A 60,895-nucleotide genomic window follows, 5' to 3' on the forward strand; every position below is an offset into this window, starting at 1 on the left:
GTATTCAGCCAAGAAAGGCTTGAAAAAACAGACTCTGGGGAAAAGACAAGAAGACAGAATGACTGGCACTTGGAGGCATCCAGTTCTTAGGAGGCCTATGGCTAAGGGCTACCTGGATAAAAATAGTCCTGTAGTCATTCCCAGTGAGTCTGGAGCCTGAGCTCTTGCCAGGTTTCAGAGCCTGGGCTGCAGCCCGAGCAGGAACAGCTACACTTTTAGCCACATAGTGCAAGCCCCTCAGGCCCAGGTTGACCTGAGCTCTGAAACTCACTGCTGTGGGATTTTTTTAGTGTGTAGACGTACCCTTTAAGAATAGAAGGAGGGAGGGAGAAAACTATAGTGTCTTTGGGATCCACTATTTATATGCCTTATTCTGGAGCCCAGTGCGTTAGGGCTAGATGAAAGGAGCACTCCACAAATCTTCTATCAAGGCTGGTGAAAGGCCTCAGGACAGGGAACCCTCGCAGCAGAACTGCCACGTTTGCACAGTGTTTCGAAGATGTGAAGGGCTAGGAATGAATGAGAGGTCGTCACCTGTTCATAGTCCCAGGCATTTGCACACTGTGTTTAAAGCACTTGCATATTTTGTGCTTGTGGTTGTTTATGAACTGTGCATCCTTCGAGGCAAATGGTTGCATTTGGCTGCTTAAATCACACCTGCAAAATCTGGGCAAGCAAAGCCTTCTTTTGTGCATGCCAGCTGGTTTATTTAATGCATAGCTGGGCACCACCACATTAAATTACCTGGTATGTACAGGGAAACCCCGCTCAGGGGCGGCTCCAGGCCCCAGCACGCAAAGCGCGTGCTTGGGCGGCACGCCGCGGGGTGCTCTGCCGGTCGCCCGCGGAGGTCCACCGGAGCCACGGGTGCCACCGTGCTTGGGATGGCGAAATGGCTAGAGCCGCCCTGACCCTGCTATAATGCGCCTGCATAATGCGACCGCTATAACACGATTGTAAGCGGCTCCGCCGCCCCAGGCCAAAAAAAAAGCAGCTGGAGCGCTATGAAGCGCAAAAGAGAGAGAGAGAGAGAGAGAGAGAGAGAGAGAGAGGCTTTGTGAAGGGAGAGGGGCTGGAGTGCCCCCAAAGGGGAAAAAAAAGCCAAAAATGGAATGTGCCTTCCCCACTGCCTCTTCCCACCTGCCCCCGCTTACCCTTTCGGTGAGAAGAGCCACTCTCTCCCCAGCTGCTCCTCTCTCTTCCTCTGCCCGTTGCACATCTCCCTGCTCTCCCCAAGTGTTTCCTCTCTCACCGCATGGCTGAGAGCTCCCGCTGCTGGAGCTCCACCCTTTCAGTTACTGCGGTGGGCAGTTCGCAAATGCAAGTAGTTTTCTGCCCAAGAGAAATCGACCGGCTTGAAACTGACCAGCTTGAAATGGTAACCCCTGCTATACCGCGACCCCACATTTAGCGCGATCCAATTTTTTGGACCCTGATCATCGTGTTATAGCGGGGTTTCGCTGTATGTGTGTGTGTCAGTGTTAATTTTTACAGCCAAGTGTGGGCAATTGTTGTGGGTTAAAGTTACACAGACATATTTGAACGTTTGTTTCTTGAGGAATTTCTAAAAAATCAGCAAATGTGTAAATAAAGGTTTTGATTCTGTAGAATGAATGGAGAGAAAGAAAAAGGGACATTTCTTTCTGGTTTTGTTCCTTCCAGGTGCCAGCTATTGTGGATATAATATATAGCCACATGGCTACTATCCAGGAGGGCAGCTTGAGGCAATTCCTGCTGGAGGCAGTGTCTATTTTAGCTCACCATCACCTAGAGGCAGTGATCTCCAGCCTACTCAGCAACCATCTGCCAATGGACAGGTATATACCGCTACCTATTGCATTCATCTTGGTAAAACATGGATCCCACAGCTTTGCTGGGAGATGTAGGGCTTTATTTAAGCAGCAGACATTTTGGGATAATTCCTGATGGTTAATAGCCTGGGTCTTTCTCCAGGAAGGTCCAAGAGCATGGTAAGGTGGGGTGTGGAGAGAAATTAAGTGTCATTCTGTTTCCATTAATTCATAACTGCTTTGACATCCTAAAGACCTAACTTTACTGGTATAACTGGAGTGTATTGTTAGAAACATCTACTTCTCTAGCAGGGCTGGCTCAGGGCTTTGCTGCCCCAAGCAGCAAAAAAAGGGCGGGGAATAAAAAAACCCTGCGATCGCGATGTGCAGCTCTACTCCTTTGCTCTGAGAAGGAGTGAGGGACCAGCCGCCGAATTGCCACCGAAGACCCAGATGTGCTGCCCCTCACCATTGCCTGCCCCAAGCAGCTGCTTGCTGGGCTGGTGCCTGGAACCGGCCTGGCTCTCTAGACACCTGAATTGACCTCACTTTGGAAATTAGCAATTGCTGTTGATTTCCTGGTAGCATGACAGCTTCAAGTCCAATCCCTGGCTGATGATAAAGAATAGGGCCAATATTGTCATCAGACCGCCGCTTGGTATCGGTCAGGGTGTGGCTGCTAGAATAGAGTTGCTGTCCTTGGGATTTAAAACTGACTGGAAGCAGATCCATCATTTCATTTAAAGGTCCCCAACTGGGTTATCAGTTATCAGTGCTGGAATCTAAGACCATAAGAACGGCCATACTGGGTCAGACCAAAGGTCCATCTAGCCCAGTGTCCTGTCTTCCGACAGTGGCCAGTGCCACATGTCCTAGAGGGAATGAACAGAACAGGTAACTGTCAAATGATCCATCCCCTGTTGCCCAGTCCCAGCTTCTGGCAAACAGAGGGTAGGGACACCCTTTGTGAAGGGGAACTAGGATGGCCATGAATATTCGTTCTCATAATTGTATGTCCAGTTAGTAGAAATGTGGCTTTTCTTTCATCCACTTGCCTTCCAAACCCTGGATCTTTGGGAGCCACATGCTTAGGATTCCATATTTACTGGGAAGTGGTAAAACAGGAACTGAGATTGGCGCTCTGTGTCCTGTCCTTCGGAAGTCTAGTATTAATGGTTAGGCTGCAGTAAGACTAGGTCACTTAACCTAGTTCTGTAACTGGAAACTCAATATTTAAACAGGAGGAGCGTTAAAGGAGGACAGTGCTCCTAACTTTCTCCTCATAGGCAAGGAGAAAAGTTGGTCTTTACTTAAATAGGACACATTCAGTCTGAGCCACAAAAGTGTCCAGGGGTCACATGTAACTTCTGTTAAATTGCAGTTACACCAGTGAGCTGTGGAGATCTCTGGGGGGAGCCCCCTTGCTTGCCACTCAGGTCCTACAGGTCCTAATAGAAAAAATAAAGACGTCAACAAGCCAAGAAGAAAGCATCACCTCAGAGACTGAAACTGACAGGCATTTGGCAGCTGCTGAACCTCTCTCAGTAAGTTAGATGACAGACACGCCTTTCAGGCTTTCCTCTGCCCTGTGACAATCCTGCTGCTGGAAAGCTAGAAGTGTGGTAGAATATTGCTGTGTGGGCACTTCTCCTCTGATGTACTGTTTCCCTGAGTCCAGCTCTGCTGTCTGTGGAACAAATACGCAGTTTTAGAGTATGTGGCTGATTTACTTAATAACATCTGGCAATTAGAGAGTCTTTGAACCAGGTTGCTCACAGTGCTTTGCAAATATTCCTTAGGACTCACAACATGCCTTGGTAGGTCATACACATTTTTACAGATGTGGGAAACTGAGCCACGAGTTAAGGGAGTTGCTTGCAGTCATTCAAGTTACCGGCAGAAGTGAAAATTCAGTACAGCTGATATCAGAAGGGGAGAAGAGGATGTGATGGTGTTGGGAGGAGATCTCATTTTTTACCATGCTCTCCTTTCAGGCAACATGTGCCATCTTTGAGGTGGTGTCAGCACAGCAGTCGAGCAAAGCTGTGCAGGAGCTGCTCCCAGAGTTGTTTCCTGTTCTCCTGCAGCAGGTCAGCCGAACCTCAGGACAAAAGATGCCTTTGCCAAGGATAAGCAGCTGGAGCCTATTCCAAAAAGACCAACAACATACTGAGGGCAACCCTTGCCGGTAATTAGAAGGAAGGGAGAGAAACAAAGAATTCCAATAGAGTTGTGTGACACTCCCCAGGAATTTCCAGGGTTATGAGGCACCTTACCATTGCCTGCCCTTAGAGTGAGGAAGTCTTGTCTGTGTCTGCTGTGGGTCAGTTCCCTAAAATGACCAGGCTCTGGCAAAACAAGCACTGCCATCCAGGCCTCCTCAGACCCCAGTCTCTTTGTACAGGTTAGTGATAGGCACACACCAACCCCCGAGTCTTCTGACTGTTCCGTATAGTGTCCAGACCTTTATCCACTGAACACCCACAGAATTACCGGGCCTGCTGTTCCCTATGGAACAGTACACACCAGTTTACTTCTTATACTTTAGACTCTATACTTTATACTTTATTACTTATACTCTATAGTGCAAAACACACAGCACTTAGATATATTTATAGGGCAAACAAGAACAGAGATGGTCAAAGAACAGAATTTCCAGTGACAGTGAGAAAGAATGCAAGCAAAAAATGGTTACATGTCAAATGAAATCATAACATGGTCCTAGAGACTAAACTTACCCAACAGGTTAACCTCCTGTCTAAAGATGTTTCTCGCCCAACGTTCTCAACCAAGCCTGATAGTGACCCCGCTGTCCGTCTCGCTGTCCATCTACTTCCTAAGTGAAAGATGCCAGGGTGTCTTCTTTGTCCCCCAAATATACTAGAGCAAACCTTTGAGGTGTACCCCAAAATTGGGTCCCCACTCCCTGTCTCCTTCCTGTTACTTTTCTTTCTTTGAAGTTCTCACAGTCCTGAACTGAATGTGAACCCTACATGCTTAATTTACATGTAAACAAACAGATGGAGAAACATTTCTTGCCTTAAAGAAAACCATTTTTTCACCTTTCCTGGTGACTAGTCCCTAGACACAGATCATAAGAATGTAATTTTCAATGCATAGACATGGCTCTTTACACAGCATCTGTAGATGTGTTTCACAATGATATTGGTGACATGAGCTTTTATTTGAGACTCATATGGCAATCTTTTAGTGATCTTTTAGCCCCTTAAACCACTGACTCACTCTGGGAATGTCCGCCTGCAAATTCCTCTGTAATTTTAACTGCGGGTCCAGATTAACTGGCTGGTGCCACGTAACCTATACTCAGATATGCTCAGGGTGACTCTGAAGAAACTTCCAGAATCATGCAGTCCATGATCTCCCCCACAGTTTGAGTATGTGGCCTTACCAGTGAGTGGTCCAATCTTTCAATTTCTATGCAAATGCACAGAGGCCTAATCCTCAATCCATCTTTCAACTCTCCATTTCTGGCAGTACTTTTCTGTGGACAGGCCCCACCTCGTCCAGCATGGCTGCCTTAATCACGCCCTAATCTCTTGCCCGCTAATCACTAAGAGCCATATATGTGCTTCCCGGTTAAATGGGGTGTCAGTCGAAAGGCCCACATTGTTCTGTCCTTGTGAGGTCTCACCGCTGCTCCTTTAAGAGTAACCAAAACCAGATCAGGGTTGTTCGCAGGTCCCATTTTACAGAGTCTGATCTCCTGTGCCTGGTTTCCATTTCCTGTCACGGGACTTGCCAGACTTTGGAGGAGTTGTTGCCAGACCTGGGCTTGTTCCTGTATAAATTCCTGAAGGCTCTTTTGCTGTTAAACCTACCAGGCAAGCAAAGGCTGTTTTTCTGCCTGGTGGGATTGTTAGAAGGTCTGTGGGGTCTTCTACACCAGCAGTTCTCAACTGGGCCGGTTTTAGGGGGTCCGCCAAGCAGGGCTGGCAGTAGACTAGCTGGGGCTTAGGGCAGAAAGCTGAATCTCTGAGCCCAGCCAGGCTGGAGCCCTGAGGCCCAGCACCTGCACTAAAGCCCCAGCCCCTGCACCCTGTGGAGTTAAAATCTAGAGCCAGGAGCCCCAAACTCTGATGCCTGGCAGGGCAGAGGCCTGGGAGTGGGCCATGGAGTATTTATAGCTTGTTGAGGTGAGAGGAGGCTCAGAAACAGAAAGGTTGAGAACCCCTGTTCTAGACTTCTCCTTGATGCTTCACCACCCATTTCAGTGTGTTCCCTCCATCACCCGGACTGCCAGACCTCTACCCCGGCTTCTCCAGCAGGCTCTCCATTTGTATAGATAACAGGGAAATCCCTGATGAGCCCCCAGCTGTGACAGAGAGGGGTGTTGCACCCCCACATCTTCTACAAACACAGACCACGTTGAGACTTTCTTGCTTGTAAACACCAACGTGAAGTCTATTTAATCCCCCTACCAATACATAGCACCTTTATCTTGTATCTCAACTTTCTAAACTCTTCTCCAAAATGGGGGGAAGGTGTTTCCACTCAGAGAGCTCACTTTGTCAGGCTCTCCCAGCTTTTTGTCTTTCTGTTTCTCTTTGGGTGACCAGACAGCAAGTGTGAAAAATCAGGACAGGGGGTGGGTGGTAATAGGCACCTGTATAAGAAAAAGCCCCAAATATCGGGATATCTGGTCACCCAAGTTTCTTTCTCTGTCTGTTCCTCAAAGGGCTCCTGCCCATGTCCTTTATACAGTTTCCCTGTTAATGGAATGATTGGTTCCATGACTCACTAGCCCCAATCTGACCTCGTAATCAGCTACACCTCTGTCCAATCAGGCTTTCTGTAAGGAACTGAATTAGTACTAATAGTGACCAGAGTGCTGACTCAAGTGCATACCCTCAGCACTCTGTCACATCATATCTGGAGATACAACCCCAAAATATCCACTAGTGATCACCACATTCTATGCCCCCCAGTTTTTGGGTCCTGATCGTGTATCTTTTTTATATCCTTGTACTCTGCTAGTATCCATACTCCTTGCAGAAAGTGAAAATGACTGCAAAATTTTGTCCCTAGCAAAACTAGTTATATGAGATGTATGAGACAGAAACATACCTCCTGGCATCAAGTCCTTCCAGGGACACTGGTGTCCAGGATATTGCCAGTGGATGAACTGTCGATGAACAGCAGACCTGACAAGTAACCTGGGCTTCCTGACTCTGTTCAGGCTGCACCTTCCTACTGATTGCTGCAGTTCTGTGCCTCTCTTTCCCCAGGTTTTCTGTCCAAGCGTTAGAATCTGTGCTTTCTAAAGCTGGGAATGAGAGACTGGTGAGAGTGCTCAGGACGCAGAAAACATGGATTCTGCTTGAAAACCCCCAGACTCACCATGAGGGAGTGTGTCTGCTGGTGAGGTAAGAGATCTAAGAGGCATGATTTTATCCTTGGGAATCAGTAGCAAATAGAGTGGCTGAGAGGGAACCTCCAGTTTATAGCTTTGTGGGGTGCCCTGGGTGGAAACACACAGCTCCCACCCATAGATATCAGAGCTGTCTGCTCAGAGCAGCTGAGTTTTTGAAGTGTGCAATCGACCCCATAAGCGGTTTTTTGCCTTCCAGTGGTCTGCTAAGATTTGGACTAATAACACTTGAGATCATCCAGAGCCTCCTCCCCTGGGTGAATTCCCCAATGGAAAACTTCCGAGTCACCGGCACAGCTTTCCTTGCCCAGGTAAGACACAGGGCTCCGAAGAGCAGTTTCACCATTAGACCATTGTCTGTTTGCCTTTCTTTTAAGGAGTTGTACAGTTCAGTTCATAGGAGTAACTGTCATTTTAGATAGTAGACTGGTTCCCCCTTTATATGGAAACCTGACAAGGAACTTCATTCTACCTTTCAGAGTCATTCTCTCGCTGATATTTGTATTGCTGCCATTGCCTATACTAGCTACACAACCACAGGTGCTGGCTGAGAGAGATACAGACAGAGTTTAAAGTACTGGACCTCTTCTGCCAAGTCCCAGTGCTGATACTAACCAACAGCTCCTGGTTTTGGTTTCACTCAGCAGATCTTCGGAATGAACCTAGTGTCCTAATACTATAAAACAAGCAACATACAAATACATTCACATCTGTCTTAGGTTCTCATGACGATTGTATCTGAGTACCTCAAAACTCTGTAATGTATGTATGTATCCCCACAACACTCCTGGGAGGTAGGGAAGCACTATTATTCCTATTTTACAGGCAGGGAGCTGATGCACAGAAGGGCTAAGTGATTTGCCAAGGTCACCCAGGAAGTCTTTGAGGGAGCAGGAATTTGAACCTGGGTCTCCTAAGTCCTAGACAAGTGTGTTAACTGCTGACCATCCTCCCTTTCTACAGCCCTCCTCTAACATCTGCATCATATTTCCACTTATGCTAAGTAACTATCTTAGGGGCTCATCTGGTTCTAAGGAAAACAATCGATCTGTGCCTGGGATGGGCTGTTCCTGGGCTTTGAGGCTCCTTACAAGAGGCCCCATGGTCCTACTGCACCCTGCCCCAGGAAAAGAGCCACAAATCTGGGTCTGTCTAGAGAGGCCTCATGAGAGCAGCCAATCGGAGCCCATCAGGCTCAGCTAAAAGGAGCTGCAGGGCCTTAGCAGGTCAGTTCCTGCCAGGAACTGGAGGGGCAAGAAACGATGCTGCTCTCTGGCCACAGAAATTCCAGGGATTGCCAGAGTTTGATTCTGGCAGCATTTGCTTAAGTTGGGTTTGCAGGAAGAGAGTCCTTAAGAACTTGAACCTTGAGGTGAGGGTGAAGCTAAAAGTGGCTGGTAGGAAAAAGCAACAATGAACTGAAATCAAGCGGTGCCTAACTACTGTTTACAGGGTCCATGGTTTGGAACCCAGAGTTATGGGCAGGCCTTGGATCCCCTACCACTTACAGTGGCATAAGCCCCAGGAAGGGGACAATGCTTACGGAGAGCTTGAACAAAGAGCAGAATTTCAAGGACCCAGAGTTGGGGCTGGAGACCCTAGTGAGGGCAATGGGACTGTTCTTGACTAGCCCAGAAGGGGTTCATTTGGACTTTGGGACTTAGCCAGAGGCCTGAGCCACAGAAGACTCACTGAGGTCAGCTGGCAGGGTGCACCAGGGGTGAGAAAAGGACTGTGGTACCAGACCTGGCCACTAAGGGGCTCTCAAGAGGTGAGTGGATCCCTATTATAGTGCCCAAAAGGAAAGCTGCATGTTTTTAAGACATTTCTCATTTGTGTGGAATGATAAAGTTAGTGTGTTATGTGCCACGTATCAGAGGGGTAGCCATATTAGTCTGTATCCACAAGACTGTGGCTATAGGAGGACTCCTTGTTGTTTTTAGTGTATTCTATGCCGGCTCAAATTCTATTCCCAATCTTAAGGATCATATTGGTGCTAATGGACATGTTGATTTTATTTCAGCTAATGACTGATCCCACGCTCAGGGAGAAGAAGTTGCTTAAGAGTGTCTTATGATCTTGAAAGAAAGGTCACAGGATAGGAACAGCATTGTCCGTCAGATGGCTGTAAGAGGCCTGGGAAATATAGTCAATGGGGCGCCTGTGAAGGTATGAGAGAATACTGAATAGGATGCAACATAAGTAGAGAATCCAAGGGAAATAATTGCTCAGAGTTTACAGAGGCTGCACACAATGCACTAGGCCAAATTCTGCTCTCTCCCATACCCTAGTCACCTTTTTGCAGTCAATACAGAGCAAGCTGGATCCTTTGGTAAACTGGGCATAAGCAAACAATGTGCACTTTAATGTAACTATATGTAAATGTATACATCTAGGAACAAAAAATGCAGGCCATACTTACAGGACGGGAGACTCTATCCCAGGGAACAATGATGCTGAGAAAAAACTTGAGCCATGGCAGATAATCAGTTGAACATAAGCTCCCAATGCGAAGTTGTGGCCAAAAGGATTGAAATGATCCTTGGAGGCATAAATAGAGGAATCTTGAAGAAGAGTAAAGAAGTTATTTTCCTCTGAATATGGCACTCATGTGAGTGCTGCTGGAATGCTGTGTCCAGATCAGATGTCCACAATTCAAGAAGGATGCTGATAAATTAGAGGGGATTCAGAGAAGAGTCACAAGAACTATCAAAGGATTGGAAAATATACCTTTAGTGATAGACTCAAGGAGCTCAACCTATTTAGCTTTACAAAGAGAAGGTTAAGGAGTGACTTGAGGACAGTCTATAACTACTCACATGGGGAACAAATTTTGATAATGGGTTCTTCACATTAGCAAACAATGGTATAACAAGATTCAATGGAGAAAAAGGAAGCTAGATTAATTCAGACTGGTAATAAGGCGTACATTTTTAATAGTAATTTTAATTAATCATTGGAACAATTTACCAAAAGTTGTTGTGGTGGATTTTCGGTCACTAGCAATTTTAAAATCAAGATTGATGTTTTTCTAAAAGATGTACTCTAGTTCAGAGACTATTTCGAGAAGTTCTATGTTATGCAGGAGGTCAGACCGGATAATCACAATGAACCCTTTTGGCCTTGGAATCTAAGTAACTAGAAATCTAATAATAGGATTATGCACGTGTATTATGTTACCGAGTTTGGCTCATTGTAGCTAGCACCTGGTCTGAAATATAGCTATAGATCTCAGGAGGGAGAGAGGGTTGATGAAATTCCCACAGCTTCATAACTGCTAAAGAAAAGTTCTTAGAAGTGTGATCAGTGATAAGTTTTCTTTAATGTCGTATGTTTGTACAGGTGAAAAAATACAAGAAGTTTCTTCTGGACATACTGATCGGGCCTTACATGACGTTTTCAGTTCTGAAGTGATTGGTGAGAGCATGAAAGCACTGGCCAAAGTCCTGAAGGAGCTGAAAGAGAAGGACATTGGTTCTTCCTTCAAAAACCTCACCGAACAGATCCGGGCCTACTTTGACGATGTATGTGAACAGAACTCTCCAACCCCAGTTCAACCGATCTTGATTAGACTCGATTTACGATGTGTGATGTGGACTCCCTGGGCATTGCTCATGTCAGAGTGCAGAGATTTTAGGCCCCAGGGAAGGGAGGTGTTTTATGGAGGAGGAGAACATTAGGAGGATGGGGATGACATCCCTGCTCCCACAGTCTCACCCTTCTGTTCTTGATTGCCACTGAGAACCTCAAAGAAAGTCTGAATACTAGATTAGGTAGCTAGATAACCATGAAAAGGGGGTTACAGAGTGCAATAGAAAGTGTTGGGCCTGCTCTATACTGTTTTTATGTGAGAGGGTTGGAATGATAATTCTGTTTTGCAGAGAATTTTTGAGATTTCAAATTTTGGTTTTGTTCCTATTTGTGGGAACCCCTCCCCCAAACTTCAGAACTCCTTGTGAAACAGAATTACTATTCTCAACCTAGCTCTGTTGGAAGCCTTGGCCTGGGGCAGTCTGCTCTCAGACTATCCTGGTGCTGGGAACCCAGGAAACTCTGGGAGCTAGAGGTGCCAGGAGTTGCAAATTTGAGAGCTAGGACCCCAGGGTCATAGAATTGGAAGGGACCTCAGGAGGTCATCTAGTCCAACCTCTGCTCAAAGCTGGACCAATGCTCTGCTTTTTATCCCAGTTCCCAAAATGGCCCCCCAGGGACTGAACTCACAACCCTGGGTTTAGCAGGCCAATGCTCAAACCACTGAGCTATCCTTCCCCAAAGCTGGGAGCCTGAAGCCTATGATCCCAGTCAGCCTGCTAGATTGGCTGCCAAGGAGCTGGATGGGTGTATTGAGAAGACACCAGGCAGGTTTCTAAGGACCCTGCCTGGCTTCTGGAGGAATTTCATCAAAATTGAACTGTCTCTAAAATATTTTCATGAATCAGAAAATTCGAATAAAAAATTGGTTAATTAAAGTTTATCTGACTAGCTGTAGTTGCAATCACTTTACTTTAGCGTAGAAGAGACGGCTGTGTGAGGTGCGTGATGGGATTGTCCCTTACTTACCAAGTTGTGGGGCTTTCTTGGCTGTAGGAGAATGATGGTCTTCGCTCAGTGGCCTTTGTCCTATTTGGCATCCTGGCTCAGTTGACAAAGAAAAAATGGAAGGCCTATTTCGCTGAGCAGGTTCGAAAGAGCTGGGTCATACTTCTGCTGCACCTGCAAGACCCAAGCCCCGAGGTTTCAATGGTAAGACCAACAGTGACTTATTTACTAAGCCAAAGGAATCTTCCTCCCAGTGCCAGGGGAGCACTGCTATTCCTGCTTGTTGTGGAGGCCCAAATTCTCCTCAGTTCATTGCCCTCCTGCTGAGTCACTTCCAGCCAGGTTGGTCCATGGCTGCCTCACCAGAATCCAGGATAGGTCATGGGTCTGACCCTACAGGTCTCTGTTCCTGTCTGACTCTTCACCCCAGGCCCCTGCCTCCCCAGAACAGAGGAGAGACCACAGCTGTGCCTGGTGAAGCAGCTTTCATCGGTATATCTGTTCCCAAAAGACATTGATGCTACCTCCAGGTTTCAGTGGAAGCTCTCCCCTCTATTAGTCATTCCTGCATGTTTCTGCCAGTCACATCCAGATGAATCCTTTTTTGTCCTGGAATAGATGAGCAGTCACGCAGATGAGTTCCCTTTGATTGAACACAGCACTCGGTAGGGAACAAGTCAATGGTGTGACGCTCTTTTTCAGGAATGCAGAGCTACATTTCACCTCTGTTTCCTGTTTTGGGACTGAAGAGACTCCAACATGCGATCAATAAGCACCTTGGTGGCAGAGCCGAGCTGAAGCCTGAAGAGCTCCAGGTGGACATTTGCAGACACCTTGTGAGTGAGCTGTTGAACTGTAGGAGATTATTGACTGGAGGGTGATGGGAAATGTAAATCTGCCCCAGATTCCCATTTTTTCCACTTCTACCCAGCCACCTGTTCTTTCTCTTATTTACCTGTGGTTCATAAAAGCATGTGCTGGTAGTCAAAGGGCACTTCTAGTCAGAGAGAGCTCATGTGTCCCTGATTTCCTCTAGGCCAAAGAAAATGCAGAACTGCTGGAGAACTTGTATAGCACCACCATCGCGTCCTTCAGTAGCAGCTGAAGGGATCCGGCAGGTGCCGCCAACTTAGCTGGTGAGAGATGATGCCCAGTGTCCCTTTGATATTCCCATTGAGGGAGACAGAAAATCCCACTGTGCAGCACTGAGCTGCCATTAATCTCTCTGTGCCTCAGCTTCCCACCCATAGATGGAGATGTTAATGTCCCTACCTCTCCAGGATGGTGGTCGGAGGAATTCATTAGTTGCTATAAAGTGCTTCGGGATTGTTGCAGGGGAAGCACGGTGCAGTCATTTCGTAGTAGTGCCTGGGACACTGTCACGTAGGGCATGGTTACACTTTGAGCTGGGGGTATAATTCCCATCTTGATGAGACACACCCGCACTAGCCCTTTGTGCTAAAAATAGAGAGTAGCTGCGGCGGCAGGAGCAGCAGGAGGTTTAACCACCCCAAGTATGATCCCATCCAAACCCCAAAGTCTATTCTCACAGTGGCTGCTCCTCCCACGGCTTGTGCTGCCTTAGCTACATTCTAATGCTAGCGCTGTCAGAGCTAGTGTGGGCCTGTCCCATTGAACTGGGTGTGATACCTCTAGCTCAAAGTGCAGACCTACCCAGTGCTGTTCAGTGCTCCTCACTGTGACTTCATCACTGGGAGGCAAGCAGCCCACCTCCCCATAGCGCCTGCTGTTTCACCTTCCTGGCCACAGCACCTTGTCAAGGAAGCATTAGGTTCCTCCTGTTTGGCCCTGTGGCCTCTTCTCCCTAGCACACCCATGTGAGACAGGCAGGCATTGGGGCTCACCTATCAGTCACCTTGTGAGATCCCTGCTTAGAACTCGCTTATTCCTGGCCCCAGTCCTTTGCTCAGACCACTAGACCAAACACTATCTTAGTATGTCTCCAATAACTGACTGCAGTGGCAAGAGGAGCACAGACTGTTTCAAGCAAATGGGTTTTATGTAAACATTCTTTTAAAAATGTCTCTCTCATTCTCTTCAGTGTGGACTCTAAACTGCTCTAGCATCCTCTTGCCCACAGCTCACCCTTAGGCCCACAGTAGGAGACCCCAAAGACCTGTCTAGGGGCTGCCAATATCACTTTGCACTCAACAAGGGAAGGTTTTATTGTTATTGTTGTTATTTATTTGACATTGTGTATTTAGGCATCATCCTGGAACACACAGACACTCAGCGTATGAAATGGCTGGACCTGGAACATCTGCTGATGTGTAAGTGATAAATACAGCTGAAGTCCTGCTCATTAATGAGTTATAAAGGAATTTAGCTGACAAGCAGCAGTAACCGATACCACTGGTGCAAAGTGCATCAGCCACACATCAAAGGACAAATTCACTCTTGCCCAGTAGAAAGTCAGCCTTAATTTCCCCTGAAGGAGGAAGCTGCAGAAGGTGTGATATGAGTCAGTGCATCTCCTGGTTGTCCTGGCAATGCCCCCTTCCCAGCCAGTGCTCTCCACACTTTGGGCTTTATTGGCTTTCTGTGGACTCCCCAAGTGAGAAGTAGCCACTTTCTGCTACCCCAAATTTCCCACCAGCAATTTTGCTTCCAGTAGGTGCCCTGTATCATGCGCAAACCAGCTTGGACCTGGCCTGTGTTAAATTCCACGTTGAGTGAGCTCAGGCAGTGGCTCCTGAATAGAGCTGGAAAATAACTGAAAAGTGGAAGCTATTGAAACAATGGACCTTCCATTTGCAGCGGAGTGGATGACTTTCTGGTAGAGTCAGGGTCTCCCCCACAGTTGGGAGCATGGAAGGGACCCAATGAGGGACCCTAAAGCTTTGTTTGTATTGGAGAGCTGCTGTCGTGTGGTATTCAGAAGTAATAAGTCTCCAGCTATTTCAGGCACAGGTGACTATATGAAAAGTGAGGCCTATTCATCTCTCATGTATTTTCCACCCCAGTAGAAGGACTGAGCCCAGTTTCACATTTTTCCATGTGATCATTCTGCTCAGGTACTTCAAGGTTCTGTGATCACGCTTAGCTGTGATTTGACAGTCTGTTCACTAACGTGATGTCCTCTGTAATTTCAGCTCTCCGGGTCCTAGAGAAAGACCCAAGTCCCACTGTCCAGCTGGTGGCAACTGAGCTCATAAGTGACATCTGTCCTGGCCGAGCGCTTGGCGAATGAAGCAGAACGGAGACAAACAGAACAAGGCACTCCAGTGGTATAAGGGCCCTACCATCAATCAAATGTTAATCCCACCCCTTGACCCCGGCAGCAAGATGTGTCATGTGACCCCTCCAAGGACTCCTCCCACTGCCATCTACCGATCAGGGTGGGTTTCGCCCCAATAGGAATGCCCCGAGGGAAGACTTGACCAATCAAGGGGAGTTCCGGGGCAGGTGACCTGTCCTTTGTGTGACCCCTCTAAGAACTCCTCCCACTGCCATCTACCGATCAGGGTGGGTTTCAGCCACTGGGGATCACTCCAAGAGGAGATTTGACCAACTGGGGGGAATTCTGGGGTGGGGTGACCCATCCGGAAGTGCTTCATGTGACCCTTCTAGGAACTCCTCTCACCACCCTTTACCAGTTGCGATGGGTTTCAGCTGCAGAGGACTGCCCCAAGAGGAGAGTTGACCAAAACAAGGTAGGTTCTCGGAAGGGGTGAACCTCCCAGAAGAGGGTTGTGTGACCCCTCTAAGAACTCCTTCCAATGCCCTCTGCCAATCAGAGTGCAGCACATCACCTCATAAGTCCCAGCGCTGGGCAGAGGAGGCCATCTTTTACCAAGAAGACGTGTTTTATGAATTGTGGAAAGGCTGAGAGGAGACATGGACTCCTTTACCACTCCCCTGAGAACTTCAGACTTTGTTTTAGCCCCGAGGACCTTTGGGCTTGTATGGATAAAGCGCTATAGCAGTTACAGTTCCGAGGAGGGCCCTTTGACTCGACCATTGATAGATACCTCAGGACCCGACCCCGAACCCTCGTGAAGAACCCTGATGAGTGTGACGACCCCCCCCCCAAAGTGGGAAGATGATCATGGCTTGGGGGAGTCACTGGTGGACAAGGTGAACGGGAAAGACGTTGCTCAGGTAAATGAATGATTAAGAAGCGATGGTCGATCATGGGGGTATAATGGGGTTAGGAATCAACTTGGCATTGCATAAATCTAAGAACAAGCAGAGGGTTGCTTACACTGTTTTTTGTCTGAAAATCTCTCAACAGCTCGACGATGCCTTTCAAGAGGCCTTTGAGAACTTACACATCGGTAGCCCTGTTGTGCATCAGCTGTTTTTGCTCCTGTCTGAGATGCGGATCTCAAGAGGAAAATCCGGAAAAGGACAAAATAGAAGAATGAACCAGCTCAGAGTCTTTCGTTGTAGGGGTCATGGCGTCCATTTTTACAGGTGGCTGTCAAAGGTTGTGTTAAACCAGGCAATTAATTAAACTTATTTAAATGTGTCCCTATGACTGTATCCTCCATACTTCATGCTAGTAAAAGACGGTACCAGGAACAGTCCTGTCTCCACAGACAGCTCTGTTAATGAAAATAGATTACATCCCCAGGATGCTGGGAGCTTTGGTGGGGAATCCTCTTTTGAGTGGCCAAAAGCACAGTAAAACTTTTTAAATAGAAGACAGGTAACAGCTTAGCTTTCAGATCAGATGCTTACACTTTACACAAACTGGCTCAAATACATTTTAAAAGAAACAAGACCATTGTTTCAGATGTGGACGCGCAATGGCAGGAAGATCTGGTAGATGTGCACCGGTTCTCCAAACACAACAGAGGCTTTAAGACGTATTATCTGACTTTATAAAGAGTGACAACTGGAGCTTTCACAGAACTATACGTACCAGTCCTGCTGATGTTAATCCTTCACATTCTCTGAAGATATGGAAAACAGTTTATAGAGATGGTTTTAAAATAAAACCAGTTGTTGCCCCTTTTAGAAAAGGCGACCACGTGAGACTATCTAAAGTCAAAGGAGCCTTTGAAAAAGGTTATGAACAGACGTTTACTGATGAGCTATTTATAGTGGATGAAGCCTTAACCAGGAGCCAGAGACCTGTATACTGATTAAAAGATTACGAGGGTGAGACAGTTACTGGATCTTTTTGCCCTGAAGAATTACAAAAAGTAAACCCCAAACAAGACAGGATTTACAGGATTGAAAAGTTCTAGCGGATAAAGGAAAAGGGAGAAAAAAGCAGCTACTGGTGAAATGGTTTGAGGAGGCGATAAGTTTAACAGCTGGGTGGAAGCTTCTCAACTCTGTGACATTTAGACGTGAACAAAACAAACAAACAAAAAGATTCCTCCTGCAAAGACAGAGAGAGAGAAAAATGAGCGACAGCGGGTTCTACATTACGTTGCCCAGCAATGCCAGCTCTGCAGTTTTTCCTCAGAACACCAGCTTGAACTTTACAATATGGCTAATTAAGCCCTGGGATATCCAGAGAGCCTGGGAGGTGGGTTAGTGGAAATACAATACCCGCACAGCCGGAACACTATCAATGAAGACACCCTTTGAAATCACCTTTGCAGGTGTGGCATGGAGTTTATCCTACAACGAGGTTATTACTCGTCCATACCTGAATTATTGGATCATATGAACAGTACTGTGGTTCGTCATCCCACACCGCCTGAGGTGGTCATGAACTACGACCCTGGGGGTAGAAAAGTTAGTCTTAAATCTGCCAATTTTACTTGTATGTTTTCTATCAGCGGGGAGCTAGCTAACATTCTAGGTTTGGGCCCGAAGCATAGAGTCCAAAAATTCCCCTTCTCAGCAGACATCACACGGCTTTTAATTTCTTGCGCCTGTTCACAGATATTGTAGAACATGAGTTTGTGGGGACTTTTCTGTTCCCTGTTACATTGTCTCTCTGTCCGAGGAAGGAACAATGAGTTTGTCACCATCACCTATGATAAACCTCATTACGCTCCTGTCAGAAAACACCACATCGATACCATTACCATTGAAATAAAGACAGATCAGAACAGACACGCCTTGTATTGCTTTGGCAAGGTGATCATCAAGGTGCACCTGTGTCCCCGGAGAGAGCGAGGTTTCTAAAAAGCAAAACATTTGGCGATCCTAAAAAATTACAGCGACCCCACCATCTACAGGAACTATTACAAAGCCCAGGTGGGATATGCCCTTCCTGGATGTACGAGGCTGGCGAGGTGGAATATTCCATAACCAAGCCTCTGCAACCAGACTTCGAGGCAGAACACTGCGTGAGAGGATACATGAATCTGGTACAGACAGCTGGTAAAAACGTGAAAGATCGTTCTCTGTTAATCAACCGTGAGGTTACACCTTGTTTGCCTTTGACCTGTCTCCCAACCAGGAATGCACTAATCACTGTTCCCTGTTTAAAACCGGGAACCTGAGAGCAGAAATACATTTTGGGATGGCTCTAACCATCACCGCCAATATGATCGTGTATGGGGTTTTTGACAACATCATAGTGATAAATCAGAGGAGAAATGTTCTGCTTGACTATATGTGAACATGGACACCGTGCAGCTCTCACGTGTCTCATCAATGACCCCTTACACAAAAAAGAATTCCCTTATGATTGGCTCCCTGGCAGCAAGTTGTCTCAGAAACCCTTAGGTTTGGTGGTCAACACGCATCCACATAACCAACCGGTGAACATTGGCTCACCTTGTATCTGGTGACGTGTAACCGTGGAGAGTTTTTTGACTCATACGGGCACCCCCCTGAATAGCGTGTTGTTTCCTAAAAGCATTATGAAATTTTTAAACAAAAATGCCACAGATAATGTGTTTCACAATAGACAATTATAAGACCCCCACTCTGTCGCCTGCAGCTATCACTGCATGTTTTTCTTACATCATCGTAGCAAGGGTTTATCTTAAATTGTATTCTAACGACTTAGTGCTAAACGACCGGATGGTGATGAATTTTGTTAAAACTTAATTTATATTCTTGGGCATATCTAGCCTTGCTTAAAACATGTTTCGGCAAGCCCAGACATGTGTATCTTGCAATGATTTTTATAGCTATGTTATCCAATACTCTCAGGCATAACAGACAATGTTTGTTTGGCATTATCCAACACATTTTCCCATAGTTGCTAGGCCCCGCAAGAATTGCAGAAAAGGGGTGTTTCCACCTCAGATCCATTTTTAAAGCCATAGGGCAGGGTTTTAAACCCTTCTCCTAGGACCTTCTTGGTGGAAACAATTTTCTGTGTTTTTCTTAAGGGTTTTTGTCTTTATTTGCCACTGATTTTTGTTCCTTATGATAGAGGGCTGCTGAACCTCTATCTTTTTGGAGGTGTTTTCTCACAGGCCCATGCAATAGTCCAGAACTAGATCTTTCAAACTGTCCAAGTTGATCTTTTCACAATTTGCTACGTTCAGGGTAATACCTTTGACTTTCATGCAGGCCTTTCTTCCCGATAGCTTTTATCTGTATGTTTTCGGTCCTGCTGACACAAACTCGGTGATGTGTTGATCTGGCGTGTCTTGCCTAAATAATTCCGCAGAGGAGGATTCCAGTCACCCTCCCTTTTCACACATATCACCAAGTCAGTGTCATGGTACAGGCACTGCTTTTGAAATCTGTCTAGCAGTTTGTATAGTTCTATGCGGGCATAAGCAGTGGTGAAACAGGCTATGAAAACACTGGTATTTCCAGAGACAGAGTACTGGTCTTTTGGGTCCTTTCAAGACACTCATGCTGTTTCATCGTCGATAAACTTGCAGGATGGAACCTTATAGTTGGGGAAAACAGGTACTGAGAGAGTTCTGTCAGGTCTCTCACACTGCTGGTATTGGGTAGGTTTGTGGAGCAGATGATATTATTATTATTATTATTTATTATAAATCACATGAAACTGTCTTGTAAACTTAAAAATAGAAAAATACCCTAATGAATATTTTATTTAAAAAGTCATAGCTTTAAAACAAAATAATCCATTTCAGTCTGTATAACGAACAGGAGTTTTGAGTTTGTTTCTACCATTTAAAACAACAAACCCACAAACTTTTTTTAAATACACCTCATTTTGCAAAATAAAACCAAACGGCTTTTAAAATCAACTTTTAAAATCCAGGTTAAAACACATTTTGCACACTAAAAAACCAACACCCTCTTAGTTTGAAACACACCATTACCATCAGTTTGCAGCCATATACTTAAAAAAAATCCCACCTATGTTTTACAGAGAGAGAGAGAGTTTAAAATACAGTTTGCAACAAAATAGTTTTCAATAATCCCACACGCATTTAATAGCCAATTGCAGAAAGTTACCTTCTACTACAGGATAAAGTGTTGCAGGAACATGCTTGTTCTGTCCCCCTCAATGTGTGTTTGGGCCTTTGAATTAAAGAACAAGCAAAAACTGTTAGTTAGTATTAGTCCCAAATCCCTATACAACCTGTGTAGTACCTGACGTTATTAAGCAAAACTACAGTTACAATGGTTTTTACCTTGGCCTGGTGATGAAATGCAATTTAAAGTTACTAGTTCCATGCTAAACAGATCACACTGCAATAAACATAGTCACCATTATTTACTAAGACAGCACGGCCAACGAGTGATATTATACAATATATATTTTCAGAGTTGAAAACAGGGAGCATACCTCCTCTTGCAGCCCAGCAGCCATTCAAGAGATTCTGTTGAAAAACAACCTCAGGTATTTTGGAGACGTTCATACCATCCTAACCCTTTGTTTCAAAAGGACTTCAAAATAGTAGCGAGCAGGTTGATTTGATGGCTACAGCTCTGAAATACTAGAGACTTAAGGACTTTAGGCCCCTTCCTAACATTCCATTTTGGGAGCTGGGGTGGGGGAATTAAGCTGGCTGCACAACTCAGCTGCTTTTGGCTACATTTTTTCTTTTAGTTAAAATCCATTTTTCTGCAGGGCCTTCTTACAGTACAGTATTAAACAGTAAATCCCCAATCCTTAATGTAACTGTCTCCCCCTCAGTCCCAAGTGGGGACCTTTGCAGATATCAATACATCTCTTTGGGGCTTGTTTTTAAAACATTTCTTTCATGCATATTATTTGGGGTGGGGTTGAAATAAATGGTTGTATCACAACCATAATAAGCCCTCCAGAGCTTTTAAATGTTTGATTGTCTTTAGAGCAAATGCTTCTTCTAAAGCATGTTGAAGGTTTGTGACCCTTGAAACATTTCAGTTTTGGTTTAGACCCTTGTGGGGCTTTGGTTTGTTTGTTGTAAATATATTAATTTAAACTTTTAATGGCTTTGAATTGACCCATAGCATCCAACCAACTCCCGAGTCATATTTAAACTGTCCAATAGCATCTGCAAATTCCTGAAGTTTTATTTCATTTCATATTAATCAGAACTCACCCACCCACCTCCCTTACCATGGGTGCACACCAATCAAATTTATCCCTATGGCAACAACGATAAGTAGTCACAGTTAGCTTCGCTATTCAGTGGGGGTGTGGTTAAAACCATTCAGGTCAACAGGATTAGTCAACTCTATTGTACTCAAACACATGTCTGAACCATCCCTGTTTGTTTTACTGTTGTAAGCAGAGTCAGGATGAGATCTACCCTGACATTTGGTGGTGAGTTGTGGAAAAGAACGTCAGGGGTTGATCTCGCTTGCACAGGCACACCCACCCGCCTAGCATGAGCCCACAGTAGCCCAAATGATCACTTTGGCTGCTGTGGGAACCCCAGTTTCTCTGTTACTGAGGCAGAAAGAATAAAGTGTTGTTATCCTGATTATGTGAATCAAGGACAGTGGACCTGTACTTGGCCTTTTATGGCAGAGGGACTCGCCATCAACTAAGTAGCACTTGCTAGGCAAGGGACGTGGGTTCCAAAACTCAGCAAATTGAGAAAGGCTGGGGAGAGGTATTTGTACCTGGTGAGCCCCAGACACTAATTCTATCTCTTCTTCCTGTCTCCACTGTGAAATGTTAGTGCTAATTTTGATTCCATGCAGAGTCTGATTACAGACTGCAGAGCTGAATTCACTTTGGGCTAATGGTGAACCAGCACTGAGTCCTCCCTACTACTTAACACAGTAAGTGGTGATTTTGGCTTGTAGTAGGGGAGCCTCAGTGCCCCACTGGCTGAGGGCTTGAGCCAGTTTTGCATTGTGTTATTGGAATGGAGTTCCTAGCAACTGAACGCAGCTCTTGTTGCTGCCAACTCTGATGGGCAGAATGGTTACACTATAAACACATTTTTAGGATTTTTCTCCTCCCACAACATACATTTCAGCTTTTTGCTGTAAATGGGTCTTTTTTACACAAAACCACAAAAGTTAGATTCTCACAAACCATTTTTTTTATTTAAAAGACATACAGCTCCTTGAAAACAAACCAAGAGGCTCCATTAAAACTTTTAGCTCACTTAAGGGCCAGAGACCTTCTAACAGAAATGCAGATAGTCACAAAGCCCTTTTCAATAGATGTTTTTTAAATTTACATATTTAAATTGACAAATTTACATATAAAGTTGAAGTCTAAATCACACAGTCATGGTGCCGTTGGGCTGGGGCATCTATGACATAGCCCTCATAATCTTCAAAAGCTTTTCCTAAGACAGTTATTAAGAACAGCATAAATAGCAATGCATACAATAGTCCACATAAATTTTTACACTCACAATGTGGCACTGGCTCAGCGAGTTCCATGCCAAACCTTCTCTTAAACTCCTTATAACCTTCATCCTCGAAGTCCTCTTCAACAATTTTTAGCGGCGTTCAGCAAAAACAAGGCGGGCCCGGTTCATCTTTGCTGCTTGATGCAACGTTGTCCAGGGCCTCCGGGTCCTCTAGAAAGGCATCATCGAGCTGTCTCAGACAAGAAACAAGTGTAAGTTCTCACTGCTTGTTTTTTACATTTACACAACCCCAGGTTCCTAACCTCATTACACCTCATCATCAACTGTCGCTTCTTAATCATTCATTTACCTGAGCGATGTCTTTTCCATTCAGCTTGTCCGCCGGTAACTCCCCCAAGCAATGATCGCCTTCCTCCTCCAGGGTGGTGGACAACGAGAGGCCGCCATGCTCATTGGTGTGTCTCGTGAATGGTTGGGCTTTGGGTTCAGGTTCTGGCGTATCCATCAATGGCTGGGCCAAAGGAATCCCCTTGGGTGTTCCCTCATCCTCGTCAGAACTGTTGCTGCTGTAGCACTTTCTCCACATAAGTCCAAAGGTTCGCGGGGCTAAAAAAAAGTCTGAAGTTCTCAGGGGGGTGGTAAAGGAGTCCATGTTTCCTCTCAGCCTTTCCACAATTTCTGAAACATGTCGTCTTGGTAAGAGATAGCCTCCTGTCCAGCTCTGGGACTTGTGCGGTGATGGTGCGGCACTCTGATTGGCAGAGGGCATTGGGAGGAGTTCTTAGAGGGGTCACACAACCCTCTTCTGGGTGGTCACCCCATCCCAGAACCTGCCCTGTTTTGGTCAAATCTCCTTTCAGGGCAGTCCTCTGCAGCCGAAACCCATCGCGACTGGTAGAGGGTGGTGGGACGAGTTCCTAGAGGGGTCACACGAACCACTTCTGGATGGTCACCCAGCCCCAGAATTCCCCCCAATTGGTCTAATCTCCTCTCAGGGTGCTCTCTAGTGGCTGAAGCCCCTCCTGATTGGTAGAGGGCAGTGGAGAAGTTCTTAGAGGGGTCACACAAACCCCGGAACTCCCCCTGGTTGGTTAAATCTTCTCTCGGGGCGTTCCTATCGGGGCAAAATCTATCCTGATTGGTATAGTGGAAGGAGTTCTTAGAGGGGTCACATGACACACCTTGCTTCCGGTCATGTGTCCGCCTTGACACCCAGAAGTAATACCCCCATGCGGTGAGGCTTCTGATGACCAGTGGGCAGGGCTTATTGGGTCAAGAGGTGGGGTTAAGTTTTGATTGACAGTAGGGCCCTTATACTCCTCGCCCCGCTACCCAAAAGTGGAAGAAGACAGAGACAACTATAATCCTGGGCAGTATTCGCCGTTGTCCTACTGCTCAGATGCTGTAAGTGAGAGAAGGATCAGGCCCTGTAAAGTAGCCTGGGTTGATTTTTATTACTCAAAGCGTTTTTATTACACATCAGGACATCTAGTCATTCTGATGGACATGCAGCCTCTGGACAAGCTCATTGATAAGCATGTACATTATACTGCTTGCTCAGGGGTCATTGCTATAGTAACAGCCAAGTACTGGCCCAGATCCTCAAATACACCTGAGCTCTAGACTCTGGGCTGTTCTAAATTACGCTGTCTTGTAACAGCCATTGCTACACTGGAGATAGCTGTAGCACAACGCACACTGTGTGTGCCATCTTCTGTTCCCAGCTCACACACCATATACTTGGGTGGGAAGCTAAGAGTTAGGACATACAGCCAGCTACACTGGCTGTGAACTCTGTGCTGGTTCTCTGGGTGTTAGGATTTGCACATGCTGGGAATTCCTAGCTGCCTCTTAGGCAGCTTTATGGCTACTTTGCCCTGCTCCACTGCAACATAGGGCAGCAAAGGGTGACTTTACAACTAACCCCACCCCTATTGATGCACCTACCCGTGGTTGTTAGGAGTCTGAGTTCAGGTATCCGGGTTTGGAAAACCCACTCCTTGCATAAAGTTGTCTAATGGCAACCAAAGGCCAAATATGCCTTTAAACATCAGTCCCCTTGTTTTTCAAATATCTATTTGAAACACCACAAAGCTGATAGAGATTTAAGTGCCCTAATCAGCACCTCTGCAGGTGGCTATAATGGGTATTTAGGCATCTACCTGCAGATTTTAGTGCTTAACTTTAGCCACCCAAGGCCTTTGTATTTGTCTTGCCCAAGCCTATGAGTTGCTGAGTGTTCTCAAACTCCCACTGATGTTATTGGGAGATAAGGATGCTCTGCCCTTCAGAGAAGGCGCTCAGCAGATATAACTCATCCTCCAAAGTTAGCTACTATGATCCTTCACCTCATATCAAAAGGTCACTGAATGGTCAGGTTTCTAGTCTCCATCACCACCTCATTCTCCAGTTTACTGTCCCCTTGGGTGCAGGGCTTGTGAGGATTCACCAGGCAGCAGTTAGCAGAGGAGGGCGAAAGGCAGAGGGAGTCTGGGATGTTATTGCTTATAGTTCTCAATGGGGAGACAACGTTCCTGTAACAGTTGAATATTGGAAGGAAACCAATAGAGACCCCTGTTGAATTGACACATTCTGCTAATTCAAAAGTGACTCTATTAAGTAATATGGGTTCCCCTAATCTTGTAGTGTTTCCTGTTTTGGTGATTGTTTTCTATACCGTATCCAGCAGCTTATTCCCAGTCTATGTTTTCATTTTGTTATTCCCTAGTATTCTGCACTCTGTTTATGTGTATTAAGGGGCACTGGACAAATACTGATGACTCTTCACATTTCTTTTTCAGGTGCTGGCCATGTATCTCACAAACAAGATCATATGTAAATAACCCAGCTCTGGATTTTGTATATACTGTGTACATATTTCCTATTAAACTGTTTGAAGTATCTGTTTCAATTGCTCAGAGGCCTGATTTCGTCTTTCAGAGAATTGGGGCTTCTCAATGTCCTCTGTAACCATGATGTGGGGCTTCCTCCTTTGCCCTTTCTCCGTGGAGCTGGACGAAGACCTCAGCTCAGCGCTCTCTGGGGTCTCTAACCACTCTTCCGCAGTCCCCACAAAGCTAGATCTAATCCCTGTAGTTAGTGGCCTGGGGTTTGGTTCTTAATCATATTCTCATCTTTGTTTTTCTGGGAGTTCAGTGTTGCTGATGAATTCTGGGTTGTAAGTGGGATGGACTGTGTTCTGGTGAGTTATCCTCCCTCCTGTCTAGCCTATTTGTGGGTCAGAAGGCTATCTGTGAACAGCGTCTGTTTACTTACAGACTTAGGCTCGGTGCCTGTAATAGTGTGTGAGGGAAGGCATCTCTGCTTTTCTACGCCAAGTCCCTGTTTGTGAACTGCAAGACTTTATCGGAGAGGAACCATTGATTCCCTAGCTTCCCCACTGCACTACAAGGGAACGACTGTCATTGGGTATCTCTGACAGGGTATGTCCTGCTGTGCTCACTGGTCTTGTGGCTTCTTAAGGGCCAGCTCCTTTGTTAATAATTCACATTGACTAGAGCTGGGTGAAGGCTGATGGGGCATTCACTGAGGGGCTCACCAGTTAAACTCCACAGTTCAGAGAATCCTAGAAATGTAGGGCTGGGAGGGTCCTAGAAATATCATCCCATCCAGCACTATACTTAGACCGTCCCTGACAGCTCTTTGTCCAATGGGTTCTTAAAACCTCCAATCATGGGGATTCCACAACCTCCCTTTGAAGCCTATTCCAGAACTTAACTATCTTTATAGTGAGAAAGTTTTTCCGAATATCTAACTTAAATCTCCCTTGCTGCAGATTGTTGATACCTACTTCTCCTACGCCCAGTGCACATGGAGAACAGTTGAGCGGGTCCTTTTATAACAGTCCTTAACATATTTGAACATGGTTTGAACATATTTGAGGGTTGGCTAAGATAAAGAGGCCCTGGAGGAGAGAAAGCAGGTTACAGGGGTATGTGTGCAGCTTTCTTGGGGTGCCCAGGCTCTGAGTCACTTTGTTACCCATCCGGCGAGAGGAAGATTTTCTCAGGAGCTGATATCTAGTTGAGCATAACACCACCGGTCTGTTAGCCAGCCTACTAATCTCCACAGGGCTCTGCCAGCCCTTGCTCCGCTTTGCACGGTAACAGTAATGGCACTGCAGCCCCAAGCCCTCTGAAAGTGTCCCCCAGTAGCATCAGATTACTGTCACAGGACACTCACAGAAATTACCGGGGAATAGAATCTAAACAGCTTGATTGGTACAGCTCAGGATCAGATCTTTATAACCTCACAGCACTGAGACATATATATAGTGGAATAATCCTAAATTCGTTACCAAAGATTAAGATTTAAGAGGTAGTGAGTCAAGATCATGGAAACAGAACTGGTTACATATAAAATGAAAATCACAACATGCTTCTTAGAGTCTAAAATCAATTATTACGGCAGTTTTTCACCTAAAGCAATCTCCCAGCAGCATTAACCAACATGCCTGGGATCCAACGTTCCTGAGGAAAGAAAAGGGCTTTTTGCAGGCTGTTCCCAGATGTGCCCGTTACTTTGGGGTAGGTTCATTTATCAGGTTTATTCTTCTGGGGGAGGGGCTTCTGTAATTCTATTAACGTGCTGTGAAAGTCACTTGTGTGTTCACATGGAGCTCTGCTCATTCCTTCTGCAAGTCCACTCCCAATGGAGCTCTCCTGCAGGACCTCTATTCCCAGGGCTGGGTTCTTCCAGCCTTAGAACTGGATGAACATGTGCACACACACACTAGCAGAGCAAGTCTGAGAGGACCAGGTCAATCAGCACTCTCCAGCTGATCCCCATGTGTTCCTGTACTCAATGGGCTGGGTTACAGCACTTTCAAGCTGGTACCCTTATGTGCTCCTGGTCTCAATAGGCTGGATTGAGCTCCACTTTCAGCTGCTCCCTCCCCACCCATGTTCCCCAAGTTTAACACATCCCTATCACGCATTCACATTACAATTGTACTGGTAGTAACCCACTTGATGAGCAAACCCCACAGTATATTTTGGGGCACTACAGGGATCTTTAGCTTAGGTACAAGAAGCGTCGCTGCAGAGTAAATGGGGGAAGCTAAAATACAAAAGAGTAAAATTCAGAGAGAGAGAGAAAAGCAACCAGCTGAACCATAAAAGTCATTGATTGAATCATAGTGATAACCACACCAGGAGGGCTAAACAAACACAACAGTTACATTTTAAAGGTTAATACCTGAGGTAGGAAAGAAAACAGAGAGCGAGATGGATCTCACCCACTCCATGAGGCTTGAACTGGTCGGGGTTCCCAGGTGATGGTGGTAGCTCAGGGTCCTGAGTGCTGAGACAGGCAGAGCCCCCAGCACGATCAGTCAGTAGATGAAATCCTGGTGGAACTGATGCAGAGTTTGGGTCTATACATCAGAACCCTTACCTGGGCATAGGTAGCGGGTTTTGTAGAGAAAATACAATGGTTCAAGGGAGAACACTAGATTTGTTTATGGGTAAACTGATGGCTCAAGGGTTTTCTTCTTTGCCTTTGTTCCTGTCTTTCCTGAACAGCACATACCCTTCAATCCCTGACTCCAGCCATGCCTATTCCACCAGGTTTCTGTTATCCCTGCAGTGTCTGGTTTCACTTCCTGCAGCAGCAGCTCTAGTTCCTCCATTTTGTTGCCCAGCCTCCTTGCCTTGGTGTACAGGCATCTTAATTGCTGCTGCTTGGCTTCACCCACATTCCTCGCCCAGCTGGGTACAGTCATTCTGCTTCAAGCATCACCTTCCTGAATGGAGGAGGGGAGAATCCTCCGCTCCCCAAGCCAGACCTGGGCTCGCTGGTGCCTGTGGCTCTGAGACAACCGGAAACACTCCAGTGGACGGGCAGGCTGGGCTGGGGGAGGAGAGCCTGAGGCTGATCTCTCCCCGGCCAAGGCTGAGACCCAGAAAGACCCCATCCATGGGGGGGCAGGGGGCTGGTGCAACATCCCAGACCAGTTCTCAGCTCCCTGCCCCCTCGGGTAAGACCTCTGCCTGTGTAGCCTCAGACTCTGCTCAGCCCTCTCAGTTGCACCCTCCATGCCCCCCGCGCAGGACCCACCTTGGCACAGGGTCGTGTTCCCATTGGAGGGGACATAGCCGGCCCGGCACTCACACCAGTAGCTCCCATTGGTGTTGATACACATGATCTTGGGGCTGCAGATATCTGGGGTCTTGCGGCACTCGTCAATGTCTGGGAAGGGATAGCGGGGTGGGAGGGGTCACACACAGCAGGGCAGGGGGCTCACTGGGGGCGAATGACCACAGAGACACCCCCAACCCATTGCAGGGGCCGTGGTCTGTCGGTCTGTCTGCTCCATCTAACCCCCCACTCCATTCTATTCTCCTTTCTTCCCTGCTATGTGCAGTGCCCCAATCCCTGCAGCAAAACCCCTCCCACCCCATCCCAGACTGGGGACCAAATCTTATCCAGACCAGGACCCTGCGATGTCCCCCCTGCACCAGCCCTGACAGAGGGGGGTTAAGGGGGGGCCGATCAGCCAGTTAAGCTGCAAAGGGGCAGTGACTCAGGCTGCGCGCAGGGCGCTGGCTAGAAGGAAGCTCGCCTGGGAGGGGACAGGTGGGGCTTCTCTACAGCCCGAGGGCTGGGCCCAGTGGTGGGGGCCTGAGGCGAGGGGGGCTACGAAGCCTCGAGGGGGCTGGGAGCCCCGGAGGAAGGGTTTCGCCATTAGGCATAGGACGGAGGGGTCTGGCTTTGAAAGGCTCCCAGAATGGGGATCACAGCGTGACCTGGCCAGACGGCCGAGACACGGGCAGCCACGACCATGGAGCTGCAATGGTGGAAGAGAAGAAAGGGGGCGCTGAACTGGAGCTAGTCGCCAGAAGGGGGCGCCATGCTCAGTGTTACAGACCCCAGCCCCATGGGTCCCCTTCCCATTCGGGATACACCCAGCCCTGCCCCTCCCCTGGAGCACTAGGAGAAGGGTGCAGAGGAGGTGGGCTGTGCCCAGGGAAGTGCAGGGAATTGGGTGCTGTCCCTTTAATCTAGTTTGTTTGCCCTCTGGTGGCTCTCACGGGGTCTGTGGCAGAAGCCCCAGACCCCGACTTGCGCCAGTGCACCCACCTGTACTGACCTGGGCAACGGGAGTCCCAGGACCCAGGTGACTGATGTCCTGAGTATTCAGCAGTCAAAGGCTGGATTCACAGCTACACGGAGACCCTGCCGGGCCACTCTGGCAGTGTAATGGTCTCTGACAATCCCCACATCCTGTGCAGGGGCCTCCCCAGCCAGCCTGGAGCAGGTGTAAGGGCCCTTCATCCACCCTGCCGCCAGCCTGTTGTAGGGGGTGGTTCGGGGCATGGCCGTAGTACCCTGTGCTGGGGCTGTTCTCAGCACCCTGGGGCCAATCAGGGCAGATTGGGGGCCTGTCTAGAGCATCAGGCACTGGGGTTATTCTCTGCTCCCAGAGCCCATGGGGGCAGAGCGCACTGTGCTGTGTCTATGGACCATATATAAGGCTCCTTCCCAGGCTCAGGGGGGCCCTAGCAGCCCGGATGCTGTGTGCTGGGGACAGCGAGGGCCCCACCCATCTCCCTGGTGCTTCTCTGCAAACCTAGGGGTTTATTCCCAATCCAAACACCAAGCCAGGGGAGCTCCTGCCCCCACACTCTAGGGCAGCAGTTGAGGGTCACGGCTGATCACAGCCCCGGTGAGTGGATCGGGGGCCTTTGCTGCAGCTGGCAGCAGCCTCTGGTGCAGCACCAGGCCTGGAATGAGCCCAGGGGTGTGGGGGACTGAGCAGGGCGTAGTGGCAGCAAGGGGAGAGCTCACCCTGGCAGCTGTTCTCACTCGGGTGTGGGAACTTGGCTTTCCCAGACCTGGACTCGTATCCATCGATGCAGCTGCAGGAGTAATTCCCAGTCACATTGGTGCAGTTGGTGTTGGGTCCGCAGTTTACTCCACTGAGCCCCAGACACTCGTCAATATCTGCTTCCCAGTCTTTATTCAGGTCATGTACATTGGCCAAACTGGACAGTCTCTACGCAAAAGACTAAATGGACACAAATCTGACATCAGGAATTATAAGAGTCAAAAACCAATAGGAGAACACTTCAGTCTCCCTGGTCACTCAATAACAGTCCTAAAAGTGGCAATTCTTCAACCAAAAAACTTCAAAACAGACTCCAACGTGAATCTGCAAAACTAGAATTAATATGCAAACTGACACCATCAAATTAGGCCTGAATAAAGACTGGGAGTGGTTGGGTCATTACAAAACCCAATTTCCCCCATACTAATTTGCCCCTACTGTTACTCACACCTTCTTGTCAATTGTTTGAAAGGGGCCACTCTCATTACCACTACAAAAGTGATTTTTCCTCCCTTGGTATCCTATTGTTAATTGAATTGACTGGCCTCCCACTTGGTAAGGCAACTCCCAGCTTTTCATATGTTGTGTATTTATACCTGCTACTGTATTTTCCACTCCATGCATTTGGTGAAATGGGTTCTAGCCCACGAAAGCTTATGCCCAAATCAATTTGTTAGTCTCTAAGCTGCCACAAGGACTCCTCATTATTTTTTGCTGATACAGACTAACACGGCTGCCACTCTGAAACCTTTCCGGTTCTGAAGATCCTGGGTTTCCTTTCTGTTGGTAAACCGTATGGTCAACTGCTTGACCACACTTTGGTTCGTTATGCAGTATGCCCAAGAGACCAAATAACCAATATCGGTCTGGTTTATTGCTAATACTCAGTAACAGCATATTAACAAAGGTTCAATACAACTCCAATTTTCAGGAATATCTCCTGCAGCAGTGCTGAATTCACCTTACAAAGAAGGCTTGTGTCCAGAGTCACACCCCTAAAGCTGTCCTTTTTATACCCAACCTGTTTACAAGGAAAGAGGTACTGTATGCAGCCTGTGAGGCTATTCTTAACCAATCATCTTTCTACCTTGTTTTTCCTGGTACCACACGGTACCCCTTAGCTCTTTGTTCTGGACTCAGGAATTCAAGGTACCAAGAGCGTGATGCACCTCCTAGGCTTGTCCCATATATATTGTCCTTATCTTTGGGACATTCCAATGAGAGTAACTCCCTGCCTGTTTCTACAGTAGAACACCCCATATGTGCTGATCCTGAAAGTTTTCCTGGCTAATGCAAGGTGTTATGGGATACTTAGCACAGGTGAACAAGATTATAGGAAGATACAGGCTACCATTCCAGGCCATGTAACTGCTAGAGGTGTATATACAAGGGATGTTATATGTGTTGTTAGAGAGCTTATTCCTTCACTCTCCCACTTCCCTGGTCCTTCTCGCATGAACAGAGAGCAACAATACCCGAAGTCCGAAGGTGCAAACAATTCTGTGTTTATTGGGGTGAACTTCCAGCAAGCTTAAATTCAAGTTCATTTTTCCTTATTTTCGAATCCAAACTTAGTTCCTGTTTGCCTTTAATTTATATAGTAATATTCACAGAATCAGAGAGAGACCTTGCAAATAAACATACAAAACAATACAGAAGCGAGGATTTCACAACTACATCTATACAGACATAAGGATTCTCCAGCTGTCTATTAATAAGTAAGTTCTTACCAGACAGAAAACTATCAAACTAAATTTCCGGTCATATCTTCTCGGCTCTTCCCTTTCTCTGGCGGTAATAAACCGGATCACCTCCTAACAGCCCCTGGTTGCCTTATTTCAATATGACTAAACAGGGCCTCAGACTGTCCCAGTGAGAGAAGGCCCTTATATAGATAGACAATGATTTTAATTCTTTCTTTTATACCTCTGTAAGTAGCTAAGGGATAAGAATACACCTGCATTCTTAAAGTATAGGCCTTTGCAGACAGGCTTGAATATCTATATCGTAACGTGTTAAGCACATACTATCCATATTAATATATGTAATTTGAATCATACCTATTGATCATGCAATATATTAGCCCAGCATATATAGGTGCACACTTCAGAAATAGATTTAACCAGACTGATCCATAGTTATTCCCTGGGACTCAGTAGCTGTGAAAGTGGTGAAAAGCCATCTGGGACCCTCCACGCCTGGTCTGATAGCGAGCTCATCTCAGCCAGTCCCAGGAATCTGGCCCAGTAAATCTAAGGGTGTTTCAGAGAATCTGCCTTGAGTCTCAGTTAGTGCAACGTGAGCATTGGAGGGAGCAGAGGAAATTGCACATTACACCAATGTAGCATATGCCTAGGTGTAAACTCTAGCTCGAGGAGACATACCCAGCTGGCATCTGACCCAGCTGGCATGCCAAAAATTGATGTGTGGCTGCGGTTGACCAAGTAACCTGCCCGACTACGATCCCGCCCAAAACCACAGGTATGGACTCAGGGCAGCCAGTCCCTCCTGCCTCCACGGTGACACACATATTTCTAGCAAGATGAGAGCTAGCGCACTATGTCGCCTCAAGCTGGAACATTCACCTTCCAGCCCGGTGCAGACAGACCCGTAGGCCCGCCGGACTCTCCTAGCCCCACCCAAGTTCAGCCCACGGACTTTGTTCCACTCACCCAGTGGATACACATCACCTCAGTGGCTCAGATGCTATCAGGGCAGTAGGTCAAATTCTGAGGATTTTGAGCTTTGCAGCCTCCTAATCTTCGATAATTTAGACAGGAAGCCAAGTTGACTCATGTCCTGTTACATTATATCGTATCAACCAACAGTACTACACACAGGAAAGCACCGTCTTCTCAGCATGCCCTGCTCTCCTCCCTTCTGACCTACCACTCCTCCCAGCCCCAAAAGCATTTACCTTGCTGAGTACCTGATACCCTATGGGGGAAAATGACCACAGTGCAGAGGGCCTAGCACCACTTCACAGAATCACTGAAATGTGGACTTGAAGGGACCTCAGAAGGTCAAACAATCATCACCGTGTGCTGAGGCAGGACCAAGTGCACCTAGACCATCCCTGGCAGGTCTTTGTCCAGCCTGTTCTTAAACCCCCCAATAACAGGGATTCCACAGCCTCCCTAGGTCACCTGTTCCTGTGCTGAACCATCCTTAGACTTAGAAAGTTTTTCCTAATATCTAACCTAAATCTCCCTGGCTGCTCATTAAGCCAATTCCTTCTTGTCCTACCCTTGGTGGACATGGGCACCAATTGATCACAGTCCTCTTTATAACGACCTTTGCATATTTGCAGATTATTATCATGTCCTCCATCAGCCGTCTCGCCTCTGGACAAAACATGCTCAGTTCTTTCAACCTTTTCTCACAGGTCATGTTTTCTAAACCTCTGATCATTTCTGTTGCTCTCCTCTGACTCTGTACAATTTGTCCTCATCCTTCTTGAAGCGCAGCACCCAAACCTGGACACGGTTCTCCTGCGCTGAGTAGAGGAGAACAGTCACTTGACATTTGCCTTTTTTCAATAGCATCGCACTGCAGACTCACATTTCATTTGTGGTCCACCAGAAAACTTATACCCTTTTCTGCAGTGTGGCTGCCGAGCCAGTGAGTCCCCATCCCTCCCCTGCAAGTAATGACTTCCAATTAGCTTTGCACCCTCCTTGTGGTAGTTTCATCTAGTTCATATTTCCTTAGTTTGAGTAGGAAATGTCATGTGGGACTGTGTTGAAAGGCTTACTAAATTCAAGATACATCATGTCAACCTCTTCCCCCACAATCCACTAGACGTGGTACCCAATCAAAGAAGGATATAATGTTTGTTTGTCAGGTCTTGATCTCAGGGCCGGCTCTAGGTTTTTTGCCGCCCCAAGCAAAAAATTTTTGGCTGCTCTCCATCCCAGCCCTGGGCTCCCCCCCGCACCCCGCTGCTGCCCCAGCCCTGGGCTCCGCCCCACATCCCTCTGCTGCCCCAGCGCTGGGCTTCCCCCTGTCCCCCCCCACCAGTGCCCTCCTCCCACCTCTCTGCCGCCCCAGCCCTGGGCTCCCCCTGGCCCCGCCACCAGTGCCCCCCCACACCTCCTGCCGCCCCAGCCCTGGGCTCTCCTCTCTGCCCACCTGCACCCTCCTTCCGCCGCAGCGCTGGGTCACTGGTAACTCGCTCCCAAGGGGGGTCATTCAGCAGGAATTTTGGATGTGCACAAAACACAGACAGGATTGGGTCCCATATGGTTACAGAACATACATAAGAACATAAGAAAGGCCGCACTGGTCAGACCAAAGGTCCATCTAGCCCAGTATCTGTCCACCGACAGTGGCCAATGCCAGGTGCCCCTGAGGGAGTGAATCTAACAGGCAATGATCAAGTGATCTCTCTCCTGCCATCCATCTCCATCCTCTGACGAACAGAGGCTAGGGACACCATTCTTATCCATCCTGGCTAATAGCCATTTATGGACTTAGCCACCATGAATTTATCCAGTCCCCTTTTAAACATTGTTATAGTCCTAGCCTTCACAACCTCCTCAGGTAAGGAGTTCCACAAGTTGACTGTGCGCCATGTGAAGAAGAACTTCCTTTTATTTGTTTTAAACCTGCTGCCTATTAATTTCATTTGGTGACCCCTAGTTCTTGTATTATGGGAATAAGTAAATAACTTTTCCTTATCCACTTTCTCAACATCACTCATCACTATTTGGGGGGAGGGATAGCTCAGTGGTTTGAGCATTGGCGTGCTAAACCCAGGGTTGTGAGTTCAATCCTTGAGGAGGCCACTTAGGATCTGGGGCAAAAATTGGTCCTGCTAGTGAAGGCAGGGGGCTGGACTTGATGACCTTTGAAGGTCCCTTCCAGTTCTAGGAGATTGGTATATCTCCAGTTGTTATTATTATTATTTATTATTACACAATTGCAATGAATCTTACAAGATATGCCCCAGTATCAGTAGAAAAGTTATGATTTGCTAAGTATGATAATCTTGTTTATATGTATGTATCGTCTTTGCATTGTGAGTTATAAATGTGTGATATATCTGTGCTGTGTTTCTGGGTGGCACCCCCAGACAGATTGGCATCAGCACTATCTAGTCTGTTTGATGGCCCATCAGGGGTAATCAGCTATACCAGCATTTCTCAAACTGGGGTTTGCAAGGGCATTCCAGAGGGTCTGCAGGCCCCGCTGGCCAAGTCCTCCACCTCCCTCCCAGTGCCTTCTGCATGCGGTTTAGCGGCTTGCAGGAAGCGCTGGGAGGGCGAGGGAGAGTGAGGGGCTGGGTGGGGGGGGGCGGGGGGGGGGGGCAAGAGAGAGGCAGGGAAGAGGAGGAGCAGGGGTGGAGCTGGGGCAGGAAGAGGTGGGGAGGGGTCTTGGGGAAATGGATGGAATGGGTGTGGGGCCTAGGGCTGAGCCAGGGGCTTGGGGGTCTGCGAAAAATTTTAAATTAAAATGAGCAGGGGCGGCTCTAGCTTTTTTGCCACCCCAAGCATGGGAGGCAGGCTGCCTGTGGAGGTCCGAAGGTCCCGTTGCTTCGGGGTACCCACTGCCGAATTGCCGCTGAATCCACGGGACTGGCAGACCTCCCACAGGTGTGCCGCCAAAGGCTGCCTGACTGCCGCCTCACAGGGACCACCAAGCCGCCCCTGTGGCTTGCCGCCCAGGCACCCGCTACAGCGCTGATTCCTGAGCCACCATTGAAAATGAGGTCCTCAGGTCACTAACATTTGAGAAATGCTGAACTCTACAATGAACACATTGAGAGAAGCCAGGGGCTATGCCTATGAGTCAGCAGGACATGTAGGGACTATGCCCATGTGCTGTGAGCTTGTGTTTGGGACACAGGAAGTACAAGCCACATGGGAAAGGATATAAAAAGGCAGCTGCATCACCTCCATTTTGCCTTCAATCTTGCTTCTCACATCTGGAGTAATTTCTCTGCAAACTGAAGCTTTAAACAAAGGTCTGATAGACACAGCTAAGCTGTAGGTATGTTCCAGAGGGACTTTACAAGCCAGCAAACTCACCAAGACTGCTAAGAACCTGATATATGGACCTTGAAGCCATATGTATCGGATTGCTTTGATCATTTAACAGCTCTCTTCTCTTTCTTTCTTTTCATTTATAATACAACCTTTAGTTTTAGATACAAAGCAGGGGTCGGCAATCTTTCAGAAGTGGTATGCCAAATCTTCATTTATTCAGTCTAATTTAAGGTTTCGTGTGCCAGTAATACATTTTAACATTTTTAGAGGGTCTCTCTCTATAAGTCTAGAAGTATCTGAGGCTGGCAGCAGGCTGAGCAGGCCTGGGAGCCGAGATCTCAGCTAGCAAGGGGCCTGTGGCCCGAACCCCAGACAGTCAGTGGGCTGAGCGGGCTGGCGGACAGGACCCCAGACCGGCAGCGGGCTGAGCGGCTCAGCCGCTGGCTCCTGCCAGCCGGGGTCTTGGCCGCTGGCCCCGCCAGACTGCTTCTGGCAGGGGTTCCGCTCACCCAGACCGGCAGCGGGCTGAGTGGGGCCAGCGGCCAGAATCCCTGGCAGCAACATCCCAGTAAAATTGGCTCGCGTGTCGCCTTTGGCACGAGACGCAGGTTGCCATCCCCTGTACTAAAGGACTGGCTGGCAGTGTGTATTTTGGGTAAGATCCAAACTAATATTGCCTTGGCAATGTGGCTGCCCCTTTGGGAATCAGAAGACCATTTTGTTAAGTGACTAGAGTTTTAAGTAACTTCTCACTTTACTGGACCTCTCTGCTGATTGGGAGCCAGAGACTGGAATGCAATCAAGGGGGCTGTGTGAGTTCTTTTTTTCAGCTTCTCGATAACCAGTGTGGGGGATCCAAGGCACAGACTGACTGGTTGGTGATTCTAACTACAGTGTTAACCACCAGTTCTGGGGGAATCTGCTCTCCTTTTTGCAGCCTGCCCTGACCTTGGCATTGTCAGTGTGGGCTACTCTAGGCACCTCAGATCACAACCCCAGCCCTGCCCCCTTGACCCTGACCCATCCTGTAGGCCACAGATTATACCCCGAGGTTCCGACTCAGCGTTCATTCAGCAAAATTCCCACTGATTTTGCTCAAATCAGGAGCTCAGAGTTCAGCCCTTTGATCTGAGTCTGACAATGAGATACCTCCACTCCGCTGAGACCCATAAGGAGTGCGGCTGGAGAGATGGTCACAGCTGCAGATGGTGTGAGTGCTGTTCGTGTGGAGAATGGTGCAGCCATCCTCAGCCCAGGTGCCTTTCCCAGCGATGAATTTCCAGTGAACGAGCGAGTCTCTTCCTCCTTTCTTTGCCTGGAAAGAAAAACACCCCATCATCATCCTCACTGATCATGGGGAGAACACTGTTTCTTTTGTCACACATCTCTAATAGACCATCATAAACCTGAAATCACCAACGGCTTCATGGCTCTCATTGTGCTGCACGTAACAGTCATTTGGGACTTCCACTGGCAGTGGAAATACAAGGAGATCCTTCAGTCTCCAATAGCACAAGCCCACGATCCCAGAGCTAAAGTAGTAATTCCCTTAACTCTGAGCACTGTAGGGTCTATGATACACAATTTGAGCCATTAAAAGTGCATTCTCCACACACACACCTACAAATACCTATGACATGCACTTGGTAGTGAGTTCATCACTTTATCAAAGAAGGCTGGGGTTTGGTGTCTAGCTACAGGGCGAGTGCCTATGAAGCACCAGGATGGTACCTTCTGTCGCTGCTCTGGTGACCGTGTCGCAGTGAATGTCCATTGCCTGCTCCTGAGCTCTCAGCGTGAAGACCTTATCACAGGGACCTGCAGCCAGCTCAACATGGAGCGTCTCGATAGCTGGGGAGGGAAATGGCAAAGCCTCTTGCTGCAAGGGCAAGGCAGGTTTGGAGCTCCACTCTCTCTGAATCCCACCAGCCCCTCCCCCTTTCTCCTCACCTCCATTTCTCTGTGTTTCCCTGAGCCCCTCTGGCTGACCTATGATCCATCATCACTTTGTCCCCATGAAAATGCCACTGTGCCAAGAGGCAGAAGGCAACTGTGCCTCCCCAAACAGCCTGGCTTGGCCCCACCCATGCTCCGCCCTCAGGCCTCCTCCTGCCTGCTTCCAGTTCCCTTCCCGCCTTTCCGTGGCTGAGAAGCTGGGGCAGGCAGGCTGGGGCTGGTGCTCACAAGGGGCCGCATCACACCGCCTGCTCATCCACCCAGCACTGGGGTTGGCTTGAGGATGATCCAGCTGACCTGTGTTCCAGGGCTCGGGGCGCTTCCGCTGCGCTGCCCGCCTAGCACTCCAGGGCTGGGGTAGCGCAGGGTGGAGGGATGGGTTTCTCTGGGCTCCAGCGGAAGAGATGGGGTGGAAGAGGAGGGGTGGGGCCATGGGCAGAGAAGGAGGGGCCGGGGGCTATTCTCTCCTGATGGCTAGCCTCTCAATGGCTCGTTCACCTGCCACCCAGGGCTGGGTTATAAAACCTGAGAGAGGGGCAGCGAGGATGCAGTGGTGTTCTGTATTGAGTTCCAGTGAACGCAGCGAGTCTCTTCCTCCTCTTTCTTTGCCTGGAAAGAAAAACACCCCATCATCATCCTCACTGGATCATGGGGAGAACACTGTTTCTTTTGTCACACATCTCTAATAGACCATCATAAACCTGAAATCACCAACGGCTTCATGGCTCTCATTGTGCTGCACGTAACAGTCATTTGGGACTTCCCACTGGCAGTGGAAATACAAGTGAGATCCTTCAGCTCCAATAGCACAAGCCCACGATCCCAGAGCTAAAGTAGTAATTCCCTTAACTCTGAGCACTGTAGGGTCTATGACACACAATTTGAGCCATTAAAAGGCATTCACACACACACCCACAAATACCCACATGCACTCTAGTGAGTTCATCACTTTATCAAAGAAGGCACCATCTCATGCTGTTTCCCTGAACTCTGCTATCTATGGGGCAGTCCCCAAACTGTGGGGTGCACCACCCTAGGGGGACATAGAGGAACCTTCTGAGGGACACGACAAGTCCTGGGTCAGCCTCAAAGGGGGGCGGAGAGAGAGCACCACCCAGCCCCTACCCACTCTGAGCTCTGCTCTGGTCCCACCAGTAGCCGCATCCCCGACTTCCAGCCCCAGGCCTGGCACCATCCCCAACCTCAGCATGGCTCCACTCCCAGCCCTAGCCCCTTTGCAGCTCCACTCCCGGCACAGGGCCCAGCTGGGGGGTAGCGGGGGGAGAGCTGGGAGCAGAGCCACACCTGGCCATGGGTTCGGCTGATGGCCCCCACTGCAGCTCGGCTGCTTCTCCACTCCCACCCCCAGCCTCGGCCCCCAGCCATGGCTATGGCCCTGCTCCCAGGCCCAGACCCAAACCAGTACTTTCCCCTGCCCCTGAGCCGTGGCCCTGCTCCCAGCCCCGTTTCAGAGGGAGGGGCCTGGATAGCCATAAGCAGGGGGGGCGCGACCCTCAAAAGTTTGGGAACCACTGCTATAGGGAGTTGCCTTCCAGTTGTTCCTGCTCTAAGGGATGAGCCAGGCACAGTTGTTACTCTAGAGCATTTTACATGATGAGTCATAACCCAGTCGGGCCTGGTGTGAACCCTATGTAACGTCCTCCACCAAAACAGCCCCCGTGTCAGGACTGAAGAAGCTCCCTCTCTTTCTCAGATAACTGTTTCTCAGTCCAGAAAGGCAACAGAACTCAAATGCCCTGCACGAGATGCACCTTTTAAGTGACCAGCTGGAGCCCCGGACACAGAGCAAAGTAAAAGGATCGACACTCACCTGTCTATGGCGCAGGGTGAAGTTCACAGGTTTGGAGATGTTCATGAGGCTCCCGTTGCCAACAGCCCCACTCACCACCCTGGAATTCAGGTGACAATTCCTCAATTTCTCATCAGCCGTTAGATCTCCCTCGTTGAGAAATCTCTTGTTAATGATGGAGCCCAGGGTGGAGTAAGAAATAAAAGCAACAGCCCAGGAATCTGAAAACATGAAATGATGCCTCATCATAGAGACAGGGACACTGAGACAAAGAAAGAGCAAGCCAGGTGCCAAAGGTCACAGCGAGTCTGGGGCAGAGCTGGGAAAAGAACCCAGGAGTCCTGGCTGGCAGTTTGAGCTTTAACCACTGGAGTATGTTGCCTCCTCCCTCTTCTTCCACAGAAGCCCTTCTGTGCTGGAAAAATCCAGAGTGCTCTATGCGAGTGTGATTCTTGAAGTGCACTAACATACATTAAAGCACACTAGGGAACCTTTAGTGCACACTAGTAGGGTCTATGCAGACCGATTAATGCACAGTATGGTAGTGCTCTTTAGAAATCATACCCCACACTGCACATTATCCAGCTAGGTAGACAGTTGTAGGTGAAAGGCACTGAGGTGAAGCCATAGTTTTTCTTGGTTAGAGAGGCAGAGGGGTTGGCTAGTGAGGAGTTTTCCCTGGTGATAAAGAATTAAGAACCAGTCCCAGTCAGGTCCTACTGGCCTGCAAATTGGAGTAAAACTGTTAAATATTATCCTGGTTCCATTCCCGGAAGACATGTACGTCAACCGGGGGCCTAGCTGGGCTCATCATCAGGACATCATGTGTTGGGTCAATGGATCTCTGATCTTTCCATTCTCTGGACCAATTCACATGCCTGTCAAAGCTTCTCTCTTCTCCATGCCCCTCCCCCCATTGCTTGGTTTTCATGCTGAGAGCCAACCAGGAATGAAGGGCTCTGAGAGCTCAACGGCCTGAGAAACACTGGCTCAGCCAACAAGGTCCACACTAGTGTCAGGATAACAGAGGCGAGCGAACCAGCCTGGGGCGAGGGGAAGGGGAGAACTAGGGCTGGGGTTTGGTGTCTAGCTACAGGGGCGAGTGCCTATGAAGCACCAGGATGGTACCTTCTGTCGCTGCTCTGGTGACCGTATCGCAGTGAATGTCCATTGCCTGCTCCTGAGCTCTCAGCGTGAAGACCTTATCACAGGGACCTGCAGCCAGCTCAACATGGAGCGTCTCGATAGCTGGGGAGGGAAATGGCAAAGCCTCTTGCTGCAAGGGCAAGGCAGGTTTGGAGCTCCACTCTCTCTGAATCCCACCAGCCCCTCCCCCTTTCTCCTCACCTCCATTTCTCTGTGTTTCCCTGAGCCCCTCTGGCTGACCTATGATCCATCATCACTTTGTCCCCATGAAAATGCCACTGTGCCAAGAGGCAGAAGGCAACTGTGCCTCCCCAAACAGCCTGGCTTGGCCCCACCCATGCTCCGCCCTCAGGCCTCCTCTTGCCTGCTTCCAGTTCCCTTCCCGCCTTTCCGTGGCTGAGAAGCTGGGGCAGGCAGGCTGGGGCTGGTGCTCACAAGGGGCCGCATCACACCGCCTGCTCATCCACCCAGCACTGGGGTTGGCTTGAGGATGATCCAGCTGACCTGTGTTCCAGGGCTCGGGGCGCTTCCGCTGCGCTGCCCGCCTAGCACTCCAGGGCTGGGGTAGCGCAGGGTGGAGGGATGGGTTTCTCTGGGCTCCAGCGGAAGAGATGGGGTGGAAGAGGAGGGGTGGGGCCATGGGCAGAGAAGGAGGGGCCGGGGGCTATTCTCTCCTGATGGCTAGCCTCTCAATGGCTCGTTCACCTGCCACCCAGGGCTGGGTTATAAAACCTGAGAGAGGGGCAGCGAGGATGCAGTGGTGTTCTGTATTGAGAACAGTATAACCCCCTAACTCACAGCCACCACAAAGCAATATGGGAGCCTTCCATCCTCCTCACCCATAGATTCTGTTGTCACAGTCTGGGAACGTATTCTTCGGAGACCTCAAAGCAGCTGTCAGTGCAGCCAATTCCACACTCTGCAGGAGGAACGTCACGGCAGAGGCCACCTCCCCCTCGTTCTCCTTCCCACCAGCACTGAGGATGGAGCTATTCAGGAAGGAACCAAAGGGACGAGCAACATCCTGGGATTGTGAAAGAAAACACCCTGAGAAGGAGGGAGGATTTCAGTGGTTCATGAGCCACATTATTCAGACTCCCAGGGGAACAATGACCCTCTTAGGGACATACGGGTTCATAGTGACCTTCCCCACTCGGAGGGACTGCAGCATTCTCGAAGAGGGAGCCCTTTGCAGAGCGGGTGAGTCTACTGCAGCTTGCTCAGGACTCCACAGTAAGCTGAAGCCAGGGTCGGGCTAACACCCTGTGTCATTCACTCCTCATCCCTGGTCCCTTCAGTGTAGGTGGCAGAGAACATTGCAGCAAACCAGCAGGCATCTAGGTCCTCTCCGTGTTGCCCCCGGAAGCAATTTGGATCTTCCTAGGACCATTAGGGACAGAACCCAGATCCCCTGCCACTTCAGCTAGAGAGCATGCACATGCGCGCACACACCCCTGTTCTGAAAAGCAGCTACAGTTCCCCCCAAAGTGAGACTGCTATTCCTGTGCTCAGGGCATTTGCCCATAGAGCGCCAACACCCGTAGGGGCAGAACCTCTGACCTGCAGCGATACTGCTCTGTCCCCTGCACACATGGTCTCCAAATTCACCAAGGTTGAATTCACAAAGGAGCAAAATTCACTGTTGCTGCCCTGCAGAGCAAACAGAGGAAATGGGTTATTTCAGCAAGCATGGAAACGCCACCCAAAATTAAGGTCAATGGTTCCATAGAGTGATCTTGCTTTGACCTATGGCTGGCTGGCCGTCCCACTGGAATGCCCACAGATTAAGACATGTGAAGGCTCAGTGTGGTGAAGCCCACAGACACGCTGATATTTCACATAGTATTGAAGCTTTCATGCATATTAATGAATTTCTCCTTCCCTTCCTCATGGGGATTTGTAAGGATTATTTTGCTCCTTCTACAAATGGGGAACCGATGCATAGAGTGACTGAGCAAATTGCCCAAAGTCACACAGTGAGTCTGGGGCAGAGATGGGAACCGGATTCTGACTTCCTGTATCTCTGGCTGATGCCTTAACTGCAGAACTCTGATGTACAGTGGGGGTGTCATACACCATGATACGGTCGAGTTTTCAAAAGCACTTTGTGTTGGACTGATTCTGCTCCCACTGAAGTCAATGGTAAACCCTGGATAGACAGAGAATCCTCAGGCTCAAAGGCTCAAAGTTTTCTGTGTGCTCTTTGTGAAAACCCTCAAAAACCCAAATAAACCCCTTCCATGTACCTGCAGAAAGACATCTTTGCACCTCTTCAACTGCTCTTTTATCTGTGGAGTCTCAGTCTGACATTGAAAGGTAACATCTAGCAACAGAAAGAGAGGCAGGACAATTACATCAGGTCAACATCTGCAGGGCTAAAGTTTTCAAAAGTATCTCATGATTTGAGACCCCTTAAAAGGGCCCTGATTTTCAAACATGCTGAGCGGTCACCCTCTGACAATCAGCCCCCTTTAAGGTCTCAGGTTAGGCAACCAAAATCACAAGGCAATTTTGAAAATCTTGGCCTAAGTGACACCCCTAAGGCCACACACACAGGGACTCTAGGACAGAGCTGGGAACAGAAGCTTGATCACTTGAGTCCTAGCCTAGCATTTTAGCCACAAGGGGCGTCCTTTCTTCCTAGCACAATACAAAGTTGATGATCTACTGAAACCCAGCAGGTGTTTTCTCCCTTTAACGCCATTGATCCCTTAAGCCCTGTCTATCTGACAACTTTCAACTGAGTCTGTAATCAGTTAGCAATACATTCGGCCCTGAAAGCCTGGTGTGTGTCCACACATCATCACCTGGTTAATACTCACTTAAGCTTTGTCTGTGTATCTCATTGATCAGTGTGTGTTATGTGTCCTCTAGGAGCTGGTCCACCACAGGTCTGGTTCTGCTACAGCTCCTAGCTATGGGAGTTCGTCTCTTGGCTCAAACAGTGGGGGTCATGCAGTTAAAGGTCTTGGGTTTGATCCATGGTGATAACCAAGCTGACTGTTGTTACATCTGTACTCAAGAAGTTTCCCTTCTCAGGAAATGTTCTAACCCTGCTATTGTACTTCTAAAAGGCCTGAGTCTCATCAAGGTATGTCTACACTAGAAACGCTAAAGTGGCGCAGCTGCAGCTGTGCCACTGTAGTGTAGACGCTGACTACAGTGAGTCAGCCACATCACTGACTACAGTGAGGGTCCAGCCACTGTGGGCACATTCTCCACAACCCTCCCGGCCAGGAGTAAAATCCATGCAGGTGGCTGAACAGCTGCAGTTTGCCAAGGTGGGAGGGGGCCATCGTTCACCTGGGCTGAAGGTCCAAGCTCACGTGTGGGCTGCATTGGGAAGGCCCATGGCAGCTTACAACCAAGGCATTGCCCCTGCCCTGGGGACAAGACTTACCTGTTACCAGGGGTGTTGTGGGGAACAATCCAGTGCTCGCTGACATGGAACAGGATAGAGAGACCCTGCCAGGACTCCCTAAGGGAAAGTCCAGCTGTCAGAAGGGGGAACCCTCAAGCACACAATGGTGGCAGATCCCAGGGAATGCCATGAGGTCCTATTTAGAACTGGCCTTTCAGAGCTGGGTAACCTGGACTACGGTGCATGTGGCAGTGGGGGTGGGGCTTATGGAGGCAGAGTCCCGTGATGCAGGCACGTCCTATGCAGAAAGCATGTGGGAGCTGTCTGAAGGGACTATCTGGCAGCCTGACATGGGCCATGCTAACTCCTCATCCTGGTGTATATGTACTAACTCCTCTCCATTTCCATCTCATTGTCCAGTCTTGGTGAGGCAGGCCAGGATGGAAACCAGCAAATGCAGGCCGTGAGCACCTCAGCAGCAGCATGGACTCCGAAGGGTCACTCCTGGAGAAATGGTATGAGGCCAGGACACCAGGGGAGTGGGACTAAACTGTTATAAGTGTCTGGGAGGTGGGGAAGGGTCATGATATAACATTAAGTTTATCACAAGAGCCCCTATGTCCCTGCTGTACTGGGTCAGCCCTGAGTCTTACTGTACTCATGTCTTGGGCATGTCTTGTACTCCAGGACATTTGCTGTCTGGTCTCTGAAGGGACTAGTTACTAAGGTACTTGCTCAAGGCACACTGCTTTCATGAGCAGAACGTGTCCTGTAGCTGGGAGCCAACAAGCCCATGGAATGAGGGAGCAGTCGAACGAAGATCCTAAATGAGAGTGGACTCCAACAAAGCTGCTCCCTGCCCAAAGTGAATGTTACTGAACTAGTGTCACTTCCTGCAAGCTCGGTGTCCTAGAGGACTTTCCTTCACTAGAAACAGGCTGATGTTCCTTTTGAATCAGAAGCTCTCTGGGGCTATATAGTGCACACTAAAATAGTGCCCTCATGTATAGGTAACATGTGACCCTAAGGCCTGGTCTGTGTACAGATCTTGTACTGGGGCAATTAGGACAGTGAGGGGTGTGACTTGTTAGCACTGTAGTCCCCAGTACCACCCCTAGAGTGGATGTAGTTCTACATCTTTATACCAGTAGAGTTTATTCACCTTCTCATATAGGAATCGCTATCCCAGGACTAGCATTCCTATACCAGCATAACTGCCTCAACACTAGGGTGCATCACTTTAACTGTACTGGTATAGCCGATGGCTCAACCCTTTGATTCGATGCCTTGGCTTCTGACTCTGGAAACATGGTCTTCAGCTTCTGTAATCTTGACATAACTCGATCATGGCATGTGACATTACAGCAGGACCTGCTGTTTATAAATGTAGTACCTTCCCCCGCCTATAGTCTGTCATCATTCCTGACTCTCTCTCTCTCTCTCTCTCTCTCTCTCTCTGCAGGATCTCTGTGAGGCTCTTGCTGTGGGAAAGAGCAGCCTGGAGAACAGTTGAAGCTTTTAAACTTGTAGATTTCCCCAATAGCCATTTTAGACATGTTCTTAGTGTCCAGACTGAGAAATAAAATGTCCTTTTGTATCAATAGTGAGTTGCGTTCTCTGCTTCCAGAAGAGACCATGTCAATGGCCTGACAGGTGCCCCAGTGCCACATTAACCCTTCTGAAAAGTGCATTTCCCATCTACTCTTCCTTCCCAACAGAAGTGGCTTGGATGGAATGAACCCTTCATTGCCTTTGAGGAGCGATTAATAAGACTGGGACTTTTCCTGAAAAGAGACAACTAAGGGGGGGATATGATAGAAGTCTATAAAATGATGACTGGTGAGGAGAAAGTGAATAAGGGAGTATTATTTACTCCTTCTCATAACACAAGAACTAAGGGTTCCAAGTGAAATTACTAGGCAGCAGGTTTAAAACAAACTAAAGGAAGTATTTCTTCACACAACACACAGTCTCCTGTGGAACTCCTTGCCAGAGAATGTTGTGAAGGCCAAGACTATAACAGGGTTCAAAAGAACTAGATAAGTTCATGGAGGATAGTTCCATCAATGACTATTAGCCTGGCTGGGCAGGGATGGCATTCCTAGTCTTTGTTTGCCAGACGCTGGAAATGGACGGCGGGATGGATCACTTGATTACCAGTTCTGTTCATTCCCTCTGGGACATCTGGCATTGGCCACTGTCAGAAGACAGGATACTGGGATAGATGGACCATTGGTCTGACCCAGTATGGCCATTCTTATGCCTCTTAAGATCTAGTGGCCCCGTATAGCCTGACCTAGTTATCACAGGTCAGGAATTTCACTGTTACCCCATATCAAGCCTAGTAACCTGTTTGACTAAAACATCTTCCAAAAGGCCTCCAGCCTGGCTTTGAAGACCCCCCCAGGAGAAGGAGAATCCATCCCCTTCCCGTGGGAGTTTATTCCAAGGGGTAATCATCACCACTATGAAAAATGTGCCTTTTTTCTAATTTGAATCTGTTTGCTTTCACCTTCAGCTACTGCCTCTTGCTCTAGCTTAATCCCCTAGACTGAAGAGCCCTTTAGATTCCAGTATCTGGGGGCAGGTCTACACTACGGGGGAAAATCGATATAAGATACGCAACTTCAGCTACGTGAATAACGTAGCTGAAGTCGAAGTATCTTATATCGAATTACCTACTGTCCTCACGGCGTGGGATCGATGTCCGCGGCTCCCCATGTCGACTCCGCTACTGCCGTTCAGGTTGGTGGAGTTCCGGAGTCAACAGGAGCACGTTCAGGGATCGATATATCGCGTCTAGATGAGACGCGATATAGCGATCCCCGAGAAATCGATTGCTACCCGCCGATACGGCGGGTAGTGAAGACGTACCCTGAGATTCCAAGGGAGGTATGCTGACACCTCAATCGTGTTGATAAGCTGAACAGCCTGAGCTCCCTGGGTCTCACTGCAAGGCATCTTCTCCAGCCCTTGAACCATTTTTGTAGCTCTTTTCTGCACCTTCCTCCATTTTTCAACACTTATTTAAATTAGGGCTGTGGATTAATTGCAGTTAACTCACGATTAACTCAAAACAATTAATTGTGATTAATCGCACTGTTAAACAATAGAATACCAATTGAAACTTATTAAATATTTTTGATGTTTTTCTACACTTTCAAATATATTCATTTACATTCAATTACAACACAATACAAATATATTCATTTACTTTCAATTACAACACAATACAAAGTGTACAGCACTCACTCTATTATTTTTATTACAATATTTGCACTGTAAAAATGATGAAAAAATAGTATTTTTCAGTTCACCTCATACAGGTACTGTACTGCAATCTCTTTATCATGAAAGTGAAACTTACTAATGTAATGGGTTTTTTGTTGCATAACTGCACTCAAAAACTAAACAATGAAAAACTTTAGACCCTACAAGTCCACTCAGTCCTACTGCTTGTTCAGCTAATCACTCAGACAAACAAGTATGTTTACATTTGCAGAATATAATGCCGCCTGCTTCTTGTTTACAATGTCACCTGAAAGTGAGAACAGGCATTTACATGGCACTGTTGTAGCTGGCATCCCAAGATACTGGTGTTGGCCCTGCTTTGAGCAAGGGATTGGACTAGATGACCTCCTGAGGTAGGGTGACCAGATGTCCCAATTTTATAGGGACAGTCCCGATTTTTGGGTCTTTTTCTTATATAGGTTCCTATTACCCCCCACCCCCGTGCCGATTTTTCACACTTTCTGTCTGGTCACCCTATCCTGAGGTCTCTTCCAACCCTAATATTCTATGGTTCTATATTTACAGTCCAGGTGCACTAAAGATTCATATGCCCCTTTATGCTTAGGCCATCGTTCCAGAGGACATGACTCCATGCTGATGACGCGTTAAAAAAATAATGTGTTAAATTTGTGACTGAACTCCTTGGGGAGATCTGTATGTCACCTGCTCTGTTTTTGGCCTGCATTCTGCCATATATTTCATGTTATAGCCGTCTCAGATGATGACCCAGCACATGTTGTTCATTTTAAGAACACTTTCACTGCAAATTCGACAAAAGGCAAAGAAGATGTCTAAATGTGAAATGTCTAAAGATAGCTACAGCACTCGACCCAAGATTTAAGAATCTGAAGTTCCGTCCAAAATCTGAGAGGGGTGATGTATGGAGCTGCTTTCAAAAGTCTGAAAAGAGCAACACTCTGATGCGGAAACTACAGAACCCAAACCACCGAAAAAGAAAATCAACCTTCCGCTGGTGGACTCTGACTCAGATGATGAAAATGAACGGTCCGTTCTGCTTTGGATCATTATTGAGTAGAACCCATCATCAGCATGGATGCATGTCCTCTGGAATGGTGGTTGAAGCATCAAGGAACATATGACTCTTTAGCACATCTGGCATGTAAATATTTTGTGACGCCGGCTACAACAGTGCCATGCAAAGGCCTGTTCTCGCTTTCAGGTGACATTGTAAACAAGAAGCAGGCTGCATTATATTCTGCAAATGTAAACAAATTTGTTTGTCTAAGCGATTGGCTGAACAAGTAGTAGGACTGAGTGGACTTGTAAGCTCTAAAGTTTTACATTGTTTTATTTTTAATGCAGTTTTTTTGGTACATAATTCTATATTTGTAAGTTCAACTTTCATGAGAAAGAGATTGCACTCCAGTACTTGTATTGGGTGAATTGAAAAATACTATTGTTTTTTACAGTGCAAATATTTGTAATAAAAAATAAATATAGTGAGCACTGTACAAATTGTATTGTGTAGAATATGAAATTTGTATTGTGTATGAATATGAAAATGTAGAAAACATCCACAAATACTCAAATAAATGATATTCTGTTATTGTTTGACTAATTTTTTTAATTGCTTGACAACCCTAATTTAAGTTTAAAAAAAAAAAAAGCCAGCTGGCTGTACTGGATGCAATATTCCCATATCTGTCTCACCAAGGCCAGTTAAAGAGGTAAAATCACTACTCCCTTTTTTAAACAGACATGGAATATATTAGTCCTCTCTGCTGTAGCATCACAATGGGAGTTCACGGGCTACTTCTTTTCGTCTAAGACCTGTAAATCCTCTTCAGCCAGTGCTGTCCAGGATCCAGTCCCCCATTCGGTAGGTATAGCCTGCATTCCTTGTTCTGAAATGGCTGTCCCTTGCATGTGGCTGTAGTAAAATCAGTGTTGTTTGAAGGGGCCTGTATTTTCAGTCTTCTGAACATATTGTCCCATATCCTCTAACAGTGACTTGCTTTCTTCCTTTGAAGCTAGTTGCAACCCTGCAGAGGCTCTCACTTTTGGATGGTGTCCACACTGTGCTAAAGCCTCTTACAGGTAAAGTGTTCCTTGCTCCCCCCTCCCTGCAACAAGACAGTGGATCTATTAACTGGGCTGTATGCAGCATAGTCTCATTTGTCACAAGCTGCTGTCCCTTTGTGTGAGAGCTACCACTAGAGGGTTGCATGCATCATAGCTTCTGTAGGCTGAGTTCATTGTGAACAGCAGTGACTCCTTGGGTGCTCCCACTTCTTCCCCTACCAGCTCTGTGTCATCCTCTCATTCCCCTGCACTTTAGCAACTCCCTAAAGCCCCACTTGTGACAGGGGCTGTGTGTACCCCATACCAGAGTCCCCCATGCCCCTTCCATGCTGGAGTCCTTAATTCTCCCCCCCATGGCAGAGGTTGTGTGCGCATGCTCCTCCTCTCCCAATTGCATTCAGAAGTTGTGCTCTCTCCAAACAGATGCCATCAAGTTGAGTGCAGTGTTGTAGCCATGTTGGTCCTAGGATATTAGAGAGAAGATGGGTGAGGTGATCTCTCTTACTGGACCAACGTCTGCCGGGGAAAGCTTGTCTCTTGACTCACCACCTTGCATGTAAGGCCTTGCAAACTGGGCCAAAAATCACTTAGTTGGACTCTTCTTTTGCTTTAGCTATAGCCTGTCTCCAGGGTGGGTTCCTCTAGCAATGATCAGCATCACAGGGCTCCCTGTTGAGGGGGCAGATCTCACATAAACAGGGAAGGAAACTGGCTGTAAAAGCAGCCCTGGCTGGGCAGAGCGGTGCAATCTTGTTCTGGTATCTCAAGTGGATGGGAGAATATTGCGGTTTCCTCTAATTTGATTCTTGTCCACACTATTGTTGCCGGCACAGAGGGCCAAGGACAGCAACAGTGGGGGTTCGTTGCCCGGTGTGCGCCGCACTAATTAACACACCAGGGTGGAGAAACAAACCAGGTTTATTTGAGCCCAAATAAGGTGCAAGGGAGACATAGCAATCTCAAATCCTGCACACAGATACAAACAGCTCTCTCTCTCTTTATACATAACTTCAGCTAAGCATTCCCATCACCCCCCACACTCCTCCCCCTTACCCCCCCTTCTTCCCCCTCCCGTCTATTTTCTATAGCAAATACATCATGCAAGTAGCCATTACACTAAGCAGGTTAAATCATACTTGGCAAAAACCACTTTAGCTCGTTAGTACCTCTTCTGTGAACAGTTATCTGCACTTTCCCACCGTGGGGGCTACGTTCTCATGCATATAACTTTAATTACAGCATCTGCTTTCCGCCTATCTTATTTAGTATTGGCTACATCTAGTGTCAAGCAGCCTTGCAGCTGCCAGTAGTCAGCACATAACACAAGAGGTTACAAAAGTTTAGTAAGGCTAACAAAAGCACTTTACATAAAGGTACTTTGGGTCACATAGGCCCAAAGCCATCCTCCCGAGTTACCTAGATTTATGCCTAGTGACACCAACACTATCACTATTCCTTTAGCAGATTACTTAGCTTCCCCTATGTCAGATCCTGTGGAACCATGTGCTGTGCCCTAGGGAACCCCTCAGTGTGCCTGATCCAAAGGGCTCTGTGATGTTCTGTACCTCGTGGGAACACCCTACACCCCCACATTCATCCTTTTAATATGATTGTGTGGTACCTAATGCAAAGTTTGTCATGTCGGGTGTCTTCAGAAGGCTCATGATATACTGAGCATTGTTGTTACGGTAATGTCATAGTAATCATTGTTATAGGTTGTAATTTCATATATATAGTTTTGAGGCTGAAAATGTGTCCTCATGGCTTAAAGCAAGCCCAGGCAAAAACTCCCCAAGAGCAGAGGGGCAGTTCACACCTCATCAGGGCATGTATGGGACAAACCCAGCCCAGCCTCACAGGAACAAAGGACACTGGCCTAGGCAGCAACAGAGGATCTGTTGGACTCTCAAGTGAGTCACCCCCTTCCTTTGGTCAGTTTGGCACAGCGATGAGGTAATGCTCACCTGACTCTGAAGGGGACAGGGGAACAAAGTGAAGAGGGAAGAAATAACATGATAAAAGGGAGAGGCATTTGCCTTGCTCTTCCTCTCTATTCCACCTACATCTACAGACATCACCATCAAGCGACTGAAGCACCAATCAAAGAGGGGAGCCTGGCTGAAAGGGCAACCAGCCAGCCAGTGGTGAGAAGTATGTACGTTTGTAATGGCAATGAAAGTGTTAAGATCGGTTTAGAATGCGTTTTGCTTTTATTTCATTTGACCAAATCTGACTTATGTTTTGACTTATAATCACTTAAAATCTATCTTTGTAAATAAATCTGTTTGTTTATTCTACCTGAAGCAGTGAGTTTGGTTTGAAGCGTGTCAGAGACTCTCCTTGGGAGAACAAGCCTGGTGCATATCAATTTCTTTGTTAAATTGACAAACTTCTATAAGCTTGCAGTGTCCAGCGGGCATAACTGGGCACTGCAAGATGGAGGATCCTAGGGTTGTGTCTGGGACTGGAGATATTGGCTAGTGCCATTTGGTTGCATAATCCAAGGAGCAGCTTATGTGCCAGAGGCTGGTTGTGAACAGCTCAGGAGTGGGGGTTCTCACAGCAGAGCAGGGTAAGGCTGGCTCCCAGAGTCAAGGATTGGAGTGACCTAGCAGATCACTGGTCCAGATAACACCAGGGGAACGTCACAGGCACCCACTCTTCCTCAAAGGTAAGTCCAGTGGCCTCAATGCCTCAGACTGAGCCTCTGGGCTCCAGCATGCCTGTCAGTCCCCTGTGCCAGCTAGTGTCTCTCTCCAAAGGCCAGCTTAGATCCTAGCCTGCTGTCACCCCTTTTCCATTGTCTTCCTGCTGCTGCTCACGCTGAGCTCACATGTTCCACCTGCCACAGGTCCCTGGGCCATCCTGTTGTCTGTCTGGGTTTCAGCCAGTCCTTAATCTATTCATGTCACTCCAGGCAATTGTGACCCAAGCACCGCATGTCTCCTGCTCTGCTGCAGTTGCATTTTGACCCTTCTGCACCCACTGGGTAGCAACCCCTACTCAAGTAAGTCCATGCCCTGCCCCATTCATGAAAATATAACCGAAAATTCCCACTTGGCCACACCCTGCAGCAGTCTCTTCTCTAGCTCAATCTTTTGGTTTTTACTGTATTCAACACTGTCACAAATGCCTCAAACTGCAGGGAGGTGGTAGCCAGTAGGGGCTGAGGCAGCTAAGCAAAGACCCTTTGCACTGTGCTGATTGGCTGTTTGCTCCAAATCCTTCCACCCACCTCCCCACTCTTCACCTCAGCTCCACTCCACAGCTTCCCTGCCCTACTTACCCCCTTCTCTTCTGCCCTGTTCTTTCCAGGGAGCTGCTCTCCTCCTCAGTAACTCCCCCCTCCCAGGAGAAAAAAACAGCCTGGCACTAATGTGCCATTTGCTCCCATCGCCTTGTTTGTTCATAGAATCATAGAATCTCAGGGTTGGAAGGGACCTCAGGAGGTCATCTAGTCCAACCCCCTGCTCAAAGCAGGACCAAACCCAACTAAATCATCCCAGCCAGGGCTTTGTCAAGCCTGACCTTAAAAACCTCTAAGGAAGGAGATTTCACCACCTGCCTAGGTAACCCATTCCAGTTCTTCACCACCCTACTAGTGAAAAAGTTTTTCCTAATGTCCAACCTAAACCTCCCCCTCTGCAACTTGAGACCATTACTCCTTGTTCTGTCATCTTCTACCACTGAGAACAGTCTAGATCCATCCTCTTTGGAACCCCCTTTCAGGTAGTTGAAAGCAGCTATCAAATCCCCCCTCATTCTTCTCTTCTGCAGACTAAACAATCCCAGTTCCCTCAGCCTCTCCTCATAAGTCATGTGCTCCAGCCCCCTAATCATTTTTGTTGCCCTCCGCTGGACTCTCTCCAATTTATCCACATCCTTCTTGTAGTGTGGGGCCCAAAACTGGACACAGTACTCCAAATGAGACCTCACCAGTGCTGAGTAGAGGGGAATGATCACATCCCTCGATCTGCTGGAAATGCCCCTACTTATACAACCCAAAATGCCATTAGCCTTCTTGGCAACAAGGGCACACTGTTGACTCATATTCAGCTTTTCGTCCACCGTAACCCCTAGGTCCTTTTCTGCAGAACTGCTGCCCAGCCATTCGGTCCCTAGTCTGTAACAGTGCATGGGATTCTTCCGTCCTAAGTGCAGGACTCTGCACTTGTCCTTGTTGAACCTCATCATATTTCTTTTGGCCCAATTCTCTAATTTGTCTAGGTCCCTCTGTATCCTATCCCTACCCTCCAGCGTATCAACCACTCCTCCCAGTTTAGTGTCATCTGCAAACTTGCTAAGGGTGCAGTCTACACCATCCTCCAGATCGTTAATGAAGATATTGAATAAAACCGGCCCCAGCACCGACCCTTGGGGCACTCCACTTGATACCGGCTGCCAACTAGACATGGAACCATTGATCACTACCCGTTGAGCCCGACCATCTAGCCAGTTTTCTATCCACCTTACCACCTTGTTCTACCCCTTCCCCACCCTGTGTCCGTCTGGTCTGCTTAGAGCGTGAGCTCTCCTGTGTGTGTACAGCACCTTAGGCACTACTGTCATAAACAGGGCAGTTCTCAAACAGAACAGGCTTCAAGGAAATGAGCCTGTCTCAGAATGAGGTAGGGAAAGGCATCATTTAAGAAAAAAACAGTAGAGGCAGTTTTCAGAGTTGTAGCCGTGTTAGTCTGTATCCATAAAAACAACGCGGAGTCCTTGTGGCACCTTAGAGACTAACACATTTATTTGGGTATAAGCTTTTGTGGGCTATAACCCACTTCATGAGATGCATGGAGTGGAAAATACAGTAAGCAGGTATAAATATAAGTAGAGGCAGAGAAATCGCATGAAGTGACTGGCATCAAAAGCTCTGTGAAGGCAGCTGCAAGCCAGGCCTCTAGTGCTCCTTCTAAGGCGTGGATCCTCACCTAGTGTAAATTGAGCGGAGGATCTGCTCCAAAGTGGGTGGTGCAAAGATGTATGAGACAAGCACAACCTCCTTCAGCTGGAAGCTTATGGCAACGCAAAGGCCTTGAAGCCTCTCAAGCACCCCTGTGAAGAACAGTCATAGGGTGCACTCAGCTAGGCAGAGGAAGTGGGATTTCAGAGCTGACCCAGCCCCCCGCACTCCCCATCACAGATTTTAAAGGCAGAAGAGATCCGGTTTATGTCATCTAGTCTGACCTCCGGATAACACAGGCTGGGGCATTTCATCCAAGAACCCTGGTACTGAGCCCACCAGTGAGGGTACTATTATGGAACCTTCATATAAAACATGAAGATTCCCCCTCTGATGCTCACCAAAAAAATCCCCCATCTACAACCTAAGCCCCAGTTTTCACCAGGGCTTGCCCCCTTGTGGGAAGGGTATGGCACTGGAGCAAGAGATGAGTATGTGTGTGACATCTTTTATTAGAAAAATGTTCCCACCAAAAAATGGTGTTTTTCGTGGGAAAATGTCACATTTTTACAGCCACTGGTTTAGTTTTAAAATTTCCCAATTTTTGTTCCATTTTTAATTGTATTTTCCATTTTGGTTTTTGAAACCTGACAAATCTAGATTTTATTTATTTTTAATTCTTGTTTTCCTCCCTCCCCCTCTCTATTTTCTCCTTTTTCTCCACTGGAAAAAAAAGGGGGGGAAGGGAAGGAGGTAAAGAACTTAAACTGGAGGAAGTATGATCTTTCCCTTTTCTATTTTTTTTCTCTGCTGGAAAAAAAATGTATGCATTTATTTGTAGTACCTAGGACCCCTAGTCATAAAATATCAGGGTTGGAAGGGACCTCAGGAGGTCATCTAGTCCAACCTCCTGCTCAAAGCAGGACCAATCCCCAATTTTTGCCCCAGATCCCTAAATGACCCCCTCAAGGATTGAACTTGCAATGCTAGGTTTAGTAGGCCAATGCTCAAACTGCTACACCAGGGGTCGGTAACCTTTCAGGAGGGCTGTGCCGAATCTTCATTTATTAACTCTAATTTAAAGTTTCATGTGCCAGTGATACATTTTAACATTTTTAGAAGGTCTCTTTCTTTAAGTCTATAATATATAACTAAACTATTGTTGTATGTAAAGTAAACAAGGATTTTAAAATGTTTAAGAAGCTTCATTTACAATTAAATTAAAATGCAGAGACCCCTGGACTGGTGGCCAGGATCCGGGCAGTGTGAGTGCCACTGAAAATCACCTCGTGTGCCGCCTTTGGCACACGTGCCATAGTTGCCTATCCCTGCACTAATCTATCTCTCCCACTGCTGTGCCAGGGGCTGTACAAACACCATGAAGAGACACTCCCTGACCCAAAGCACTACATTCTTGTGATACTGGCAAACCAGGTGCCAGCTCATTCCAAGGCCCCCAAGCATCAAATGCACAGCTGGAAACCAGACTGGCTTATCTGTGTTAGTATTGTTAAAATAGGTATTAGGTTTATAGAGATGTGTTTAGTGTTTGGACTGTATGAAATGCTTGTAAGTGCTGCCTGCACTAATTTCACTTATCTGTATCCCATGTTATAAGGTAATATGTAAGTATTTGCTCTGTAACTATGAAAGTGTTTGCTATGAAACTGGAAACCCTCAGTCAGGAGAGAAGCATTACAAAGTGTGAGATACTAGTTTACCACAAGAGGTGTCATCTCCTGTGCAACAGCCATCAGACAAGCCATTGTGGAACAGCTGTGGACAAAACTTTGTTGATTGTTCCTCATACACCCACAAAGAGGAGATATGCACAAACGCTTGTCCCATTAGTTTGAACTCTTGGGAAAGAGAATAAAAATGCCTGACCAGAAGGAACTTTATCTCTATGCTGTTTGAACTTGGAGAAGCAAAGACTTCTAAACATAAGCAAGAGATTCCTAGCTGTTTAGCTTTGGTTAGCCCTATAGGATACACAGAAGCTTCTATAATACACAAGCTCTATTACCTTTAGAACCTAAGACTGTAACTCGTGTATGTTTACCTGCTTTAAGCCTGAAAATAACTCTCATTTCTTTTCTTTTTCTTAACTAATAAATCTTTAGTACATTTATGATAGGATTAGCTTCAAGCATTCTGTGATAAAGAATTGGAAATGCAGTTGACCTGGGGTAAGTGACTGGTCTTTTGGGACTGGGAGTAACCTGAATATTGTTGTGATATTTTGGGTGTGAGGACCCATCTATCACAAAAGCAAGTTTGCCTTGATGAGATGATAGAGCTGAGTCCCCCAGGGAACTGCAGGGCCGCCCAGAGGATTCTGGGGGTCTGGGGTCTTCGGCAGTGGGGGGCCCTTCTGTTCCGGGACCCGCCGCTGAAGTGCCCCAAACACCCACGGCGGGCCCCCCCTCCCCCCCCGCTGCCGAATTACCGCCAAAGCGGGACCTGCCTCCGAAGACCGGGCTGCACTTCGGTGGCAGGTCCCGCTTTGGCGGTAATTCGGCAGCAGCGGGGGGCCCCGCCGCGGGTCTTTGGGGCACTTCGGCGGCGGGTCCTGGAACGGAAGGGCCCCCCGCCGCCGAATTACCACCGAAGACCGAGCTGAACTTTGGCGGCGGGTCCCACTTCGGTGGTAATTCGCTGGCGGGGGGTCCTTCCGCCCCGGAGCGGAAGGACCCCCCGCTGGCTAAGACCGGGAGCGGAAGAAGCTCCTGGGCCCGGCCCCACAAGAGTTTTCCGGGCCCCCCGGAGTGAGTGAAGGACCCCGCTCCAGGGGCCCTGAAAGACTCTTGTGGGGGCCCCTGTGGGGCCCGGGGCCTGGGGCAAATTGCCCCTCTTGCCCCCCCCTCTGGGCGGCCCTGGGGAACTGTCATGTTAAGGCTGTTGTAGCGGCTGAGGAGTTCACATGTGAACATGGTGAAATCTCAGTCTAGAACACACAACCAGTCTGGGTTTGTGCCCTGCTTCTTCACAGCCTGCCCAAGATCGGAAGAGAGACAAGGTGGGTGAGGTAAGATCTTTCATTGGACCAACTTCTCTTGGTTATTACCCTGCCTGTGAGTCACTCCAGACAGCTTGACAAATCTAGTCATAGAACTGTAGGGCCGGAAGGGACCCCAAGAGGTCATCTAGTCCTTCCCCCATGCAGAGGCAGGATTAAATACACCTAAATCATCCCTGAGAGGTGATTGTCTAACCTGTTTTTAAAACCCTCCAATGACCATTTCCCTAGGTAACCTGTTTCAGTGCTTAACTAGCCTTATGGTCAGAGTTTTTCCAACCTCAGTTTCCCCTATTGCAGACTAAGCACATTACATCTTGCCTTGCCCTTGGTGGACATGGAGAACCATTGATCACCACCCTCTTTAAACAACCTTTTACATATTTGAAGACGTATCATGTGCCACCTCAGTGTTCTCTTTGCCTTTGTTTCATACCTTTTCTCCAAGGATCTGAAAATTCTTCAGACTCTAGTGAATGGCCTACCATTCTCCCCGAGTGGTACAGGAGACTTAATGTCCCATTTGACAGAAGGGTAGACATACAGAGAGGCCAGGTGTGTTTTTAACACATGAGACAGTAGTCATGCTGAGCTGCCTGGCACTGTGCTGTAATCACTGGACAAACACTCCCACCATGTGGTGGAAAGAAAAGTCCTGATGATGAATTAAATTTGAGCAGAGTCCTAGTTCCATATTTAAACATGATTCTTCTTGAAAGTCTTAGCACTCGTTTATCATTTGCATTTTGAAATTACTGGAGCAGCAGGTGTCATGGAGTGAGATTGAATATTTTGAAACCCAGTGATGCAAAAAGAGGAAGATTACCATGCATAGAGCAGTGGGCCCCTGTAATTTTATTTTGACACAAAACTGTCAGGTTTCTTTTCTCCAGCTTTAGGTTTTATTGAATTGCAATATGTATCAGAGTCTAAATGCAGAACAGCAGAGAGCAAATCTCTTTATGTCAAGGCCAGTTCTTTGTTCACAGTATTTGTCTAGCTCTTGAGGTGTGATGCATTTGGAAGGTCAAATCAAGGTCAGAAACCAGCCAGGATACCCAATTTCACATGTGTTAGGCTGGCAATTGCAAAACAAATGCATGATTACCTGTTTTAAACTGGCAATTTTTTTAAAGCTCTACCAATATTTGTTTCCTTGTCCTCCACTGTCAGCATCCATCTGTTCTCTTGTCCCTAGATTGGAAGCTTTTTAGGGCAGGGACTGTCTTTCTGTTCTGGCTTTGTACAGGGGCTAGCACAGTGGGGTCCTGCTGTGACGAAGTGGGACGGTTCTGAATACCGTGGGGGTGCCTCAGTTTCCCCTATGCATTTCTTAAGTCTCCAGCATGCATAAATGACTGACACTCTGTCTCCCGGCAACAAATAGCCTGGGCCCTTCCTCTCTGCAAGGGGATGCTAAAGGTTTGGGAGAACAAAGAGGTCAGGTGACCTTCTGGCCCCGGGAAAGGAACTCAGCAGAGAAGGAGGAACTGGAGGGGGTTTCAGTTTGGAGCTGGCTGGGGATGGGAAGTGAGGGCAGACGGGGTTGTCTGGCTCGCTGGGCCCCAGAATGGACCTAGCCGAGGGGTCCCGTTCTCTGTACCTACAAGCTCTGTTTTAGACCATGTTCCTGTCATCTAATAAACCTCTGTTTTACTGGCTGGCTGAGAGTCACGTCTGACTGTGAAGTGGGTGTGTGTGCAGGACCCTCTGGCTTCCTCAGGATCCCGCCTGGGTAGACTCGCTGTGGAAAGCGCATGGAGGGGCATATGCTGAATGCTCCAAGGAGAGACGCAGGAGGTGAAGCCATGTGAGCTTCTTGCCCTGAAGAGAGTCTACTCCAAGGGAGAGGAGGCTCCCAAAGTCCTGCCTGGCTTTGTGGGAGCAGTTCCAGAGCATCGCCGGGGACTCCGTGATACCTGCTTCAAGTCTAACACTCCTGGGCACTAGTGCAATAGACCTAAATACTAATATGATTGATTGTATTGCTGTAGTGCTTAGGAGCTCTCGTCTTGGATCAGGAGCCCATAGTGCTAGGCACTGTACAAACACAGAAAAAAATGATGGCCCCTGCCCCAGAGAGCTTCCAGTCTGGGAAGTTGGCAGTTCTAGGTCCTAAGCATTTTGGCAGGTGTTAATGGCCACTATGTGGACTAATTCACCTGGCTCCTGAGTATATGAGGCGCCTTATGGATAGGGTTCACCTGGCAGCTGTCTAGTATAAGCAAATACAAGTAGTAGGAAGGCTTATTATTTGTACTGTGGTAGCAAGGAGGAGTCTCAGTCATAGATTTTAAGGTCCAAGGGACCATTGTGACCATTTGGTCTGACCTCCTAGCACAGGTCAGAGAGAACCTCGCCCAGTGATTCCTGCATCACACCCATCACTTTTAGATCTTTTAGAAAGATACTTTCTTGATTTAAAGGCTTCAGGGGATGAAGAACCCACTATGACCCAAGGTGAGTTGTTCCAGTAGTTAATTACTCTCACTGTTAAGAAATTGCACCTTATTTCTAGTCTGAATCTCTCTAATTTCAGCTTCCAACCATTGGCTCTCATTCTGCCTTTGTCATAGAATCATAGAATCTCAGGGTTGGAAGGGGCCTCAGGAGGTATCTAGTCCAACCCCCTGCTCAAAGCAGGACCAAACCCAACTAAATCATCCCAGCCAGGGCTTGGTCAAGTCTGACCTTAAAAACCTCTAAGGAAGGAGATTCCACCACCTCCCTAGGTAACCCATTCCAGTGCTTCACCACCCTACTAGTGAAAAAGTTTTTCCTAATGTCCAACCTAAAGCTCCCCCTCTGCAACTTGAGACCATTACTCCTTGTTCTGTCATCTTCTACCACTGAAAACAGTCTAGATCCATCCTCTTTGGAACCCCCTTTCAGGTAGTTGAAAGCAGCTATCAAATCCTCCCTCATTCTTATCTTCTGCAGGATAAACAATCTCAGTTCCCTCAGCCTCTCCTCATAAGTCATGTGCTCCAGTCCCCTAATCATTTTTGTTGCCCTCTGCTGGACTCTCTCCAATTTATTCACATCCTTCTTGTAGTGTGGGGCCCAAAACTAGACACAGTACTCCAAATGAGGCCTCACCAGTGCTGAATAGAGGGGAATGATCACATCCCTCGATCTGCTGGAAATGCCCCCACTTATACAACCCAAAATGCCATTA

General features: G+C 47.7%; 1 protein-coding gene and 5 long non-coding RNA genes across 6 annotated transcripts; 4 read left to right on the plus strand and 2 right to left on the minus strand.

Moving 5' to 3' along the window:
• The first annotated feature begins 9,248 nt into the window (after positions 1 to 9,248).
• On the plus strand, positions 9,249 to 11,917 carry LOC120394730. Its single transcript, XR_005592390.1, has 3 exons — positions 9,249 to 9,348; positions 10,522 to 10,703; positions 11,767 to 11,917. It is a non-coding gene; the product is annotated as an uncharacterized LOC120394730 (long non-coding RNA).
• Positions 11,918 to 13,949: 2,032 nt separating this feature from the next.
• LOC120394729 lies at positions 13,950 to 25,201 on the plus strand. The gene is made up of 3 exons (XR_005592389.1): positions 13,950 to 14,009; positions 14,832 to 14,966; positions 25,151 to 25,201. It is a non-coding gene; the product is annotated as an uncharacterized LOC120394729 (long non-coding RNA).
• On the plus strand, positions 15,570 to 16,210 carry LOC120394722. Its single transcript, XR_005592383.1, has 2 exons — positions 15,570 to 15,840; positions 15,974 to 16,210. It is a non-coding gene; the product is annotated as an uncharacterized LOC120394722 (long non-coding RNA).
• A 12,729-nt stretch (positions 25,202 to 37,930) lies between the features above and the next one.
• LOC120394731 (adhesion G protein-coupled receptor E3-like) lies at positions 37,931 to 41,940 on the minus strand. The gene is made up of 5 exons (XM_039518931.1): positions 41,937 to 41,940; positions 41,080 to 41,199; positions 39,973 to 40,172; positions 38,667 to 38,750; positions 37,931 to 38,036 (listed from the first exon to the last, which is right to left on the minus strand). Exons 1-5 carry the CDS (start codon positions 41,938 to 41,940, stop codon positions 37,977 to 37,979), a joined length of 468 nt encoding a protein of 155 aa, XP_039374865.1. The 3' UTR covers positions 37,931 to 37,976.
• A 37-nt stretch (positions 41,941 to 41,977) lies between these two features.
• Positions 41,978 to 43,420, minus strand: LOC120394734. Its single transcript, XR_005592391.1, has 3 exons — positions 43,344 to 43,420; positions 42,658 to 42,747; positions 41,978 to 42,121 (listed from the first exon to the last, which is right to left on the minus strand). It is a non-coding gene; the product is annotated as an uncharacterized LOC120394734 (long non-coding RNA).
• A 738-nt stretch (positions 43,421 to 44,158) lies between these two features.
• LOC120394721 lies at positions 44,159 to 46,015 on the plus strand. The gene is made up of 3 exons (XR_005592382.1): positions 44,159 to 44,188; positions 44,879 to 44,973; positions 45,921 to 46,015. It is a non-coding gene; the product is annotated as an uncharacterized LOC120394721 (long non-coding RNA).
• Positions 46,016 to 60,895: the final 14,880 nt, after the last annotated feature.

Source organism: Mauremys reevesii, unplaced genomic scaffold (assembly GCF_016161935.1).
Source record: "Mauremys reevesii isolate NIE-2019 unplaced genomic scaffold, ASM1616193v1 Contig76, whole genome shotgun sequence".
NCBI classification, from domain to species: domain Eukaryota; kingdom Metazoa; phylum Chordata; order Testudines; family Geoemydidae; genus Mauremys; species Mauremys reevesii.

Excerpts from the sequence above, each read along its gene's own strand:
- LOC120394731 (XM_039518931.1), bottom strand. Across the intron at positions 38,751-39,972 it reads TCACCCTGCGCCATAGACAG|GCAAAGAAAGAGGAGGAAGA; the intron begins GTGAGTGTCGAT and ends TTTTCTTTCCAG. Across the intron at positions 38,037-38,666 it reads CCTCGCTGCCCCTCTCTCAG|CTATCGAGACGCTCCATGTT; the intron begins GTTTTATAACCC and ends TTCCCTCCCCAG.